Below are 72089 nucleotides of genomic sequence, written 5' to 3' on the forward strand. Positions count from 1 at the left end.
TATACCTGGAGCACAGTGAACCCTGAGGCACGCTGACAAATACGGCAATGATGCCTCTTTCCTCCCAAAGGCCCTGTAAGCCTCCTTGGTTATAGCTGTGAAGTATTTTGAGAAGCTTGAATTAAAGTGCTAGAGAAAGCACAACACACATTTATTGCTCATCTTGGAAAGACAACAGCAATGAGCTTCCAAAACTATCTTTGATTAACATAATCGGGGCGTAATGAATATGGATATTGTCAATAGTCACTTAGAAGCGTGTTTTCTTTTGTACATTTTGTTCTCTCCAGTAAATTTCCAACCAGGAAAGGAGAGGCCCCAAGCCTGTGTTTGCATCAATAAAGCAAGCACTCGGAGGAATGACATGGAGGGAAGAGAGGCAGCAAGGAACTCTCGCACCCTCAACCTTTGTTCTGGTTGATTCTCTCTGTTTTCACCATGTTTCTAATTATCTATCAAGTAGAAGCTATCATCTCCCTAATAAGCCTGGCTCATTTCTCAGTGTCCTTATGACAGTTTCTGATGAAGGGCTGAATATCCCAGAGGATATTCAGACAACACAGCATCCATGTCACACCTGCAGAAGACGGCTGCCAAGAGGCCCAATGACCTGCCCAGGAAGAGAAACAAGAAGTACCTGTCAGACTTGTGGTCCATGTGGAGAGGAGTAATGTATTAGTCAGGGTTCGCCAGAGAAACAGAACCAATAGGATAAATACAGGTCTATATAAGGGGATTTATTACAGGAACTGGCTCACATGTTATGGAGGCCGGGCGCTGCCACCATCAGCTGTCTGCAAGCTGGAGAACCAGGAAAGCAGGTGGTGTAATCCAGTCTGAGTCAGAAGGCCTGAGAATCAGGAGGGGCTGGTGGTGTAAACGCCCGTCTAAATCCGAAGGCTCAAGAACCAGGAACACTGATGTCCAAGGAGAGAAGATGGACGCCTCAGCTCAAGCAGAGTCAGTGAATTCGCCCTTCCTCTGTCTTTTTGTTCTATTCAGGCCACCAACCGATGAGGTGATGCCCCCCAGTACTGATGAGGGCTATCTTCTTTACTCAGTCTGCCAATTCAAATGCTAATCTCTTTCAGAGACACCCTCACAGACACACCCAGAAATAATATTTTACCAGCTATCTGGCGTCCCTTAGCCCAGTCAGGGTGACACAAAATTAACCATCACAGGCAATATCTGGTTTCCACCCCCAGTATTTACTCATTGCTGGTGGCAAAGATCAGTGGACCCCAACTCTGCCTTGCTAGAATCACCTGGGGATCTGTAAAGAGTCCCTATATCTCAGACTAATTAAATCAGGATTTCTGAGATGGGGGCCAGGCACCAGTGTTTCTGAAAGATCCCTGGGTAATTCCACTGTGCAGCCAGGGTGGAGAAGCACTGCCTCCCTCAGCAGCAGGTCCGCACCTCACTCGCCTTGTTACATCCATCCTGTGGCTCACTTATCATTGGGCATGATTCTTCAGTTAACTGCACGGCGGATACAACGGGCTTTTAAAAAGGAAAATCAGGGGCCGTCCCAGTGGCGCAAGCGGTTAAATGGGCGCGCTCCGCTGCAGCTGCTCGGAGTTCGCCGGTTCGGATCCCGGCACGCACCGACGCACTGCTTGGCAAGCCATGCTGTGGCAGCGTCCCATATAAAGTGGAGGAAGATGGGCATGGATGCTAGCCCACGGCCAGTCTTCCTCAGCAAAAAGAGGAGTGTTGGCAGATGTTAGCTCAGGGCTGATCTTCCTCACCAAAAAAAAAAAAAAAAAAAACGAAAATCATATCATGTTGCTCACCAGAACGAAACCCTCCAATGGCTTCTCATTGCACTTAGAGTGAACTCAAGTCCCTCTTCTTAGCTTGTGAGACCCTCAGCAGTCTGACCGTGTGCACTTCAGGCAGCAGAGCTGGGAGTAGGGACAGGAGCTCCGCAAGCAGAAGGCCCAAGGCCAAGTGCTGGCTCTGCCCTTACGGGCTCCCTGACTTTAGAGAAGTCACTGGACCTCTCCCAGCCTCCACTGCCTCGTCTGTAAAGGTAGATTTGTTTCAAGGCTTAAATTAGGTGACACACGGAAAGCTCTAACAGGACACTGGAATCCTCTTCCTTACCCTGTTCTAGTCTCACTCAATTCCAGGAACAGGCCTCCCCTCTTCTCCCCTCTAGACACGCTCTGCAGGAACGCTCTTCTCTGACACCATCTCGTCCCTCAGGAGCCAATGCCATGACAGCAGAGACCCTCTTGCCCCTTCATCACTCTGTCGGATTTCCTTTATAGCCCGTATTCATTTGCTAGGGCTGCTGTAACAGAGTACGACAAACTAGGTAGCTTAGACAACAGACATTTATTGTCTCACAGTTCTGGAGGCTGGAAGTCCTAGATCAAGGTATTGGCGTGGTTGGTTCCTCCTGAGGACTGTGAGGAAGGATCTGTTCCTGCCTCTCGCTTGGCTTCTGGTGGTTTGCTGGCAATTCTTGGTGTTCCTTGGCTTGTAGATGCAGCACCTGAGGTCTGCCTTCACCTTGACATCTTATTCTCCCTGTGTGTGTGGCTCTGTGTCCAAATTTGCTCTTTCTACAAGGATACCAGTCATATTTGATTAGTTGTCCATCCTACTCTAATATGACTGCCTCTTAACTAGTCACATCTGTAATGACTCTATTTCCAAGTAAGGTCACATTCTGGGGTACTGGGGGTTAGGACTTCAACGTACAAATTTTGGAGGGCCATTATTCAACCCATAACATAGCCCTTATACCTCTCTGAAAGGATCTGGTTTTATTTATCAATCTGTGTATTGTATCATCTTTTCTCTCCTCACTGAATGTCATTGTTATATTGTCTGATTTTTCTGCAATAGACATTCCATGACTTTGTAATAAGAAAAATAATAATAGACAAGCTTTTCAGAAAAAAAAAAAAAACCTTCTCCCTTGCATTGTGATGTTGGTGTCCATCATCTCCCATTCTAGACTGGAAGCTCCTTGAGAGCAGGGACCATGTCTTTGCAACCTCGAGGCTAACACTGTGCCTGGCACACAACAGATGCTCAATACATGCTGGCTGGGTTGAAATTAAATAGTTGTATACATCAATTTCTCCACAAGAGCTCAAAAGCTCAAGCAAAGCAGTGTTCTTACAGCCTTCCTGGTATACATGTGACACATTTTCTCACAAATCTGGAAATCTTTAAGAAAGAAAAAAGAATGCTGACACTCTAGGCTTTTAAACGACTCTGGTGTACACAGTAGTGATATTTAAGGTGTTATCAAGAATTAAAACACAGTATGAAGCAACACTGTCAAATCTAGAAAGAAATTAAACCATTAAAGGAAATTAAACCAGTAGGGCTGTCACCAACCCCTGTGAACCAAACGGCCACATTTCATCTGATTTTTCTAATTAGATAATGTTTGCAAAGGCTTTAGAAGCAGACAAATGTTACATTAAGTGCTAAGTATATTAATTAATAATACATAAACCAGCCTAGATTACGTAGGCTGGTACTTATTATAAATGTAACTGTCCTAGTCTTATCAGCACAGTATGTGGAATCAATGTTCAGATATACTTTAAACATTCTTTATAGAATTTTATAAAGCTTCTGGCTTCCAAAGAAAGTAGTTTCATAGAATCTTTGCATTTTCCAACTTGACAAAACTTTAGAAATCATCTAATACACTACTTCTCAACTCTATCAGACCCAACACGTCTTTCTTGTAATAAGTGTTTTGTCACACCCCTCTTTAATATCCTGAAGAAAATTCATGGGTAATCTAGCTATATATAACATATTGCGGTATGTAAACATTCAGGCATCTCCAAATGAAGTTGTCAGATGTTGCACTGTATGAAGAATCACTGCAAATGAGCCAGTTCCAAATGGCAGGCTGTTGCAGGTGTGCTGGTGGGAGATGCAGTACCGTGGGTGGCATTGCCATGGGGACCTTGGTTTTCTGAAATGGTGAAGAACTCCTCTTAAGTTCCAAACTAAAGAAATTACAATCTTCCTTCAATTTATTCTATAATTGCATTCCTCAAAAATTCAATGTACTTGTATATTAAAACCATCTAAAAATATCCCATGAGATCATCAGAACAGAATTTTCATCTACAAGAATGTCTAATGAGATATTTGAAAACTGAATGGCACTATGCCACACATTTAGCATCTCTGGGGCCCACCCACCAAATGCCAGGAGCACTCTTCCTTCTCCAATCTTTGACAGCAAAAAATGCTCAAAACGTTTTTCATTTCATTTGAGAAACAACCCCACGGGGTGGCACTGTCCGTCTTGAGAATCATAGGTCTAATTTTACATCCTTATGTAAAAAATGAGGATACTGTGTCCCCAAAGAATACGCCCAGGAATCACAGACCAAGCCTTGGCAGAGCCAGCTAAGAAGTACTTAGAGTTTGGATGGATGAGCATTTTCCGTGTGCCAGACATTGTCTTAAGCTCTTTTTAGACGTATACTCATTTAATCTTCACATCAACACTAGGCAGGAGGCTTTATTATCCCCATTACATGGTTGAAACTGAAGCACAGAGAAGTGAAGTAACTTACCCAAGGTTCCAGAGCAGTGTAGCAGAGCCCTGACTCAGACCATCATCTTCAGAATGACTATGCGACATTGTGCAAACTACAGACTGTCATTAGGACTAGAGGGGACACAAAGGGGGAAATGCAACCCTCCCGCATATGAGTACACAGCATAGACCAGTTCGTTGACCTCCAACCATGCCTCCAAATCATCGTTTGCTTTCCACCTGGTCTCATCTTCTCCTTGCTTGTGTTTTTCCTACAGACGTTCATGCCCAGGAGAAGGCTGCTTTGGATCCCTTTGGACCTTTCCTAAAAGGGAGAGCCCTGTTCATTAGAAGAATTCCAGGAGCATCCACTAAGGCTTCCATAGCTGTCTTCCATCAGTTGACCTTCACTGCCACCCCTATTGTTCAGGATGAGTGGCTTCCTTGCCTCCCTGGACCCCCGGCGGGTGCAGTGGGGGGCTGCCTGGTATGCCATGCACTCCAGGATCCTGCGCACCAAACCAGTGGAATCCATGCTGGAGGGAACTGGGGCCACAACACCACATGGCACCAAGCTAGCTCAGGTGCTCACCACCATGGACCTCATCTCGCTTGGCGTTGGCAGTTGCGTGGGCACTGGGATGTACGTGGTATCTGGCCTGGTGGCCAAGGAAATGGCAGGACCTGGCGTCATTGTGTCCTTCATCATTGCAGCTGTCGCGTCCATTTTATCAGGTAAGTGTCTCGGTGCATGGGAAGGCCCGTGGAAAGTGCTTGCCTGCCTGTTACCGTGCATCCCGCTCTTCTAGAGTATTTAGTGGTGAGATGTATAAGGTGGTAGAGAGGTGGTCATCATGCTCCTTTTTTGCCTTGACTGCCCGGAAGTTCAAGCCTAGGTTTTGGCTTAATTGTAGTAGCCTCCCTTTTTCTTAGGTTTTTCAATACAAATAATTATTCCGGTGCCCAGCCATCTCCCAACTTCTCACTCCCTGTCATGTCCTAATGGCTCTATTTTTATTATAACTCCCTTTTTCATTGGAGATGATAAGTCAATCCCTTTGGGAGGATGGATATAACCAGGACATAAATAATAAATAAAGGATAGGCGAAATAGCAAAACGACAAGTCAGTAAGTCTGATATGATTGGGATTTGATGAGCCTCAAACCGGCCCCCAAGCAGGAGGAATCCAAGCTAGGAAATGTAAAGCTCCTGTGAGAACCACGAAACACCATCACCACAAGCACTTCAACAGATGGATATTCTACAGAGGGACCCAACTCGTTCCTTCTCTCTGCTTGAGAAAGAACCATAAAACTAGTTTTTTTTTAATGGGGTACCAGGACTTACATGTTGAAAATTTGTGAAACAGCTATGCTATTTTCTTTTCCTCTTCCTTCCTCTTCTCTCAAGTTGTGATCCATGGTATCTTCCCAGAATGCCAGGAATAGGTCAATGGACAACTTGAAAAAGAAGGAAAAGGAAACTTCCTCCTTCTTGGTGGTTATATTGCAAAAGCACAAGGCATTGCTGGGTTTGGGGGTGACAGATCATGTGGGTCAACTCATGTACTGGCAGTGAATGCTGTGATCTCTTCAAACGTTTCAGGAGAGGTAAGAATGCTAAGCTATTGGAAGCTCTGTGATATATCAGGGTTCTGTGTACTGATGCATACCATCACAAGTTCTACATTCATATCATACATCCACACTAAATCATCCTCCTCCAGGTGGGATGCACAGACTAGGAATATGCACCCAGAAAGTGCACTGGTTTATATTTGACATCTTTTTAATTTGATGAGGAAAATATTTCCAGACTGATTTTGTTTATCTCCTGTCATGGCTTCCTTCCTATTGGTTTTACTACGATCTCCTTTTCCTGAAATCATTCTCTAATATGCATGAATATCCTAATAATTGAGGTTCCTGCAGAATAGAGGATTTTTTTCTGATAGATGAAAATTAATTATTCACATGGATGAATTCCATGGATACTTGAAGTTCTATTAACCTGATTGCAATCATTTTCAAACTTATTTGGCAAAGAAATTATTTGGGGGAAGCAGCCAGATTCTTACTCACCATAAATGTATAGATTTGAAAGTGTTTGCATATAGAATAGTATAGCCATTGGTGGGACAAAAGGCAGACATATATCCAGGGAGTCTCACAGAGGGCATAGGGCAGACGGCTAAGAGTCCTGCCTGGTTAATGCAGACTGCACAGTCTCCTTTAGGTCCCAGCCTATTATAGCCCAGTCCCCCAAACCATGATGATTCCCACAAATGAATCCCCACATCTTATCCTTCACAGTGTTTCATTACATTTAGAAACAAGAACGAGGCCCAGTCATATTCTGGGAGTCTGCCCCCTGCCACAGTGTTTATGCTGCTACATAACCTAGACTTTTCTGCCGCTCAGATAGAGGTCCTGAGATTGGCCCAGCCAGTGTGTTGCTAGAGCTTTCTCACACCAGCTGCCAAGAGCCCTGATTCTACACACCTCTTTCCAACTTTGCATTCAGTGAAGTCATGTTAACTTGAAATCGGCTACGATGGGAGTATTTACACCACAGAAATTGGCAAATGCTATGAACTGGAGTTTGTTTTCAGAGAGTTGGCCCTGGTACTGCCCAGTAACTAGTGCCTTCACACTGCACCAGACACCAAAAGAAAACCCTGCCTCTCCCCGAGTCAGGGACCCCACTTTCCCCATAGGGCTGCATCCATAACACTTCTCTACACTTTGTGACTGACTCATCTCCCCACTGAGGCCAGCTAGTGTCCTCCTAGAGCCCCCAGCCAGAGCCAGGACCAAAATATGCCAAAGTTAGCATATTTACAGCAGGTTTCTTCAACCTGGCCTCTCACTCTATGATCCTTTGTCTCTAAACTAAGGAAAGTCTCCCTCCATTGTCTTCTTTCTGCTCCCATATCATCCCCATATTGCCTCTCCCTCAACTGCTTCTCCATATCACAATAATCCAACTCCCCTCTATCCTCAGACCTTTAATACATGATCCTTTTCTCCTCCTGGCCTTAACTAAACCTAAGTCGACCCTGAGGACACCATTGCCCTGACACCTAATCTGGGGAGGCTGACATTCCCACACTCCTCGCTCACGTACAAAGTCGGGAGGATCTGCCTCCCCACTGTCCCTTCCAGATTCATGTTCTTCCACCATCACGTCAAAGCTCCACCACTGCCCAGCTGTGTGATCTCAAAATTCTCAAAGTTTTGTTTTCCTCATCTGCAAATTGGAGATAATAACAGTGCTTAACTGACGGTGTTGTTATAAAGAGTAAATGTGAAAATATATGCAAAGCTCTTGGCACAGTGCCTGTCAGTGGCAAGCATCCATTAAAATTCATCTTCCTGAGGCTCATGCCCCCTAGCCCACGAAGCTCACTTACTATGATCTCCTCATCTCTCAGTCACTCCCTCTCACAGTCTTCCTCTCTAGCCCAGCTTCTGCAATAATCCCAGGCAATTTGAATAACCAGGTGGATTAACCCATCCACCACCCTATCCCAGCCGTGACTGGACATTGTTATGCCCATGGCCCTCACCTATACCAGTGCCACAACAGCCACCATTCTCATGGCCACACTCTAGTGTTGTCATTACCTGGAACTGCTTTGCCCCAAGAACATTAAACTAAAACCTCACTTTCGGACCATAGCTCATTCCCTCACTCCCACGATACTTGCTCCTAAACCTTATCAAGATTCCCCCAACCCCCTTACTCCCTTTTGCACTTTCCAGGCTCTGAAACTACCCGGTAAAATCCATCCCAGAATCTCTTCCTTCCCAAGTCTGCACCTGAGTGAACAAGAGCTGTTGGGAAAGGTCATACAATCCCACAGAGGAACACACCACAGAGTTATGGTTTCGAGTCTTCCTCAGCTGATCCCACGAGTCTTTCACTTGCCCTTTGTCAAATCTTCTCAATGATTTTTATATACTTTCACTGCTCTCTTCAAGTCTCACTCAATTCACATCTCTTCACTTAGAGCAGAACCTTGATTCCTTGAAGATATCTGCCATGAACTCCTTAAATATTCTACCACCTAACATGTATCTCACCCTCACTCACACTTGCTTCCTTTCAGAGGGTAAAATGTCCTTACTTTCAAGCCAAAGGTATCCCTTGACCACTTAACCCCATCCCCTCTACTCTCAATGATCCTCCTCTCTAATTGTGTCTTCAGCCTCTCCTTCTCAATTGGCTTCTTCCTCTAGTCAAGTCTCTCCCATCCTAAAATATAATTCTTCCTAGGCCCACATCCTCTTCTAGCAACTTCCCATCTCTCTCTTCTCCTTCCTTTTCAAACTCTTCAAGAGTGCTCACTGATGGCTCTTAAATTCCGAGTCATTTCTCATCCCACTGCTTTCTAGCATCTGCCCTACTATGTAACGAAACTGACCTTAATGAGGTCACCAATGGCATCCTCTTTGCCAAGTCTTACAGATATTTTTCAGCACTGATCACACTAGAACTCTCTGCTGTATTTGACAAAGTAAGTCATGCTATCCCTCCTGAGACATTCTATATTCTCTTGACTGCTGTGTGACAACATTGTCCTTGTTCTCTTAATACCTCTCTGGTCATTGCCTCTCTGGCTTCTTCATGGCTTCCCTTTCTCCACTTGGTCCACAAATGTTGGTGTTTCCCACTCTACACTTTCTCCAAGCTGATTATGTCCTCTCGTGGCTTCAATTGCCGTCAATATCCCCACGCTTATATTAATATCCATATTCATGTCTCAGCCATGTACATCTCCTCCAAGCTTCACATTGCCTACCAAACATCTCCATCTGTTCCAGACACACCTCCAGTCAACATACTCCAAATTAATCATCTTCCTCCAAACCCGATTCCTCTTTCTATATTCTCGCTCTCTCTTTCACCCATTCCAGGCAGAAACCTGGCGTTATTTTTTCTGCCTCGCCTCTCACATTCAATTACAAGTCCCATCAGTTTTGCCTCCTAAATAGTTCTCAAATTAATCCCCGTCTCTGTCTTCACTGCTCCTGCCCTGAAGTCTCTATTAGTCAGGAATCTTTCTATTAAAGCCACAATAACCCAACCCCACCAATCAGGAATGTATTGGCCCAATGGCTGGATCCAGGGCTCGATGTTACTGGTGCGTCGTCTCTCCAACTCTTTGTCCTCCTTCCCTCGTATATTGGCTTCATCTTCAGGAAAGCTATTTCTTCATCTTTACAGCAAGAAACCCTCACCCAGTAATCATATATAAAATATCATGGAAAACTCTGATTGGCTTTTCTTAGGTCATGTGTCCACCTTCACATTTCTAGAATAGGATAAACACAGTTAACACCTTTGCTGACAGATGCCATGCAAAACTGGGCAAAACTGACTGCTTATTTAAGATTTGTGGTCATAAATTTGAAGGTAAATCCAGTCTCCACAGTCTGCATTTATCTCCAGCAATAATCACTGCTTGGTTGCAAGAGTGGTGTAAAGGAAAAGTTGGGATTCACTAGGTTTAGCTTTTTCCAAGCAGAGAGAGAAAAAAGCAATGAGGTTAGGGATGTTTTCCAAGGAAGAGGAAATAGTGCTGGACCACATGATCTAGGTTGGATCAGGAGAGAAGTGAGAAATGAAGGTAGTGATGCTTCAGGAGAAGTGGCAGGACAGATGGAGATTGATGATCTCAATGAGTTCAGGGAATCATTGAAATGAAAATATTAAGAAAGTGAGCTAGGAGGATAGAAGTGAAGTCAAAGAGTGGGATATTTGACTCTAAGATTTCAGAAGTGGTACAGTAATCAGTAATGCTGAGTTTATTCTTGTAACCTGGCTCCCCCACTGACTGGCTGTGAGACCTTGAGCAAATTCCACTATGTCTCTGAGCCTCAGTTTCTCCACTTTGAAAATGGTCATAATAATATCTACTTCATAGAGTTGTGAAAATTGCATGAGATACCTATAAAGTGCCTGGTACAATGCCTGGCACATAGCACTAAATAAGCCATTACTATTATTTTGTGTCAAATCGTATATTAGGTGCTTGCCATATATTATCAAATGTAAAACTCAGTATCTCTTCAGGGTAGGTGTTATTATCTCCAATTTTACATATGCGGAAACTGAAGTTTAAATAACAGAACCTAGATTCAAATTTGTTATGCCAACAATATCTTCCAATCTTGACTATGAATTTAAATAATTTGGGGAACTTCTTTTTTCTGAATAATGGATTGTGAGGGATCAGCTTTATTAAGTCATAATTACATATGGTAAAATTTACCCTTTTAAATATACAATTCTATGAGTTTTGACCAACACACACAATTGTGTAGCCTCCACCACAATCAAGATACAGGAGGGTTCCATCACCCCTTGTAATTCTAAAAGGTTGCCTTTTTGTAGATTTTCTCTCCTGCCAGCCCCAACTCCCGGCATCCACTGACCTGTTTTTTCCATCCCTATACTTTTGCCTTTTCCAGAATGTCGTATAAATGGAATCATTCAGTATGTAACATTTTGAGCTTGGTTTCCTTCACTTACTATGATGCATTTAAGATTCGTTCATGTCATGTGTGTCAGTAGGTCGCTCCGCTTTATTGCTGAGTAGTGTCCCATTGTATGGGACATGAATGAGGTATGAATATACCACTGGGCTTATCCATTTACTAGTTGAAGGACAATTGAGTTGTTTCCAGTATGGGCCATTATGAATAAAGCCATTGTAAATATTTGTGTACAGTTTTTGTGTAAACACAAGTTGTCATTTCTCTTGAGTAAATACCTGAGTGGAATTGCTGGTTTGTATGGTAAGTGTGTGTTTAATTTTATAATAAACTGCCAAAGATTTTTCAAAGCGGCTGTATTATTTTTCACTCTCACCAGCTACACATGAATGTTCCACTTGCTCTGTTCCTTGCCAGCACTCAGAATTATCAGGTGTTGTTTTTTGTGGTTGTAATTTTTTTGTTTGTTTGTCATTTTAAAAGGTGTATAGTGATATTTCAATGGGGTTTTAATTTGCATTTCCCAAATTACTTATATTTTGAGCATCTTTTTAAGTGTTTATTTGCCATCCATACATCTTCTTACATGAAAGGTCTGTTCAAATCTTTTGCCCATTTTTTAACTGGATTCTTCATTTTCTTATTATTAACTTTTAAGAATTCTTTGTGTATTCTGGATACAATTCCTTTATTAGATATGTGTTTTTGCAAATATTTCTCTCAGTTTGTGGTTCATCTTTTAACTTCTGTTTATTTCTTTTTCAAAATACTGATGCCCAGGCTCTGCTACCAGAGATTCTAATTCAATTGGACCAAGGCAGAGCCCGGGGACTGGCGTTTTTTTAAAGTTCTCCAGGGGATTCGAACGCGCAGCCAGGGCGAAGAACTACTCTGTTATAGGACCAGAACCCACCTTTTGTTGCAGCCATAACTTACAGGAAGAGGAAACCTAGGTTAAGATAGAAATTTTTGGCCAGCAGATTCTTAAGAGATTTTCTTGGCCTTGTGGCGTCATCCCCCATGCCATGCAAATCAGCTTATAACATGAAACAAATCTACCTCAGAGAGAGAGCCACTTTCTCCACAATTTAACAAGACCCAAAGTTACATCAACTTCCCTCCCTACTTCCTCTACCAGTCCTGCCCCAACACCGTAACTGCCCACAGCACTCTCACAGCTGGAGGGAAACTTATCAGAGGAAGCAGCTTGTGTGTAACCTTTACCTTTCATCCAAAAGGTCTTATCTACTCTTTAATAGCTCAGCAGGCCACAACCAGACCCCACGCCGGGGGCCAAACCCAAAAAACCCTTTTGTATACACCAGATTAAATAAACCATCTGGGGGAAATTGATTCTTTTCCTAGTTCCCACCTACAGCCTTGTTGAGAGACTGAGGGATGGAGACAGGATGGTGTACAGAGGTTCTCTCATTAAGCTGGCTTGGGATGAAACACAAATCAAAGCCACCAGGCCAGTGACATCTGGTCATTCAAAGCCCCAAGAGCCTCCTACAAACTTGAGTGGAGAAAGGATGACCAATTTGACTTTTTTTCCTAAGTTTATTTCCAATTCTCTTTTAATATTATGAAGATTGAACCTCAAACAGAATATAGATCTGAATAACTCCCAAGCTCATGCACTTTCTACAGTAACTCTTCAAGCCCATGTCTCAAATGGTTTTGGTAGGGATTAAACAGTATGCATACACAGCATCAATCTCCCTTCTGGTGCACAGTATCAGTAATTTTTATCATCTACTCATAAGAAATAATCGGCAAAAATCTAATAAGATATGGTTCAGTAAAGATGTATTGGGTATCCACCATATATCAGTCCTGGCACAGTGCCAAAAACAAATAAATTGTCTCTACCCTAAAGGACCTATCGCTTATTGATGGAGATGAACACCAAACCTGATAAGTAACTGTGGCAATAATATTAGTAACGATAGTAATAGTAGCAGTAGCAGCAGCAGCAGCTACCATTTATTGAGCATTTACTGTGTACCAAAAGAGTTCTGAGTGCTTAGCACATCATTTTACTTCATCCTCACAACAATCCTATGTGATAAGTGGTTTATTATCCTCATGTTACAGATGAGAAAACAGAGGCTTCCAAAAAGTTTGGTAACTTGCTTAAGGCTCCTGCGTAAGAGGTGACAGTGCAAGGAACAGAGTGAAAGCAGTCTGACTCCAGAGCCCATCTCTTAATCACTTTACTGTTCTACTAGTGTATTAGCATATTAGCTTTGGTTCAATTGATACAAGAGAAAACTAAAAATGAGAGATAATTTCACTCCTCTCTTGTGTAAAAGAAATCTGGGGGAAGGCTGCTACTGTGGCTCTGCAGACCCCATGGGGGACTGAGTCCCCATGATCTTTCTGCTCTACCATTCGGATGCTTGGCTTCCATCCTCAAGGTAACTTCAAGATCCAGGACGGCTGCGGGACTTCCAGTCAGTACGTCTGAGTTCCAGAAGGCAGGGAAAACAAAAGGGTGAGGCAGATCATTTCCCACATTTGTGTCCCCTTCTTAAGAAGCTTTTTCGTAAGTCCTTCCTGTAACTTCCACTTACGTTGGCTAAAACCTAGACACTTAGCCACAGCATGTGAGGCTTCTGTGGGTATATTGCCAACCACAGCATTGCAGAGGTTCTGTTGATGGGAAAGAAAAGAAAAACTGGTTGTCACTGCCACCTCTATAATGGATGCATAACCCCTAAGCCCTCCCGTTGGCTAAGGTCAAGTTGTTCTGAAATATTTAAGAAAAATTGGACCTGATTCCCATTAATGTCCAATTGGAAAATCTAGCATCCCCCTCAATAAACCTAGAGAGTTGTCAGGCTTACCTTTCTCCTAGTTCTGGATCTCTGCTTCCATGAAGTCTCTATCTCTACTCTGAGTTTCACTTCCTGCTGCCCCTTTTCTTTACCTCATCATCCAGCTAGAGGCCACCCCAATCTCTCCTCTCCCCCAAGTATCAACAAGGAAAGGTCGTATGTGCAGTGGACTTTGTGGAAAGTTTGGGCCAGAGGTGGGACATATAATGCAGTCCATCCCAACAGACAGCAAGCTTGCAGTTGAACATAGGACACTCCAATTCTCCCTGCCTTTAGAGAATGTCCACCAACGCTCTCTTCTTCTTGGCTTCAGCCTCCAACCCCATTGATGGGTAGTCTTTCTCCTTCAATCTCACCATCTACTCCCTAGCCTGCTCACTATCAAGCTGTAAAACTCTTGTCCATATCTTATCCAGAGCACTCTACTTATCTCTCTGTCTCCCTACAAGTTCATCCTGGCCATTCTGCAAAGACTATCATTCCCCCAACCAAAATGGTCCATCAGGATAATTCACTAAACAAAGTGGGTTCTTAGAGGAGGGATTTTGGGGCCAAGCCAGAAAGGTTAGATATCATTCTGTAGGCATGGAGAAGTTCAGGAACACAACTAGATCTGTATTTTAGTAACAGAGTGGGGAGAGGACAGAGGTGGATAAACTGGTTATGCACATATTGTAAAGAACAGGCAAGAGATTATGAGGCCCTAGGCTCTGACAGTGGAGGTTGGAAGGAAGCTTAGGATGGAGAGGATTTGGGCATGGGTGGATGAGGAAAGACAAGAAGGATAAATGCTCATGCTAGCTGAGAAAAGACACACAATAAATGAATATGTTTTTAAAACAATGTCATTAGAATAATGGATTTACAACACAGTTCTGGTGACAGAAAGTGAAAGTAGAAACAGAAAACTCAAGCAAAGAGGCCTCCCCACAGAACACCATGAGGAATAGTCAACTAATCTTTGTGCGCAGAACACTGCATACGGTGCCTTCCTGTAGCACCTCCTTTCCATCCTCACCAACCCAATGGAGGGAGGCGTGATTTTAGTTCTGTCCTCAGATGAGGAGCAAGAGGGTCAGAGGTTAAAGTAACTTCCTGAGAGGCAGGCGGATATTTAGTGACAGAGCCAGAACCCAAATCTAAGGCTGTAGGACTCCAAAACTCATGATCTTCCATTTCAGCAAGCTGCCTCTGGGATCTTTGAAGCCAAACAATCTGTCTCATTAGATGTGGATTCATAAGTTGCAATCAATGAGAGGGTCTGAAAAGCAATATAGAGCCATCACACCGAGTAGCACTTTTCTTGGCACTTAGTTTATGGTTCAGCACTAGGGTTTATCATCTGTATTTCCTGCCATTCTCATTTGCTCTTTAGCATCTTCTGATCCATCATCAGGCGAGCGCATGGTAACCGAATCCCTGGGGAGGTGGTAAGGGAAGCAGGGCTCCCACAGGAGAGGCTCCCAACCTCCTCCCTGGGCTGGTTCTGCAGACCTTCACATAGCTCAGTCTTCCCATTCCAGTATTCATCCCAGGTTGGATTTTCAACACTGAGGAAGATTTCTAAAGATTCAGAGTCTGTTTAAATAGTCTGGTGAGTGCCCTTGTTTTGTTTTTCAAACAAACCATTTTCCTCTCCTCAAATTGAAGCCAGACTTGAGAGGTGAACACCAGGAGGTTGGGTCCTTATGCATCACCGATCATTCTCAATGATCTGGGATCACTCCCTCATTCCATAAACTTGCATTTTTCTGTTCCCCTAAACTTATCTGAGAACTGCTCTTCATCACACCGGGGGTGGGAGAGGCAGAAACATTGAAAACGTGGGGAGGGAATGCAAAAATGAACAAATGCAGGCCAGTCTTCAAGTTTCTGGAAGACCAGCTCTCCAAAATATTGTCAAAATGCACAGCTATATGTCAAAATCCTAATAATGATAGCAGCTACCCCCAATGTTTGTAAAGTCTCTAAGACATAACTTAGCAAGCACTCCATAAATGTTAGCCATTATTATTATTACTATTGTTTTTATTATTATTAGGCAAATACTGTGCCCCAGGCATTGTGCATACATTAACCCATTTCATCTTCTCAACCTCCCTGCCGTATTAGTGTTCCCAATTTGTGGCTAATCATGATAGCTAAAGCACTGAGGACTTACTATGTGCCTGGCACTGGCTGAACGCCATTTGCATAATCTTCACAACAAATCCTACAAAATAAGTGCCATCATTATAATCATTTTGCAGATGACAAAACTGAGGTTCAGAGAGGTTAGGTGACTTGTCCAGGGCCATAAGGCAGTCAGTGACAAAGGCCCAGTCTAAATTCGATTCTACTTGGTTTCAGAGACTGTTACCCCCAATCTGCTTTATGCAGATACATCCCCCAAAATTTAAAAGCTCAACAAAGAGAATCAAATGGGTCAAGGAAACCCTCACTCTTATTGAGGTTTCAAAAGAGACTGGAGCGCACTCTATTCTATTGATTAAGAGAGGACTTTTTGAGATCAAAACTTCTGTAACCCAGGCCATGTAGATGACTTCTAAGCTCAGCGCCTTTTTGTCACCTGTCAGCAGTGACAAGGGTGTCGCGAGTGCACGCAGCTCTCCTATATAGGGCTGATTGACAGCCCTGTAGGAAGGATGTCAGTTACCAGTTCAGAGAAGGTGAGCACACTTTAAGAGAAATTTGCAAGTTCCTCAAATTGCCGATCGTGAAAATGAATTTCCTCCAGCAAATCCAGGAGAACCTGGCCTTCTTTTACACCTTCTACAGCACCTGGTAGAGTGGACAGTGCAGACCAAGAGCGTGGCTGTGGAAGGGACTGGCCCCCTGCTCTGGGCTCAGCATGGCAGAGGTGGGGCAGAACACAGGAAAGAACTCTAAGACAAAGGGCTTGACATCAATGCAAAGACACAGGACGGGCACACGGGAAATGATCATGAGCCTGGCACAAGACAAGAGGGCCTAGGTCGGAAGTGGGGACACCTGAAACTAGGTCCAGCTCTGTCCCTCAGCAGCTCAGGACCCTTAGGCAAGTCAGTCACATATCTCGACCTCAGTTTCCTCCTCTGCAAAATAAAGAGCTTGGGTTAGATTGCCCATATGAGTTAGGATAAAAAAGAACCCAGGGAAGCGCAAGATTTTAAAGAGACGTCCAGTGTCTCAACTCCCCACACTCACATCCCAACCCCATGTAGCATCTGGGCCCAGATGCAATTAATCCCTGGAGCTGATATACCTCACTTCAAGCCCTGTCCTGTCATTTACCACTGTGACTTGGGAAATGTACTTAACCTAGGGCTTCCCAAACAGACTGCCAAAAATTACGGGTATGCCAAGGTATTGACCCCTCCATGCTCAGGGCAGCGGGGAGGTGGCAGAGCTAGTCACCTCTACTGTGAGCAGCCTCGCCCCTTTACACATGACCTCCTTCTCATACCCATACAAAGAGTATCATTTTCCAGGTGTGTTCTGTCAAGTGGAAAATATTGGGAAGTCCTGATAACCTGTCTAGATCTTAGACTCATCATCTATAAATGGAAATAATAATAGTCACTGCATCATAACCATCTTGTGAAGACTAAGATCGTGTATGTAAAGTGCTCGCTACAGCTGATGCACAGAGGAAATGCTCAGTAAGGTTTGCTGCTATTATTATCACCACTACCAATACTATTGGCAGGGGCTCCAATCCAACAAGGCGAGGTTCATTCTCAATGCAAAAGAGCAGTCCATGTTTCAGATTCTGAAGCCCCTCAGAGCATACCTAGCAAAAGACCCAGCAGATCTGCCTCTTACTCACCCTTTCTCCAGGTGAACCTTGTGCAGAGCATACTTTTGGATCTGAATGTATTTGCCCAAGATGAATTCTTGTCTCTACCGGGACAGCCCCCTTCAAAAACATTGTGCTTCAAAACATATAAATAGGGTGTGCCTTAGAAAACAAGTAAATAAATACATATAGTAATTACAAATTGTGATAAGTGCTATAAGGAAACTAAACCGGGTACCATGACAAAGTCCTCTCTCTGAACAAGTGATATTTAAGCAGCCCCAATTCTGTGCCCTGAGATGGGTGCCAGAGATGAGTGAGGCACGATGGCCATGGGACAACTACCTGAGACAAGAGTGCTGATGGACACTCGTGAAGAGCACCAGCCCTCACCCTTGGAGGCCTGGTACAAGGCAGACTCTGTGCATAGAGTCTAACTGGTTCACCACAGCAGCCCAGGAGATTTGCCTGTGCTCAGCCGCCTGCTCTGAACACTTGGTGCCTCTCCTCGCATTGCTAGGTCACAGAGGCTGGTGCTAGGGGCCATGGCCATCTGAGGGAATCAGAGAGTCCCTGGTGAACTCTACTTGCCCTGCGAGGGTGTAAGATCACCAAAGCTAAGGGTGTAAGGAGAGAAAAGAGTTAAGAGCAACACTTTGTTAAATGACAACAAACAGATGGAAATGGAGAAATAAGAAGCAACAATGGAGAAAGAAAAAAGTGAGCAGAGGAGGAATAAAACTGAAGGAAGTACGGACTCTTACCCAAGAACACAAAGGTGTAAGCACTGATGTCACAAGCTGCAGAGATAAAAGACCATTCCAGCTGACAGGCTACGGACTGGAGATGGCAATTTCTGGGGTATGGTGTAGGCAAACATCACAATACAGAGGGTAGAGTTGACATGGAGAAGAGGGACAGCAAGGAATAGAATGGATCTTTGATTCAACAACCTAAGGAGTGCATTGCATTCATCCCAGACATAGTCTGTGCTGTGCCTTATGGAATGCCCGTGGATGGCTGTATGTGTGTGAAAAGCAATGATTTGCCAGCAAACATTATGAACATTTCATACTATACATCACCACGGGCCATTTTCATGAATCTGGCCCCAGAAAGTCCCTTGCAAAGTAGTTGAAAACATATATACATATATATGTACATTTACCTGTATATCTATGTATACATACACATGCATAAATGTATCCTTATATCCTATCAACTCTTCAAGAATTTTCTATTTTGGAATAAATTCAATAATAGCCCTTGGCTATATTTATTTATCTTGAGATTTTATTTATAAATACTCCAGCTTATAATTTCTTAGGCATTTTAAAGAAAATAACCAATATAATGAATTTCTCTTATATGTGAAACATAAATACAAATGCCTGCTCCTTTGCGAATATTTCTAAAATATTTTAATTATGAGAGCAGTTGATACTATGTCCAAGAGCATTCCATGTTTTCCTTGGTGGGAATGCCTCTTTCAAGAAGCCACCAACATATCCAAGGGATTCCTTGTTCCATTCACAGGAGTTGTCTTGTAGAAAATCAGCTAAAATCCCATCATTGCTGTTGCAGTCAGTAGGGGCTGCCCCATTGAAAACAATCCATCAGGACCATCTAGGTGAGAATCTTAGGAATAATAGTAACCCCCAGATCCTTGTCAGCTGTGCACAGAAGGTACTGTGCACAGTACCATTTACCAAGCACACACCACCCTTCCATCCTCATAGACAAGTAGGTGGCAACACTCACTCCTTAAAATACAAATTTCATACTTACGCCCTATAGAAGGCCAAATTCTTCTAGAATTTGAAGGCCAGGGGGTAGAAAGGGGGAAGGAGAAGAAGAGAGGTGAAAGTGGTAGGTGTTTATATCACAGAAGGAAGGAGAACTAGAAGTAGGCGCTGTAACCAAATCCCCATGCCCAAAAGATTCCCTATAATGGTCTCCTAAATCCTGAGTCTCTGGCCCTGCTCTGCCCTCCCTGCATGTTGGCCCAGTTTGGAAAAAAGTCAAGATGGCATCCTTTTTATGAGAGGTTTCTCATGTCTCTGGGAAGGTCCTTCACAGAGAGCTGATCCAGACCCATGAAAGATTCACTGTGTCTCACCTTCCTGGGCATCTGTTGAGAATGCAGCCAATCCCCATGGAACCTAGTCCCACCTGCTCATCAAATGAGCTGAGGAGACCAGGCAAGGGCCCAAGTGTGTTCTCTTAGCACTCATCTTTAACTCTGTCCACTACATTCTCAGGGCAAGGGGGTGGTGGCCTGGTCCTCTCACAGAAGCTTCTAGGTCTGTCATCTCGGTGCCACTTTCATCTGCTTTGGAAATGGGGGCACTGCCTCCTCCTGGAGAGTGATGAGTGGCAAAATATTTGGGTGACAGAGAACTACTGGTTGTCATTTCAACTCCTGCTCTCCTTTTCCTACCGCACAAAGCCTTTTCAGCCCAGTTATCAGAGCCATCTGGACGAGGCCTCATGAAGAAAGGTTGAGCAAGAAAATGGGAAATTTCTCTTCACCTCACAATTTCTAACTGGACTTGTAGACTGGAATAGATGTTTCTAGATTACATATTAAAAACCTAAGAAGAAACTTTTCTAGGTTCTGTTTTAGAAGTGAGTTGAGCACCCATAGGGCTTGTTTAGACTCTACATGATTTCTGATAGCCCTGGCAATGCTGAATCTCTAAAACCATCAGCAAACACACTTGCTTCCAATCTCTTTTATTTCATCTCTAAGGCAAAAGCTCCTGTATAAACACTCTGGAGGCTACTGCTAAGGAAAGTTCTCTGAGATTCCTTTCCCTCATCTGTAACAATAGCCATAGCTCTCACTGGAGGAGCGCCGACTATGTACCAGGAACCGTACATGTATTCCTTTGAAGATCCATAATAACCTGCACAGCATGTATCACCATCACCATTTTTCCAAATGGGGAATGTAAGCCTCAGTGAATTGGATGACCTGCTTGAGGTCACAGTTAGTAACAATTTTAGTTGCCATTTATTAAGCACTTACTGTGTGCCAGGCACTGGGCAACGTGATCTGTGTGCATTAACTCATTTAATTGTCCTAACCACTGTCTGGGTCTCTCTCCAGAGGCTGTGTGGCCCCTATGATGCCTCATTATGACATCCCCTCGCATTTTACCTGAGCATCAGATGAGGAACCATGCACAATGGGCCTAGCATAGGTAGACAACAAAAAACATGCCTCTGCCTTCACCTTTTGTCTCTCCACCCCCCGCCAAGGCTGCCTTTGATGTTAACCTGAGGTCACCTACATAAAAGCCTTAAAGCAGAGAAAAGGGCAGTTCCAGCCTACCTGCTACCTCAGCAATGAAGAAGGACCAATCTGGACCAGAAGATGGACTCAGGGAACAGCTAATTCTGTGGATTCTTTGGTTGGAAGCAACCACATGAGCATTACTATTATTATTACCATTGTCATCATCATTTGATAAAGCAATCAAGTAAAATAATGTACACTAGTGATGATAATTAACAATAGAATGACCAGACAATATTATACTTGAATTCATCATATTATGGAAACTTATGGAAACAGACATCGGGCCTCCAATAACCTCTAAAATGTTTTCATAGAGGGACATCTAGAGAAGAGAGTAAACAGATAGTCTGGTCACATTTAATCAGCAAATTATTAAACTTCCTTGACCTGTTTTGGGGGTCACTTCTCTGACTATGATGACAACTTCTTTCCTTCCTGTATATATGTGGATATATGGTTGCTGCGGTTTGGGGAACTTTCGAGTTCTCTGTTCCCTACCCAACTTTAATTGGAGCCCTGTCAGGTTCAGTAACTAATGGTGTCACACACCCCTGATTGAAGATGTTGTCCATCCCCTAAACACAGCCTCTTCCTGTCCACCTGGGGCCTGCTTTGACAGAAAAATTATAAGTCTTTTCCTAGATGCAAAGAAACATAGGCGTTCCCAGACAAGTTGCTTTTCTTCCAGACGCATTTATAAAAATTGCCTGGGCTTCACTGACGGGTGATGGAGTGACCAAGGTTGCTCAGGTAGAAGAGACAGTAGCAGTGAGGTGAGAGGGAGAGAGAGCCTGATGGATTACTCCCTGAAAAAGGAAGCCACAGCTCTCTTGGCTAATCAAGAGTATCGAGAAGAGGACATTGGTGCAGGATCACAGGGTCCTACCGCACATGACAGGGGGCTGAATAGATGTTTCTCAGCACCCAGCAACCTGCTTCTCAAGGGGACAGCAGTGATGGGGATACTTCATTACCCACCATCTGGAATTCAGTGTCACAGAAAACAAATGTTTCCAAGAGAATTCACACTCTATTTCTCTCTGAGGTCTTATGATCTCTCCTTATACCCCACTCTCAATCTACATGTAAGCAGTACTGGCAACTATTGCAATATATACAACGTGTCTTAGCCTTGCTGTGAACTAATAAATGGAACAAACATGTTTTAAGAAAATGGGAAAGAAACGGGTAACAACCATCGCAACAAAATGCTATATTTGGTGAGGACTTTCTTAAAGATATGTTTGGGCCTAAGTGGTGAGTTGCACTGGTGTAGTCCAGCAGATTCCATCTGTGTCTGGGAGATGGCAGATAATTGGCACTGGGAGGAACTGACTTCATGGATAAGGAATGGATGACCTCATCCATTTGCCAGATCAGGCCACCCCAACCTTCCTACCTCCCCCATGAAGTATTACAGATAGTATATGTTCAAAATAACTAATCAGACTTGATGTCGGCAAATTGTGGCCCATCACCCAAGCAAGACCCTCTGAGAGTGACCCCCTGAGCAGCACTCAAGATGTTACTGATCCAAGAGGCCTGGATGAAACTGCAGAGTTGGCAAATTATTTTCTTGGACACTTCTCTCCACTCCTCATATCTCCTCTTTCCCTATGGACAGTCCCTCTGGCTGTCCAAAGACTTTATATCAGACCTCAATTTTGCAGTTCTTTAAAGCAGCTCATGCCTTTTCCCCCACCTTCTGTGACTAATTTTAACTTGTTTTATTATAATTGTTGGTTTTCTGGTCTGTCTTCTCCACTAGATTATAAGACCCACAAAAGAGGAATTGTATTCTTCCTATTTACCTTTAGATCCATAAAACTTAACAGAGATGCATAGAGATGGTACCTTATAAATGTTTTGGATGAATGAATGAATGAATCAGAAACCTCCTAGAACTGGATGTCTGTCATTAATTGAATACGCAACTTCAGGTCTGGGGCTCAGTTGCATCATCTATCAAGTAGGAGAACAACCCCAATGAGCAGTTGACACCTGTCCCCACGCCATGCTCAGTACAGCCCTGTGGGTCCACAGAGGAGGCTCAGGGGCCTTGGGGAGGTGTGGGATAAAGGAGATCTTGGGCAGACCATCCTCAGCTTTCCCATGCCTGACTCAAACAGAGCCACTCTGCTTTTACTTATTTACGTGTTAGACTCTCAGATAAGACTTTGTGTGCAAAAAGGGTTTTACAACCAAGACAAAGCTTTAAAACTATAGAAGTAGGTGAACTGTACAGTCCCTTTCAGCTAGATTCCCCAAACCCACTTGATCTCAGTTCACCTCTGCAGACTCTTCATCCTCAATCCCCAAGGTAGCCCCAGTGTGTCATTCCAGTTCTGCCCTTACATCTGCCTGAGACCATCCTTTCCTATTTTTGTTCTGCCTGGCAAAACCCGGTTCACCCTTCAAGATGCAGTACAAACGCCTCCCCCTTCATCCCCACTTACCCAGAAACCAAAGAATCATGCTCCCTAAGAACCACACTCATCCCAATGGGCTCCCAGAGCACCTCATAAATACTCTATAGTATTAACTACTGGCCTTGTGGCGTCATCGGTTTATTAAATTCTTTCTTGATTGGAATATGGATGCTTCAAGGTTAGGAGATCTGTCTTATTACCATTTATGCCTCTGGGATTGACTCCAGTGCCTGATTTAGTAGGCACTTAACAATGTGTGTCACATAAAGGAAAGAAATTAGGAAGTCAGAAGCTATTTAGGAAATTGGTAAGTTAGTTGATAAGTAGGTTAGGGAATTAGTCAATAAGTTAAACTACATGTTAACAGGAAAATCCTCTCTTTATCTGAGTAGAGTAATTGACATTCAAGGGTGAGTAACCAGTAGATTTATTATTTCCAAGTGAAAGCACACTTTTAAAAAGTACTTACTGGGGCTGGCCCTGTGGCATAGTGGTTAAGTTCGGCACGTTCTGCTTAGTTGGCCCAGGTTCAGTTCCCAGGTACGGATCTACACTGCTCATCAGCCATGCTATGGTGGCGACCCACATATAAAGTAGAAGAAGATTGGCACAAATGTTAGCTCAGGGCTAGTCTTCCTCAGCAAGAAAAAAGTATTTATTTATCTAATGGCTTTCTTTGGTGGAATATGGAGGGAAATATATTTCTTGAGTGGAGAAACCCTTCTCCACCTTTTGCCTACTCCCAGCTGGGTGCTTCTCCTTTACACTCTCTTAGGATGGAGAATGTTTGCCTCCCGGTTCTAAGAGGGTAATAGAGAGCAGGGCATGCTGTGAGTGATGGGATGAAATTAGAGGAGGAGGACAATGTAGTGATTATCTTTACTGTTGGGCAGTGCTATCTTAGGCACAGTTTGGAAAGTTCAATGGCGTATGTAGGCTCTCTGGGACTATTTAACCTAAGGCTGGCCTATTATGCCTATATATATAGGCATATATACATATATATATATATGCCTTTATATTATGCCTATAGAACCACAGACCCTCTGAGTTGAAAAGAAACTCACATGGAAAGAGACCAAATTTTTACAAACCCCAAATCATACATCATTTGGGGACCAGAGGGGATTCATAGAGAATGTTTCAAATATGGAATCTCCTGGTATCTTGTCCCAACCCACTTTTCAAAGCATAAGTCCTAAATCTGACTGCTTTTTAGGCTGGCAGCTTGTCAATTTAACCAAAAGTAGTTCTGGGTATAGAAATAAAACAAAACATGAGGGATGACTAAATGAAAACAGGGGTATGTTACAATGTGCTTAAAGGATGGATCATTGAAAAGGATATCAGAGTTGCAGACTATGAGAAATCAGTCCTATTCCCTCTAATCCTGCTGAAATAACTCTTCTGTATTTCTCAAGGACCTAGACTTGCCATCTCTGAACAACTCTAATGGGAACACTTCCATCCTGTGGTTTGCAGCATGCAGTCACCCACTGATGGCCATCTGGACCTCAACATTGTACTCTATATTGATTTTCTCCAGCTACACGGTTATACTTTTGGAATCAATATGTCTCTCCATCTCCCATCACTTGATGGGTAGCCAAGGAATGCAAAATCACTTTTATAATAACATAAGGCAAATAGATTAGAAACATAACTTTGGGGCAAGAATTTTTTTAATGCATTACTAAATTGAATAAAGATTATCTGTAAATTTATCTCTCATTTAGAATAGTGATTCTCCACTCTAGTACACCAAATCAAGTTTAGGTAATGAATACTTTGTAATTCTTCCTTTACTATTTTGAAATGCAAACTAGAGATAATGTTACCTTCCTTCACACATGATTTTTTAAAAAATCAGTGTGCCCTGAGTATGAAAGACAAATGAAAGAAAAGTAATTTCTAATAAAAACAATCTTGGTTTCAGTGTGTGAATGCTGGGGCATAAGTACATTAGGCGACGTAATGAAGTCATCAGATATTTGCTGTCATTTGTAGAACCACCGTGAACACAACTGCTACAAATGCACGCTCTTATGGGCATGCTGTTTGGTGCTCAAAGACCATGAGATATGTCGCTGTTGATGATGTGGTTTTCCAAAACGATGACTCACTCTTCGTAAATTCCAAACAAAGCGAATTACAATTGTCCCTCAATTTACCCAATTGTTGCAGTCCTGGAAAATTCAATGTATATAAAGCCGTGCAAAAAAATGCTTTGTGTTAATATGTAAAAAGGAGATAGATTCAGCCTCTGAAATTATAAACAGGTTTTTATTTACATGAATGTCCATTGGGACTTTCAGAAGTCATGTAAGACACAGGATGATGCCTCTTTCTGTGGGATGGCCCTACACATTCCAGAATGTCTAACAGCCCAGGCCCCTGCCCATTTAATGCCATAAGTGCCCACAATCATCATGAGAACCATAGACACCCCCATTCACAGATTTGCAGAACTTCCCCCGGAAGGTAGTGCCACCTTTGCTGAGAACCACTGATTTGCAGTATTTTCTACAGGGCTACTCCCATTGACTCAGATGATTAAGAGTTGACTCTAGATGTGAAACTAAAGAATGATAGCACTAGAAGGAATTCTAAAGCTTATCTGATTGGCCCCCTCATTTTACTCATGTGATGTAAGTAACTTGCCCTTGGCTCTCAGTTAGTACATAATCTGGAATAAAAACCAAGATTTCCCTTCCCATGGTTTTTATTTCTTACTGAAATTAGAAAGATATCCTTAAATTTTTCTTTCTTACACACCAGATACTTGAAAATAGTTGAAAGATTCACAACATTTTCCAGTTTTTTCCAGGATATCTGGGGTTGAAATCACTCACTCATTCTCACCACTGAGTTTCAGTGGCAGGCTGGATATTCTCTAGCGCTCCCTGAAAGCCTGGACTCCTGCATACAAATAAATCAGAAGGATTCAAAATATTATAAAATCTCTTACAGTGTGTTCAAAATGAGAATGTATCCAAAAGAATGATTTCTGAGAGCAGACATCGCCTTACATAGTTAGTGGTAATTGATTTTCCCACTGTTCTCCCCAAACTCCAGTCATCAGGATCCAAGCAGGACCTTGGGAAATGAATGACTGAGCTTCCATATGCCCCTGTACAGTGCACAGCACAGGGCCTCTTCTTCTGACTCAGGACAGCAGGGTACCAGTCCCTTCACAGGGCCTAAGGAAGACTTGGCTATTTGCTAATTACCCTTGGCAAGCGGCTTATGATGGTGTATTGGGTATTTTTAAATTTAATTTGGCAGATCAAATATTAAGGCGAGAACGCTTGATTGTACAAACTCTGCAATACTGGCTCTCTAAATTAAATTTGCAAATTGCTGCCTGATCCAAAGCATCGCTTGGAAAAATTCTATTTACAAGACTTGTGCATTGTCAGGGCTAGAGAAGGGTGGAGAGAAGCAGCTCATAGGATATAAGAATTATTGGACAAAGCTGGGGATCCTACACCAAGGAGGAGAAGTTAGTTGCTCCTAGTCCCTTCCTCACACTGCACTAAAAGAGCAACCTACCCTGTACACGCGAACTCAGCTCTCTTAGGAGAGAACACAGAAGTTCTCCAAGCATCTAAGAAAATATTATCAGGTCCTCATACTCAGTGTTTATACACTCTATACTTTCCTCACGGAAGTGTTCTTCAGGCCTCCCTTCAGAGACCACTTCCTCTTAATTTTAGACTCACTCTAACAATTTAAACCTCAGGTGTTGGAAGCAGCAATTTAGAGAAGGAGGTGGTCTGACTGCTCAAGGTAAGCCCTGTGACAGCAACAAGAGGAAACAACAGACACTCTGACCTCCAGGAAGGGGATGGAAAACTATTTCACAAAGTGCAGGGAGCAGGGCTGACACAGGAACTCAAAATAAATAGCAGCCTAAGCCATTCACTGTTGAGACAAATGGCTGTGCTGCCCCTGAGAGTGTCTCCATAATATAGAAAAATACAGTGACTGATATAAAAGAATTAAAGTAAATTATGCTTGGTATGTTTTGCAGCAAAATTCAATATACGGTAGTCCCTCCTTAGCTGTGGTTTCGCTTTCCGAGGTTTCAGTTACTGTGGTCAAACTTGGTCCAAAAATATTATATGGAAAATTCCAGAAATAAGCAATTCATAAGTTTTAAATTGCATGCTGTTCTGAGTAGGATGATGAAATCTCATGCCATCCTGCTCCGTCCCATCCAGGACGTGAATCATGCTTTTGTCTAATGTAATCACACTGTATATACTCCCGCCCATAAGGCCGTTAGGAAAAAGCATAGTATATATAGAGTTCAGTACCACCCACGGTTTCAGGCATCCTCTGGGGGTCTTGGGACATAGCTAAGAGAAGACTACTGTAACAATAGAATCCTAGAGTGTTAGAGTAGGAAGACCCTTAAAAGAGCATCCAGTCTAATTCCTTTCTTTTACAAAGAAGGAAACTGAATATAAGAGGCAGCAGGCTCACTGTGGAGTTAAGAGCACAGCCCAGCTGGTCCAGTGCTCCCTCCATGTGGATGCCCTGGCAGCTAATGCCACTGAGCGGAAGGAAAAGAGATTTTGCCTCACATTTATTCATTCATTGTGTCATTGCTTTTGACATCTCTGTTCTTGCTTCCTTGCATTGATTTCACCCCTTCAAAAGGAGAAGAAACCTACTCTCTTTAGTCACAAAAGAGTGAACTATTGTTCCCTGATTTGTGATGAGAGAACCTCAGGGCTGGCCCTTAACAAAACTGGAACTGAAGATAGAGTTCACTTTCAGTTCCCTTCTACACTTCTTTCCTGGTGTGTTTCCTCCAAGCTGTCATATGTCTGTCCTCCAACGTGGTACCCACAGGCCCTGTACCCAGAGTTCCTAGCAAAATGTAGGAAACCCTCCCAACTCCCAGAGGTTTGGTATTTTTGATCTCTTTCTAGCTTGATCTATAGAGGCAATATACCAATGTTTTTCAAATATAAGAGGGAAACTTGTTAAAATGCAGATTCCTGGTCCCCATCTCCTAAAATTATGGTTCAATAGATGATTCTAGTGAAAATGGACCCTTTATGGAAAACACAGGGCTTCTGCTTGCCTCTCCAGTTTCGTCTTCTCCCAGTCCCCTCAAGCACACTTTCCTCCACGTAAATACTTCATACTGTCTCTCTCTGCCTTGTCTTTGACTCACCTTCCAGCTTCTTTGTCCATTTAACTCTCCATAGACCTCCACACCAGCTGAAGCACATGTCTCCTCTCTGCCCTCTTTGTTCCTGTACATCTCTACATTATCAAGCTTACACAGCCTACGACGTGCACTGATTTTCTGGTATATCTCCCTTGAGGGCAGGGCCATGTCTACTCGCTGTTTTTTATTCCCAGCACTTTTAGCACCCTGTCAAGCACTAGTAGGCACTCTGAAAGTGTTCATTACATTATCTTTTGAATGTGCTAAATTTCCTTGTTAACTAGGCATTTATCTATATTTGCATTTTTTTATCAACGCCCCTGCTAGACATAGTACAGGATTTTCACAGATTGCTCAAAGAATCACTCTCAAATGAGGAGCACCTTCCGTGATATGTAAAAATGAAAGAGAAGAATGTTACACATAATATAACCCTGGTGCCATCAAGTGTAGGGGTCATAATGAATTAAGCCCAAGTTCACGCAGCATACCTGACACCTAAGGAACAGTGACAGAGACACATACAACAAATGGGAATTTTTCTAAATAAAGAAGATCGATTTCCAATAGTTCATTACAATTGGCTTTAAACTTATTCACATACATAAAACTTTGTGCATTTGTTCTAAGATCTCAGAGAGTCCCCATATTTCTACCCAAGACAGTTAACCATAAAGAGGTCAGCTCACCTCCTGGAGTCCACCATCCATGTGTTTGTCCCATGCAGGCGTCTGCTATGCAGAGTTTGGAGTCCGTGTCCCCAAGACCACGGGGTCAGCCTACACCTACAGCTACGTCACTGTCGGGGAATTTGTGGCGTTTTTCATCGGCTGGAACCTGATCCTGGAGTACCTGATTGGCACTGCGGCCGGCGCCAGTGCTTTGAGCAGCATGTTTGACTCACTGGCTAATCACACCATCAGCCGCTGGATGACGGACAGCGTGGGAACCCTCAACGGCCTGGGTGAGTCTGCCACATCCACTCACCCCAACATGCAAACTTACCAATCCACATAAATGAATTCCTCTTTCAGGACACAGTTTAGCAAAATATAGCAAAAGCCTTAAATATGTCTTTTTTTTTTGTAAAGTAATTCTTCCCCTGTGAAGCTATCCTAAGGAAATCATTCTTATTTCCATAAGAGCTTTATACAAAAAGATGTTCATCACAGCCTTATTTATAACAGCAAAAAATTAGAAACAGCCTAAATATTCTACAATGGAGCAAATGATTAAGTAAATTGTGGAAGCATACTATGTAGCTAGCAATGAAAAGGATGATTAGGAAGACTGTTGTAATAACATGGAATATGTTTTTGATGTAATGTCATGTGACAAAGGATACAAATTATACATGCATTGTGTTAATAACTATATAAAAATAAAACGAATGCAAGAAAAAGAACCGTAAGGAACTTCTCCAGTGGTTTCATCAGATTTTTAAAATCTTCTTAAATAAGTATGTGTTAATTTTTAAATGAGAAAATATATTTTTAAAAGGAACAAAATGGATTCCAGTTTAGCGGAGGTCAAGGAGGAGTAATGTAACTAAGTGAATCCTAGACAATCAGAAGCTCAGACAACAAATACCGTGAGTCTTCAGGCTCCATCCATCACTTGCCACCCACTTTTCATCCTGATGTCTGATTTTATCCTTTCACATTCATAGGAAGCTAACCAATAGTTGAGGAAGCTTTAGGGTCTTGCCCCAGAACGTCCAAGGACTGATTCTGCGGCTGTATGCAAGTCATTTGACTTCAGTGTCCCTATCTCAGAAGAACTGGCAAAAATGTTGAGCACTTAGATACCATGCGAAGATAAAAAGTAGGAAGACCACATCTCCTCAGTATACCAATGTCACAGAATTTTAGGTCTGAAAGGACCCTCCAAAATCAGGTAGTCCAACCCTTTCACTTTCAGATGAGGTCCAGGGAATGAGGCACTGGCCCAAGGCCACACAGCTGGTAATGGGCAAAAATCAGGGCCCTGACTGCTGAGGCAGTGCCCTTTCCACTCTGTAGAGGGCAGGAGTCCACTGGTCAACGGACTAGACCAAACAGGCGGGGCATGTTCACTGATCTTTTTCTCTGCAACCACATACACATAAACAGAAAGAACACCCTCTTCCAATAGTTTTCAAAGACACACATTTAAAATTTGCTAATAATGAAAAGATTGCTGGAATGAAATGGAAAATTTATGGATTATCAAGTGAACAACCGTGAAGATAAAATAGTTTTCAGAAAACATATTAGACCCATATAGTCATCCCAAATGTCCCCTGACTTCAAATGTTCTGTGCCATGGCCAGAGCCACTCAATTACAACAGAGCCACTGTTGTAATTGTCATATCATGTACCCTAATTTCTGGTCCAGAATATCAGGCCATTTCACCTATATACTAAAACCTTCCCATTTGCAAATAGACACACATGGACCACATTGTAGGCACACGCGCACATACACGAACACAGTTTCTTCTCCTCCCTCCATGACAAACCGGCCACCCTTCTTAGAGCAGATGCCCTGGGGTGGGGCTGGGAGTTTGCATGGCCCTTTTTTCCCTCTGGACAATATTAAGTCATGTCTTTCCCCTCTAGGGAAAGGTGAAGAATCATACCCTGACCTTCTGGCTCTGGTGATTGCCATCATCGTCACCATCATCGTTGCGCTGGGGGTGAAGAATTCCGTGGGCTTCAACAACGTCCTCAACGTGCTGAACCTGGCAGTGTGGGTGTTCATCATGATTGCAGGCCTCGTCTTCATCAATGGGAAATACTGGGCTGAGGGCCAGTTCTTGCCCCACGGCTGGTCAGGGGTGAGTTCATTCCTAAAGCTTGGTAAAGCTGTTGCACGTTCTACCTTCCACCCTGTGACAAGTCTGAGACATATTTTCAAGAAAATGCTGCTCTGTCCCATAATCTTCATGGCACCCTCTTCAACACCTTTTATCTGAATTTAACTGGAATGTTCTGAAGAAGTGGTTTTCATATAATTTTTTTATTTATTTGTTTCACAAACATTTATTGAGATCCTAGTTTATACAAGTAACACTAATACATTCAATATTTTGGCCACTTACAAATGCCTAATACTATGATAAGTGCTTTGTGTGTGATATCTCATTTAATCTTCCTGATAATCTCACAAAGAAGATATTTACATTCTGGTCTTACAGATGAAAAAACTCACACTCAGGGGCCAACCCTGGTGGCCTAGTGGTTAGGTTCAGCACGCTCCACTTCGGCGGCCCAGGTTCAGTTCCTGGGTGCAGACCTACACCACTTGTCAGTGGCAACCCACGCACAAAATAGAGGAAGACTGGCTTCAGATGTTGGCTCAGAGCAAATTTGCCTCAAGCAGAAAGAGAAGGATGGGCACAGATGTTAGCTCAGGGTGAATCTTCCTCAGGAAAAAAAAAAAAACCTCACACTCAAAGAGGTCAAATGACTTGCTTTTAAGCGCACTGTGTAAGCGGCAAAGTCAGGACCCACAGCTAAAAAGTCCACCTGGTGCGATCTGGGTGCTGGCAAGAGAGTGGGCAGGACCTAAAGGACACCTTCAGATCTCATCACTGTGATCTGGGTGGCGTGGTTTATGCTAAAGAAAAATGGGAAGGTCAGAGTGGCAAATTCTTTACACTGCCAAGTAGTTCTAAGTCGTACCTGGATTCTTTCTCTAATATGACTAAAAATACTTACTTTGTGGATTTATTGGTAAAAATTCAGCAGCCCATTTTTTTTAAATAGTAGAATATAAATCAGAGAATTTTCAGCTGGAAGGGATCTTAGAGGTCTCCTGGTCCTATCCCCTTCTTTAACAGGTGAAGAAACTGAGGCTAAGAGAGGCATGTCTGCCTAGGACTGGTAGCAGAGAGCAAGTCCAGGATTCCACAAGTTATGCTTTTGTAGATTTTGTTTAGACTGGTTTTCCTCCAAGATGTCCAGGGACTAGAAACCTCTCTTGGAGAACACTCAAAATAATTTCTGTTTATTCTGAACCATGCCACACTGTTCAATGCGGAGAAATAAGCAAGGAAGAAATTTAAGCCAAGATTTCTAGTCTTCTGCTTATCTTTCCACAGAAATGCCACAGAACCACAAAATTCATCCCTCCTCCTTGAAATGAATAAATCCTGAAACTGGTTAAAACCAGAAGAACAGACAAAGAAACACTGTTGACCTCATTCTGGATCCCCAAATCTATCTTTGCTCACAATACAAATCATCCCTTTCCTATCAAATAAGAGAAACAACAAATTATAAGAGTGACAAAGAAAGAATGTTTTTCCGGAACTCAATTGCATTTTCATCATAACTCACAAAAATGTTGTCACCATTTTCTTAACAATATAAGAAATTATTGAGTCATCAACTTACTGTAAGACTTTGGCCAACATCTAACTTTTGTGCTTTCAGATTTTCTCATCCATCAAGTGGGAAAAGTAGTTGCACCAAATGCTTGCAAAGAAGAATAAAATCTTGGAGGTTTCAGCTGCACATTGTGTGGTTAGCAGTAGTGATAATTACAGGAGGAAGGAGCTAGAATTTATTGACTACCTATTAGGTGCCGGCCTTGCGCTCTATGAATATCATCTCTCTCTTATAACAAAACTTTAAAGCAGGTGCTGCTATCCCCAATTTACAGATGCAGAATCCAAGGCCCAGAGAGGTTGGTTAACTTACCTGAAGTCGACTTAACTACCTGAAGTCAACTTAGCTAGTCAGTGCCAGGAATGAAATTCCTGCCCAGGTCTGTGTGACTCCAAAGCCCTCTCCATCGTGTCAAGTACTTTATGCACGATGACCCCTCCTTTCTGAGCCTTCTTTAAAAAAAAAGACATGTTAAGGTAATTAATCTGACATGTTACATTTAATTTCCTTTAAGCTTTCATAAAATCATAGAGTCTTGGAGCTGGGAGGAGCACTAAGAGATGGTCTAGTCTATTTTCTTATCTTCAGGTGGGAGTTTAGTTCAACCAGCCCAGGCCAAATGTGAATTGTTTACCAAGACATCATGTCAAAACAATTTGCAAACTTCTTAATTACTGGGTTCATATTTAATTTTCAAAATCCTCCTAATAGTTCACCTCAACGGCACACACTGTAGTCTAGGCCCCATGTAAAGGCTGGAAAGAGTTAATACGCTCTGTGTAAATACCCTTTGCCCATGCTGAAGATGATCAATGAGTCTTTCAGCCTTTCCCCTTGTGCTTTGTTCTGGGTCTTTATTCTCTTTGGGGACCTCCTCTTCCCTTCTCAGGAGTTCCACATCCTTCCTCAGTCAGGAGCCTCCCTCATCAAGGAAGAGGCTAATCGAGCCAGCCTTGGGGGTTGCATCCCTAAGGCTGCAAAATGCCATTTATGCATTCCAGGTTCTCATTAGCTTTTGTAGCAAGAAAAGAAGATCAGAAATCAGGAATAAAAAAGAAAGGAAGGATGTTATTCTTAAACACTTACCATTTTCTTTATGACACACTCTTTCATATACACTTTCCACTTAATCTTCACAGTAGCCCCGCAAAATAAGTGCAATAATCTCTACTTTTACATCAAAACAACTGAAGTTTAGAAAAGTTAAGATGACAGATCTAGATTGTAGTAGGGTTGAAATTCAATCCCAGTCCTGGATGAGCCAAAGCCCGTATTTACTCCACAATCCACCAGGTTTGGATGCATGGGACCAATTGTGTTTTTTTGCACCTTTGAGCTCACTGACCTCACTCCAACACAAACCTACTATCTTGAGTAGGTTTGTCACTGGCCACCAAAAAGGCATGGCTGGGATTTTGGATTTTTCACTGCAAATACATTATCCCTGCAGGAAATTCAAATGTGTGCCCTGCTGGCTGTGACTAAAAGCATCATCTGAGCACAAAGGACAGCCTAGTGTGAGGATGCTGCTGACTCATCCTCTTTGCTATCTGCCTGGTCTTGGATTTCTGCAGAGTATGTTTCCTCTCCAGCAAACTGGCCTGGACTTGTTCTTTCTCAACTTTTGTTTCAGATCACTTTTCCAGTCCAGCAAGGCTACTTTGAATATAGATCCCATTTTTTAATGTCTGACACCCTCTCATGAGCATGTCATCCAACCAAGTTAATAAACACACTCCCCACTCTGTTATCTAACAATCATCAGCAAAAGTGAGTTGCCTACTTAGGAGCTGCATGAACTTCTTCACTCCTTAGGGAAAACCAGACCCCTAACCTTGACAAGAGGACTAGTTTGGAGTTCCAATCCACCCCATTCCTCAGTCACTTTAGGTAGGATGGGATGGACAAAACCATTATGTAGCGGATGGTTTATAAGAATACCATTACATGACTTGAAACACAGTTCTCAAGTACTTTGAAAGGGTTAATGAACAATCTGTCCTGTGGCCACGGACCCCTCATAAGCCTACTCTTTCCCCTGATGCAACCAATTCCTTCCAAAGAAAATAGCTAAAGGAATGGTTTACTCACTTACAGGTTCTGGGTCAAATGCTTCTTTGGTCTTGAAGAGCTTAAGAACAACAAACATTTTTCCCTATATCAAGTAACTGCTGGCCCTCAGCTGAACCCCTGCTTCCTTCATCTGCAATTTCTCAGCCCCTGAACATTGCTGGATGTGTATTCTCTGTATGTTATTTGTTCTTGATGCTATCTTACTGTTTTTCTTTAGCCAAATAAGACATGCTACCAGCACAAATAGCTCCCAGGAAAACCATCCATAGCAAGTATTTGTGGGTAATGCTGACAGTCTCCAAACAAAGGAAAAGTTGTTTTTCATATTCTCCACACTTGAGTCCATTGGTTGGAGCCTATTAGCACATTCCACTGTCACTGCGGACAGGCTGCTAATAGATCTGGAGCATGAGGGTGATAGAAAATGCTATTAAAGTTGGAGTTTTGCCTTGTTACCTTGGGAGTCAATTATATAAAGATGTCTAATTATCTCCTAGGCATCTGGCAGACTGGCCAAGGCAGAATATGAAGAGCTGCCTCATCTTAATGACTCTCAAATATCAGCAAGGCATGGGGGGGCCAGCTTTTAGGAACCCCACACACTGAGTAGCAGACCACTAATGACACTGCTTTTGACAACTCATTAAGCAGCAGCACTCCAGCAACTGAAGCGCGTGCCGCTTCCCCACAAAGCCCTATAGAGGGCCAGACCTATCTGGATCGCCTGGCTGAGCAGTTACACAGGTTTACTTTGGAAAACAATTTCCGCTTATGTCATCAAGTTAAAAAGTCAATACTATTTTTTACTCATGTAAAACATTAAAGGAAAGTTAGGATAAAGTGCCAATGAATACAGAAACACACAAACATACACACACACTTCACCTACTCATTTTATTCACAGATGCTCACGCCTAGGTTCCGTACACATTCTTTCAGAGATGAAAGGGTATCCTAATCCTAAATACCAGTGGCCGGATCTGAGATCTGGACAGAGTGAAGTGGAAAGTAGTTTTAGTGGTTATTTGGGTAGAGACACACCCATACACAGTTTCATTTCATGGCTCTTTTGTATTTACCAGTCAGGGATCATTTGCTTGCAGGGAAGAAAAACTCATTTAAACTGACTCAAGTAAAAAGGTGACCTTATTTGCTAATTTAATTATCTTCTCTTTGATAATCTGTTTATTTAATCTACATCTTGTTAGGGCAGGGTCTGTTTGATCTTGGCAGGTGTGCTGGTTTCTCTCCATTTGCCTGCACTCCCCAGATCCATTCTCCACCCTTCATGTTCCATTCTATGCTCTAGAAGACTCCTTGCTGGTGGCTTCCTGTTGGGTTTAGCCAATGGGAGATATTATCAGGAGATCAGAAGGCAAAAAGAGAGCAAGGCCAGGTGATTTCTTCCTCACTCCTTCCCAACCTTGGATCCTATGGTCCCTTCACTGAAATCATTTCATTTGAACCATCTGAGTTCAATTCTGTTTCCTACCTAACACAGTAGAAACTCCGGATGTCCTCCCTTTGATCTGCTCAGTCTTTGACCATAATTCCTTCTAGTTCTACCTATGCAAATTCAGGCTAACAGACATTCTCTTTGCAAACTCATTCTCTCTTCCCAACTGGATCATAGTTAATTTTCTGGTATCTAATCGTTATCAGTAATTGCGATCTATTCTTTCATTTATTTAGAAAATAGTAGCATTTGTGTTTTGCAAATAATATAGATATATCTTAATTTTGTTCAGTTTATTACCACAGTCAAGGCTGCATTTTGGGTCTTGCAGTATCCTCTTGACTCCAAGCTCCAGGTCCAAGCTCGGAGTACATTTTGCTCATGACTGCATCCACATCAGCAAGCGCAGTGCCTGGCACAGGGGAGCAGTTCATAAAATATGTGTCTGTTCTAAAAGAAGAACAAGGAGGAGGAACTTGTTTGTGCCCTTGAGGTTTCATCTATTCTAGAAAAACTTACAATGGTAATAAAAGTACTGCTGGTAAGAGCTCATATTTATTGAGCACCTACCGTATTGTATGACAGTTATTTACTATATTATCTTATTTAATTCTTGTTACAACCCTATGAGCTAAATACTATTTGTTTTTTTTTTTTTTTTGCTGAGGAAGATTTGCCCTGAACTAACATCTGCTGCCACTCCTCGTTTTTTTGTTTTGTTTTTTTTTTTGCTTGAGGAAGATTAGCCCTGAGCTAACATCTGTCCCAGTCTTCCTCTATCTTGTGTGTGGGTCGCCTGCTACAGCATGGCCGATGAGTGGTGAAGGTCCCTGCCCAGGAACCAAACCCACAAACCCGGGCCACCAAAGGCAAGCATGCAGAACTTCAACCACTAGGCCATGGAGCCAGCCCCACTAAATACTATTTTTATCTCCATTTAGGAGATAAAGAAAATGAGTATCCAAGAGGTTAGGAATTTGTTCACGGTCACCAAGCTAGTACGTGGCAGAACCAACCTAGGTCTGACAGTCTACAAAGTCTGCCCTCCTAACCAAATCTGATCCCATGCATGTATATAGCTCGGGGATTCCCTCTGGAGCCTACAGTGTACCTCTCTTCCAACTGCTACATGGTCCGTGCTTCAAAATTGGAGGGTGTCCTCCATGTCTTCCACTGAGTCTTCTTTTCTTTGAGTTAGACATCCCTAGGTCCTCAGTTATTCCTCACATGGCATGGTTTACAGACCTCTCATTTTTTTCTAGGGTAGACTTACCCCTGGAGTTCTTATTTAGGACCCTCCTATTGTCCTTTCCTCAGCAGTGAGCTCTTCTAGTATCTATGGCCTTTCCATCCAGAACTGACCACACCAAATAGGCATGGCACTGTAGCCCTGGGACATCCTAATTGGGAGTGATGCATCTTCAGACTGATTGTCATAATAGGTCACTGGATGGTTTACAGGAGAGGTGTGTGTGTGTGTGTGTGTGTGTGCATGCGTGTGTGTGTGTGTGTAAGGGAAGAAAGCAGAACTTGTTTCCTGGAAGCTGTCTTAAAGCAACGTTTTCCTTGATGGACACAGCTTAGCGAGCCTGCAATCTCAGCATCTGTTCATTCTTGAAGACCAGAAACATTTTCTAGACAAATGAAAACAAGCACATTTCCAAACCGGTGAACTTCCATGTACGATGAGGTGAGATCTGTTTTCTCTCCTTGTCTGGAGGCCAAAATCACTTTCATGACCTGAAATGAAGGACTTCACTGGAGTGAAATTGGGAGCTATCTCCTCTCCTAGAAAGTAGTCCCCTGGTGACAATTACTCGTTTGAGAAGTTCTTTCTACCTGAGTTATTAGAATAGACCAGGAGGTCTTAGATTTTTTGTGTCTGCCATGGACTCCTTGGCAGTCTGGTGAAGGCTATGGACACTTTCTGAGAATTGCATTTATAAATGAATAACCTAATTACATAGGGTTCAAAAGAAATCAATTATATTGAAATATAGTTATAAAAATATTTTTAATTGTGATATAATAACAATGTGCTTCATTAGTGCTTTAAATATTAATATCTATGTCTAATAACTGTCATAATTTGGAAGTAGCAATGAGCACCAGCAATACTTCAAGATCTCTGTAACAACTCTGATATGATGGGAAAATACCTGATTGCTACTGGTGACAAAGTCACAGGAACTGTTAGTTTGTCACCTACATTCATAATTAAAAGAAATGCTAATGTCCAGTCAGAGGTTAGTGAAAAGAAAGATTCAATTTTTCTCTCGGCAAAATTCACAGATCCCCCGAATTGCATGGATCCCAGGATAGGAACTCCTAGTTACGGAATTGAAACAGAATCCTAATGAGAGAGACTGTAGAAGAGACCGATTCATTTTACAGATGAGCAAAGGTTGTTTTTGAGGGTTTCAGAAGACCTTCAGTTTTGTGATGTACCTTATAGGTTCTAGTACTTAGTACTTTGTCTTTCACTTATTGAGAAGTTGGTGGGAAAGGTAAGAGCAAAAGTTTAGGGACAGGTATCTGTTTGGCACATGTTGAATTTCATCATTTATAAACTGAATGTGGAGAAAAGGAACAAAGTGTCCTCTCTACAGTGAGCCTCACTCCTGGATCCTTGGCTAGAGCTCACATGTTGCTAAGACCCCCCCACCCCATACACACAAGTCCAGAAAACCCTCTCTCATCTTCCCCTTAAAGGACATCCCCAAGCATTCAAAGAGGCATATTTTTTACTTTCAGCTGATAATGAGAATTCTAAGGTGGGGAAACTTCATTTAAATTTCAATAGAGTCTTTGGAAGACGGTAACACATTCCTCAAGGGAAGATTTTCATTGACATCTTGACTTATCAAGTCCCAACCACCCTCAGAGCCACATAGGCTCCTGTCAGACAGCCATCCAGCAGGTGTCACTGGATACCACCTACCCAGCTTCCCCCACCTCACACCTCATGTCTTCTCCTGCCTTATAGCCCAACAAGGTCACTCAAGCCCCCCAAAGGGAGCAGAAAAATCAAACTGTCTCTACCTGTCTTCCTATGAAAGACAATAGAATATCCGAAGATCTGAAAATCCTTGATATCATTTCAGATCTGGAAGTTACCATAGAGATTATTAATCAAGGGCACTAATGATAATTTTGGTAGAATTCTTTGTGCAGAAACATCTGAGCCCACTACAATAAATGCCAGAAGCACCCACCTCATGTATCTGTGACAGTCACAATACCTCCCCACATTTCTTTTTTTTTTTTTTTTTTTAAAAACCGGTTTCCCCCCCGCCCCCAAAGCCCCAGTAGATAGTTGTATGTCATAGTTGCACAGCCTTCTAGTTGCTGTATGTGGGACGCGGCCTCATCATGGCAGGAGAAGCGGTGCGTCGGTGCCCGCCCGCATCCAAACCCAGGGCCGCCAGCAGCGGAACGTGCGCACTTAACCGCTAAGCCACGGGGCCAGCCCTCCCCACATTTCTAAATGTCCCCTAGGGGTGGTCAGACAGCCCCTGGTTGTGGTGAAGAACCACTGAATGAAAACAAAGCACAGAGAGGTTAGTGAGTTCCCCTAAGACATAGGGTTAACCAACTTACTGATTTATTTATAACCCCACATAGTGCCAAAAATGACTTGAATGTGTTGAATGACCTAGTTTTTATTTGGGCATAATTCTTCTTATTTCCATTTTACACGTGAGAGAATTGCCCAGGGTCACACAGCTAGAAAGTAGAGGAGATCAGAACTCAGTGCTTAACACAAGCTCCACCATGTTACCCCCTCTGCCACTCAATAATGTCTGCCAGGCATTAGGCAATTGTGGGGACCACATGTAAGGCCCTGGCACTGCCTTGTCACTGAGTCTAACAAACGCCATTGTCCATACAGGTGCTGCAAGGTGCAGCCACGTGTTTCTATGCTTTCATTGGCTTTGACATCATCGCCACCACCGGAGAGGAAGCCAAGAATCCCAACACGTCCATCCCTTATGCTATCACCGCGTCCCTGGTCATCTGCCTGACAGCATATGTATCAGTAAGTACCAAATGCTGGTGGGACCCTCCTCATGGCCTTTTCATATTTGACCTTCAAATGTGGCTCTGGGACTGAGGTCCCTTCTGTCAAGAAGTAGTCCTCTCCTTGTGCCTTCTTGGTGTTTGTATGCATGTGCCTCGTGCTCCCTAGATCCCCACCCACCGATGACAAGAAGAAAATCAGGACTCCCCACTGGAGAGGAAAGGCCCCAGACCCTCCCTTCAGCCATGGCCTCTGAGTTTCTGTCCCTGCCCCACCCTACACACAGGCTCTTGGTGTCCACTGCAGCCCAGGGGATAGTGTGCAGGGAGTGGGCCGCCAGCCAAGGAGCTCAGATCATAGGCTGGCAGTAACGGGTGGGTGTGCGAGCAGAGGCATTGTGGCCTCTGTGCACCCTCCTCAATGCTCTTCTGTCTTCTGGGAGCTTCCCGGCAGCAAAGAGGCGAGGCTCCCGCAGAGTTGGGAGAGAGAATACATTATTCTCTAGAGGTGCACTTCCCCTTGAATCTCCCAGGGGAAATGCAATTTCTTTCTGCTGTTGCTCCCTCTTTTTACACCAGCTCAAGCTCGCCGCTTCGGGTTTCCCTGCCAAGGGGAGTCCTCAGAATGAAGCCTTCAGGCTTGTCTCCCGAGATCACACTCCTGAGGTACTCTTCACACTTTTGATGTGTCATCTCTCAGCTGGGGGTCCCATCCCAGAATTTCTATCACAGAAATAGTTTAGCCACATCCAACATCCCCCTCAGGTCCCGGCAATGGAGAGAACCAGCTGACAAGCCAATAGGTTTGTGGTTACACAAATACTCCCAGGCCTTGTGGGTCCCACTCACTTCAGTCACCACAGTTAGGAAAAAGCCAGCATCTGGGTGCGCCCTATCAGCCCCGCTATTCCTGCTGCCACAACGTGTGAAAGGCACCTCCTTCCCACCCCCTCAAAAAAGAAAAACAAAAACCACATTTAGCAACTACCTAAAGAAGCCAGGCTAATTGATCATCAAGGCAAGCTGCAAAACATGATTGTTCTGGAAGACAAGGAAAACATAAGAGCAACCTTGGATGTGGTTTATAGAAATTCAGCTGCCTACCTAAACAATTATGGATAAGTCGACTAGTACCTCCCCCTATGCACATGCACGCAGGTGGCTTCACTTTATCCATACTCTGATTATCCCTGCAGACAGAGCATTCAGGGACAGCTGGTGGTGTGGGGGGAGCAGCAAAGACACACTGCTCTGCATCTACCCTCCTGTTCCTCCCTCATACCTTCCCCTCCTCCGGGGTCTACTCTTGCAGCACACAAAATAAAGTTAATAATCACAGTTCCTTCCTTAGAATAACACTTTATAGACTACAGAGTACTTCTGTGCATCTACCAACTTCTGTGCATCCTGATCTAACATGGGCAGGAGACAATGAAAATTGCTGTAAAAATCAATCCCACTCTCCTCCAGCACATCCCACCCCGCCCCCAGAGGAGATGTTGCAAGTGGTAACGTTGCTGGGAAACATTCTCTGTTTGAATGCATGGGCCTTAACCATGCCTCAGGGGCTGTTTTGTCTTGTGCTGATCAGCAGGCTGCCATTCCACCACCAGGAGAAGAGTCAAATTGCTGGGCTGTGGTGGTCTATGGTGCTGTCCTCCCTAGCGGCCCATGACTTCACTGGAGGATCTTGGCTCCTGAGGCATAGGCAAAGAAGTGGTCTAGAAATGCACCACCCTCTCCCTTTCAGGCTCTGAACTCCCTTCTTGATGTCAAGATTGGCCTTCACAGGCCAGGGTGGGAGCCTGGCCATAAGAAGGGAGGGATGCTGTGGCAGACCTGTGACTCATGAAGGGAAATAGGTCCTGGGAGTCCCAAGTGATTCCTGGTTAAGCCACGGTGGTCTTACAGCCCCAGAGCAGTACTGGATTCCATCTTGTTGCCATAATTTGTTTGTTGGCCTGCCTGGCTCCTGGAACAAGCTACAGAGAGGATATGGAAAGATGAGTCCTCATCTGGGTCTCATTAGTTAATTGACTGTGGATCTCCTATGCACTTATCTTTGGAGTTTTGATCTCTGGTCTTCAGGGTGAGAGGGAGTACAGATAAGACCCTGTAGGACCCTGAATGTATAAAAGAAATAAGGGTCTTGTCCACGCAGGCAGTGTGCTCATGGCCACTGCCAGGCCCTGACTCCAGTGCCTTTGGCTACAGCTCCTTCCACCTGGTAATATCTGCCCTTCGTTGAACAGTTAGTGTAGCTCTGCTTTCATGGGGCTGAAATACCCTCAAACTTGCTCCTCGGATATGAAAGGGCCACAGAGAGATATTAGAGATATCTGGCCCAGTCCTCTAAATTCACATGTGGAGAGAAAATACTGAGACCAAGAGCTCCAGAGGCCAGATGACTGGTCTAAAGTGAAGGCACATGCCAGGAAGTGGCAGGTCCAAACCGCAGGCAGGCCTCTCCCTCCAACTCCAGTCCTCTTTCCTCTCCTATGGGACATCCATCCGTGCTTCAGGCCCTTCTACCTCCACCACGTTTCTCTCATGTTTCATTTTCTCTTGTTAGGTGAGTGTGATCCTAACTCTGATGGTGCCGTATTACGCCATTGACACGGAATCCCCGCTCATGGAGATGTTTGTGGTTCATGGGTTCTATGCTGCAAAATTCATAGTGGCCATTGGGTCGGTTGCAGGACTGACAGTCAGCTTGCTGGGCTCCCTCTTCCCGATGCCAAGGGTCATTTATGCCATGGCTGGTGATGGGCTCCTTTTCAGGTAAGCGCTATGCTCCATGGAATTTTTGCTGTGCTGCCACACCTGTCCAGGGAGAATGTCACCCACCGTCAGCCTGACAGTAATTTTGATGTGAGTGCCTCTCACATAGACTGTGGAACTTGTCGTATATCTGGCAAAGAGCTTGAGTGAAAAGAGCTTAGGCTCTGAAACAGCCCCTCATTTGACTCTGGTCCCTCAATGGAGCACAAACTGATACGTTCCCCTAACTGCCCCCTCCTCTCCTGTTTGACATTATGTGTTCCTTTGTGAACGTGGTAGGTGCCAAATTGCTGAACTGGGTGGCCTTCAGAAGGAAGAATCCATCCTAGGGACATCTTAGGCTTGTTCTCACACTGAGACCTGGTGACTGCCCCTCTCCCCACAACCCCTCTGAAGTTGGAAAAGTTCAAAGCTACAATCAAAGAGAGGAGAAGACCCTCTGAATGGAACCCAACAATAGTAGCAACAATAGCTACCATTTATTGAACATTTGTGTATCCCAGGTACCCCATACAGTATCCTATTTGGTCATCACAATAACTCTCTTTTGCAGATGGCTACCCTAGGTGAGTATACTCAGAGAAGTGAAAAATCTTGCCCCAAATCCCCCAGCTGCTGAATGGGGGGCCAGGATTTGAACTCATGACTGTATGGCTCTGAAGACCAGACTTTTAACCACACCAATATATTGGCAGTTCCAGCCTCCTATATTGGCCACAAAGTGGCCTATCTGTCCATGGTTCAAGGGGATGTGGCCCCATCTCTTGGTTCCCAGTGCCCACCACGTGAGGGGCTTGCAGGGAAGGCATGCGTCAAGTGCACCAAGCAAGGAGTAAACCATGGAGGACAATGAGCTCTCAGGGATGCTCAGTTCAGGGACTTTGTCTCTGCCATCAGCTGTCATCTTCTGCTCCATTTCCTCCGCATACCCCCTGAAGTCATCACCAGATCAGAGTCACTGTGTTTGGGGAGCCGTACAGATCAAGAAGAAGCTGACCATGGTGGAGATGCGACAACTTCATGCATCCAAAAGGTTTTTCTGCTGCCAAAGAAAACTAACAGGAAAGATGCTGGGGCCCCAAGCACGGTTTATAGTCTTGTGTGAATCAGGAAAACCAAGGAGGGATGAAGAGTGCGGAGGAGGGAGGATCAGGAGGAGAGAGAGGAGGAGAGCAGGAACCTACCTAAGGCAACGGGAATCGTCCTCCACTTGGTAACTGGCTGGATTTAGCCTGCATCTATGAGCACATGTTCTTAATTACTGTGCTATTTTGCCAACTAAACCCCCCTACTTTTACTGTAGAGCAGTGCTTCTCGAGCTTTGGCATAAATCAGAATCCTCTGGAGGTTTTTTAAAGCATAATTTGCTGGGCCTCACCCCCAGAGATTCTGATTACAGTAGGTCTCAGGTGGAACCTGTAAAGGTGTATTTCTAATAAGCTCCAAGTTGATGTTGGTGCTGCTGATCCGTGGACCACACTTTGGGTAACACAGGTCTAGAGGACCTCCAAGCAGGTGTGTGACTTCTCCAACTGTCACTTCTTCAGAGCAAAGCCTGTGCTTCGATTTAGGCTCTCTGACGTACCTCCGAGATTCAATCAACCCTTCATACCACACAATGAAGTAAGAACTTCAATAAAGAAGTTTGCCTCAAAACCAGGGAATTATAGTAAATTTTTTTAAATTATATTCCAGGAACCAAATTCCGAGGTAGGAATAGCAGGTGTATTTAAAGCAGTGAATCTGGAAGTAAATTGGAAGAGCAGGACCCAGAGGCATTAAGCCGTATTAGAGACAGTCACCATCTGCAGCCTTCTGTTAACCCTCTGCTTGCCCTTCCCTCCAGGTTCCTGGCTCACGTGAGCTCCTACACAGAGACGCCAGTGGTGGCCTGCATCGTGTCGGGGTTCCTGGCAGCTCTCCTCTCACTGTTAGTCAGCCTGAGAGACCTCATAGAGATGATGTCCATTGGCACACTCCTTGCCTACACCTTGGTCTCTGTCTGCGTCTTGCTTCTTCGATACCAACCGGAGAGTGACATTGATGGTTTTGTCAAGTTCTTGTCTGAGGAGCACACAAAGAAGAAGGAGGGCATTCTGGCCGACTGTGAGAAGGAAGTTTGTTCTCCTGTGAGTGAAGGGGAAGAGTTTTCGGGCCCAGCCACTAACACATGCGGGGCCAAGAACTTACCATCCTTGGGAGACAACGAGATGCTCATAGGCAAGTCAGACAAGTCAACCTACAACGTCAACCACCCCAACTATGGCACTGTGGACGTGACCACAGGCATAGAAGCTGACGAATCTGAAAACATTTATCTCATCAAGTTGAAGAAGCTGATCGGGCCCCGTTACTATACCATGAGGATCCGCCTAGGCCTTCCAGGCAAAATGGACCGGCCCACAGCAGCCACAGGGCACACGGTGACCATCTGCGTGCTCCTACTCTTCATCCTCATGTTCATCTTCTGCTCCTTCATCATCTTTGGTTCTGACTACATCTCAGAGCAGAGCTGGTGGGCCATCCTTCTGGTTGTTCTGATGGTGCTGCTGATCAGCGCCCTGGTGTTTGTGATCCTGCAGCAGCCAGAGAACCCCAAGAAGCTGCCCTACATGGCCCCCTGCCTCCCCTTTGTGCCTGCCTTTGCCATGCTGGTGAACATCTATCTCATGCTAAAGCTCTCTACCATCACATGGATCCGGTTTGCAGTCTGGTGCTTTGTAGGTAAGCAACTTCCTTTGGAGCCTTGAGAGTTCCCTTTTAAGGCCTTGAATAGCCTTATTCCAAAATTACCTCCCAGCTGGGCTAGGCATCTCCATTCCAAGAGAAATCTGGCTGGTTCTATGGACCCTCGCTTTCTGCAGTAGAGTCAATAAAGCAAGTTGTCTCCTTTCTGCCTGTTACAGTCTTGGTCGATGGTTCTGAAAAATGATGCTGATCAATCCATCACTTCACTGAAGACAATTACTGGAAGTTTTTCTTATGGATAATTAGTACCAGAAAAAGTTCATGTAAAATGAATCCAAGTAACAAAAGGGCTAAAAACAACATAGTAAAAGGGAGGGGGGGGAAAGGTTGATTAAAATTCTATCTTAGAAACTAAAAATTATGAAAAAAATTATTCATCTTACAATTGACAAAATTAAATTAAAGTAGCAATCATGCCCTAATTTTTTAAATGGCAAAGTATGAATTAAGTATGGATTTTTGGCATAATTTTTCTGACAAAATTGCCTCATGGCGCCATTTAACATCCCTCACTTCAAATTGACTTTTGTAAAATATTCCAGAGTTTTTCATTTTTTCCCAAGGTCCCTTTTTCACCCTTTGATATTCCAATCATTCTCTTGGGAAGTACCTGTCACTCCATCATGCTTGTTGATTGTTTCTTCTGTGAATAACTGATATGACTCTCTCAGGTCCTCAATTGTCCATAGATTTGGGTGTGAATTACAGTTTTTCTCTAAATTCATTTTCATTGCCTTCAAGAAGTTCTGTCCTTTTCCAAGATTTCTAATTTTACTTTGTGATCAACTCATATTGCATTCACATACATGCCGATCATATCTGACAAGCACTGATGTTTATGAGGTGGCTGGGGATTGGTGCTTGTGATAACTTGAGAGGGTTAAGCGAAGGCTAATTTAAAAGTTTCTGAGTCACAATTCTTATGTTCCCTATGCTATTTGGTAACCCTGGGGTCTCTGATTAAAAATACTGAGCTAAGGCAGGCTTCCTTCGGTGCTTTAAGGAATAGGAAAGTAATGGAATCAGTAACCCCTGGCTTAAGGGAGGCAAGACGCACACACACACGAATCAACCAGCCTGGGCCGGGCAGTTGCGAGACTCTCACTGATCAGTAGCCCATCCACTCCTTGAGGTCAGGGACGGGGGTGTTCAGCAATGTGTCCTCTGTGCCTGGAACATAGTACATGCTTCAGAAAAACTTCTCAACGATTATAAAGCACTCTTCAGATGAGAAAAAAGAAACTTCCAGTCAGAATAGCCGGAAAGAACTTTGAGGAGGTAGAATTTGAACGGGGCTTATAAGATTTAGGTGGAGGGAAGTGGAGCAAAACAAGTTCCCAAGCGAAAGGGTGTGTGTCTTCCGCCAGATCCCTCACCTCCAAAGGCCAGCCTGTGCCCTCCTGGAAGCATTTGTCTTGAGTTTTCGCTACTCTAAGCCTCATCCCTTACTAGAGTTTAGGGAGGTTTCTTGACAGGTCCTCACTGACTCATCAAGGTTTTAACCATCTGTATGATTTATTCACAATCTCTCTTCTCTATTTAAACATTTTTCCACTGGAACACGTAGCTAACTAATGCAATGATCCTACTATGGGTAGAAGTGAGTGAAGGGGGTAGAAATACTTTGGTCGTGTATTTGTCAAATGAATGAAGGTATAGACACAAAGACACATGGATTTATTCATTCTTTCCTACATTATTAAAGACAGAAGGGGTCTTCAATATCTAGCACAATGCTACCCTCAGTGTGGTGACCATTCTGATGTAATATTTGGCCTTGAGTATATGAATGTATGTGTATGAGTATGTGGGTATACGAATGAACTTTTTAAAATATTATATAATTATTATACATTTTCACATATACTACAAAAAATGAACATACGTGAATCTGGTGATTATTTTTAAATGTAAAAAGTGAGTCACATTAGAGAAAAAACATTAGGACTAGTAGAGGTGCTATATGATTCATAGTAATAATTAACACTTATATAGCATTTATCACATATCAGCCATTGTTCCAAGGGCTTTACTTATATTAATTTATTTAATGCTCACAACAATCTCCATTTTACAGATGAGGAAACTGAGGCCCTTGACTGACGTCACATAGCTAGAATACAGCAGAGACAAAATCAGAATTCAGGTAGCATGGGTCCAGAGTCCATGATCCTAGCCACTATATTAAAATGTAGCATATAGGGGCCAGCCCAGTGGCATAGTGGTTAAGTTCACGTGCTCTGCTTCAGCGGCCGAGGGTTCACAGGTTCGGATCCCGGTGGGGGACCTATGCACCGTTTATCAAGCCATGCTGTGGCAGGCATCCCACACATAGAATAGAGGGGGATGGGCACACCATGTTAGCCCAGGGCCTCATGCAATCTTCCTCAGCAAAAAAAGGAGGATTGGCAACGGATGTTAGCTCAGGGCTAATCTTCCCCTCAAAAAAAAAAATTAAAATTAACATTAAAAAAATAAAATGTGGCATATAAAGAACTGAAGTTTGAGAAACACTGACATAGTCCACCACCTCTCCATTTCTCCCTCTCTCAATTTTACAGACGAGTAAAGTGGACCTCCAAGAGGCTAAATAACATGCTCAAGGTCAATAAGAATAATAGGAAGTTATTCACAGAGCTATTACTACAATCCAGTATCTCCATGCTCAGATCTGGGGCTCCCACCTCCCCAGCAGGGGGCCTCTGAGCACACCTACTTATTTGATCAGAATGTTTGACACGTAGTTTGCGCGATTCCCGTATAACATCAGGACAGGCTTCACAGGCATTTGACCTGTGCAGTCACACAGGGCCCTGCACTTGGTTTAATGCTCTGCTGCTGCCTTCTCGAATTCTTAATTTTTTAACAACAGCCTCCATGGTTTCATTTTGCACTGGGGCCCAAAAATGACATAGCCGGTCCTGCATAGTATCTATGGTTTCTGAAGCACCAAAGGCATTTTGCAAAAGTGGTGAGGCTGCAGGGGCCTTGCCTTTGGAACCAAACAGCCCCAGATTCAAATCACAACTCTGCCACCTCCTTGTCTTGTGACCTTGGGAAGTTCACTAACTCCTTTGGGCCTCAGTTTACTCATCTGTAAAAATGCAGATAATTCTACTAACCTTGGTCTGGTTCTGTTTGGGGCTTAAATAAGAAAATACTGGGGAAAACAATAAGAACTACTTCTTTTCTGCCTTTCTTTTAAAAATATAAAATGATTCATTGTCCCCCAGACTAGCTATCACATGCCAGAGTACAACGTGAACCTGTTCTGACTCAGGCTGCCCTCCCAGTTATCAGGCAGAAGAAAACTCCCAGAGAGGCTTCTGTAACCTTGCTGATAGCACAAACTCCCTCCAGAAACTGCTTCTCCCTGACACGGGGGGATGCTGCCCTGCGGCCTGGGGCTGGCCAGACAGAGGGCACAGGAGCCTGCAGTTCAACAAGCAACCAGCTGCTGGCTGCTGTTTTGATATCATGATCTTTGAAGGCTGGAACATGAGTAAGTGTCACCTAGAACAAAGATTCTCAGCCCTGACTACAGATCAGAATCACCTGAGTTGTTTCTGAAACATTCTATGCCCAGGATCCCCCTGCAGAGATTTTCTGATTCAATTGGTCTGGTGTGGTCAAGCATGGGATATTTTCCAAAACTTCCCCAAGTAATTTCATTTATTTTTTTATTGAGGTAACATTGGTTTACAATATTATATAAATTTTAGGTGTACATCCTTATATTTCAATTTCTGTGAAGACCACATCATGTTCACCACCCAAAGTCTAATTGCCATCCATCACCACACACATGTGCCCCTTTACCCCTTTCACCTTCCTCTCTCCCTTCTTACCCTCTGGTAACCACCGATCTATTCTCTGTGTCTATATGTTTGTTGTTGTTTTATATTCCACATGCAAGTGAAATCGGTATTTGGCTTTCTCTGTCTGACTTATTTTGCTTAGCATAATGCCCTCAAGGTCCATCCATGTTGTCTCAAAAGGCGAGATTTCATCTTTATTATGGCTGAGCAGTGTTCCATTTTATATATATACCACATTGTCTTTATCCATTTATCCATTGATAAGCACTGAGGTTGTTTCCAACTCTTGGCTATTGTCGATAATGCTGCAATGAACATAGGGGTGCAAATAACTTTTCAAATTAGTGTTTTCATGTTCTTTGGATAAATACCTAGAAGTGGAATAGCTGGATTGTATGGTAGTTCTACTATTAATTTTTTGAGGAATCTCCGCACTGTTTTCCATAGTGGCTGCACCAGTTTACAGTCCTACCAGCAGTGTATGAGGGTTCCCTTTTCTCACATCCTCTCCAACACTTGTTACTTCTTGTTTTTTTAACAATAGCCATTCCGACGGGTGTGAGGTGATATCTCATTGTAGTTTTGATTTGCATTTCCCTGATAGTTAATGACGTTGAACATCTTTTCATGTGCCTGTTGGTCATCTGTATATCTTCTTTGGAAAAAATGTCTGTTCAGATCCTCTAATCTCCCAGGTAATTTTAATGTGCAGCCAAGTTTACAAAGACCTAGAACAGTGGTTCTCAAAGTGTTGTCCCAGGCTATCATACGGTAACTAGTTAGAAATGAGATTTGAGACCTCACCCCAGACCTACTGAATCAGAATCTTCAAGGGTAGTTTAGGTTTTAACAATCCCTCCACATGATTCTGATGCACACTCAAGTTTGAGAGCTACTGATCTAGACAGAAGAGTAAGAAGGTATTAGCAAGTAGGGCAGATAATTTAATTACAATAACTCCTTATTTTTCAAAAACAAATTTTGGCATATATAAAATATATCCATCCCACAACCCCAAATTTGCTTATAAAATCTTTAATGATCTTATAGGATAAATATCCCACCTCTAAACTTCTGAGCCTCCAAAATGTCAGATTTTTCTTCTTAATCTCTCTATTCATAGTATAATTTTCCTGGGGAGAACAGTAGAGATATTTTTAAACGGAGCTTCTTATGAAACATTAGCTACTTTTTAAAAAGATTTACGTGGTTAGGCTGAGTCATAACTTGATAATCTTCTTAGACACATTTTTTTACCCAACCTTCTCTAGATCAATCTTAATTACAGCATTTTTGTATCAATGTTTTGCTAAGCTTTTGACCTTCAGAAGACACGACTCACAGAGTGAAATGAAGCACAAGTCCCAACAAGATTGCCCAGCACTGGTTTCTTTTCTTTCAGACAAGATAAATAACACAATTAGCAAATGTTTAATAATGTCAACAAAATGAGCAGAAAGCAGGCTGCATTTTCTTTTTCTCTTAGCTGGTGCGGTTTTGTAACAGATCACCTCGAGGGGCTGGGCAGAGTCTCAGGGAATATGAAGCTAGCAGAGACCAGTGAGAACACTGTGTGATATTTTCCAGGGCATCTTTCAGGTCTACTATTCCCTGTGGGCCTTTATTATACATTAAGCGTCTGTTAGATCAGCTTGTGGGACCCCTTACCCTAGAAGCTGCCAAGTTTTCATTTAGAGTTTTTTCAGTCCCTCTGAGAAAACAAATTCTTGTGTATGGATTTAGAGAACAGACAGTGATTTGGGCCATGGACCTCATAAAACCTGTACTAAGTAAACATAAATATTCCAAAGAGAAGACACACCTTACCGCCTTTGCCAGAGATATCATCTGAAATTCTGCTGGAATCCCGGGTGCGCACCGACACACTGCTTCTCTGGCCATGCTGAGGCCGCGTCCCACATACAGCAACTAGAAGGTTGTGCAACTATGACATACAACTATCTACTGGGGCATTGGGGGGAAAAATAAATTAAAAAAAAAAAATGAAATTCTGCTGGAAATTGATCCAAAGCAGCCACCATGATGAAGGGAAGAGGACGGAAAGGAGGGGGCCGTGAATTGGGGCCTGAGAGGGCACCAAGATAAAAAAATGCCTGCTGACACGTCCCATAAATAAGTTTGAAATCCTCCTTGTAGGCCAAGGAGAAAACAATAGGCACCTTCAAGAGCAAAATCATGCTCAAAAGAGCAAAAAAAACCATGAAGGCCAGAATGAGGATGGTAACAGGGCCAGTGCGATTCCAAGGAGGAGGGAGCATGGAGGTGAATCCTGCGACAGTCGAGGCTTCCTGCTGGCAGAGGCGCTGTGCTGGACAGGGGGATGCACGGGGAGGAAGGGGCAGGGTGATCTGCACCCAGTGGCAGCTGAAATGTTGGCTTTCCTTTGAGACAAAAGAGTTGAAGGGAGAGAGAACCATCGCAGAGGTGGAAGGCCCTGGAGCAGGTCTGTGCAGTGCACCTGGGACAGACTGAGAGCCATAAAGAGTGGGCGTTGGGCTTCTTTCCCTCAACATGACATTTGTGAAACTCATCCACATTGTTGCTTATAGTTTTAGTTTGTTCACACTCCTTGCTGTCTATCCTTCCACTGTTGTAATATACTGCAATGTACTTATCCAGTCTAGTGTCCATGGACACTTAGCTTGTTTCCCTTTTGGGGTCATTACACATAGAGCTGCTGAGAACATTCTTGTACATTCTTGTGGGTGGACACATGAACACATTTCCCTTGGGTTTCTGGTGAGCTAGAAGTGAAATTGCCGGCTTGGATTACTAGATTGTTTAATATTCTCTGACGAGATTATTATTAATAACAATATTACCAAGATATTATACCCCTCAGATAAAATAAGGGTCCTCAGCTCCATTTTGCAGATGGGAAACTGAGGCATAGAGTAATGCAACTTTATGTTAGATCAGTTGCAGGGACAGGGAGAGAATCTCCCTGCCATTCCATCCTAAGCCTGCTCTTCCTGGCCACACCATATTAAACAAACCTTATTGTTATTACAATCAACAAGGCTTGTGGTGGTATTTAAAAAAATAATCAGCAAGAGTGGGAGTTGGTAGGGACTGCGGTGGGTGGGGAGAACACCTTCTCATTACCATCCAGTCTTCATTTCTGCATTGGCAAATGTCTGTTTTGGAAAGTTGATCACAGAGTAGTGAAAATCAAAAAGGCTCTGGACATAACAAAGTGCCTCAGTTATCTGCACCGGGCAGGGCTTCCTGCTGGAAAGTGCACCCCAGGAAGAGGTAGCTCCACCCAGCCTGAGGTCAGGTGGCCCACCTCCCCTGGCCTTGAGCGTGGAGCTGCCTGCGGAGGACCGGAAGCTCTGGGGACTCTAGAGATCAGGGACCTGCTCCTCAACTCTAGGTTGTGCCCACGGGGCTGGAAATCTGCTGTTATCGTCTATCCACAGGTTGGCCAGTCTCTTTTCAGTGTTGAGTTCTTGTTCTAGGTTTTCTCCCACATGATCCACAGACCCCACGCCCCCATACCCCATTCATTTGTAGGTTTAGGGTCATTTGCTTAATTTGCACGGGATAGATCAACACAAGTAGAGTGAGTAGGCATTTCGCCAGCTGATGCCGTGGTCTCCCAGCACCTGAAGGCAGGCTTGGCATTTCTAAACCTTCCCTGGAGGCACCTGGGAGGGATGGGAACAGCCACTGGTTTAGACTCAACAGATATGAGTTCCAGTGCCATTTCAATCCCTGATTTATTGCACAGTTCTTAACTTCCCTGGGATGATGGACGAGAAAGCGCTTTTTATAAAGGTCTTTACGATCACAAAGTGTTCTATTACATAAAGAAAGCCCATTCAACTGCTGATGGCATGATTCTTCATCTTGTCTAGCCCAAACCTCTCATAGGCACATTCTCCATCAGGGAACTTCTGTCTGGAAAAGAAGCCAAAGCTTCCCTTTGAATATTTCCCTTTGCTACAAACAGCCTATCATAGGACTAATTGCCATGACCCCTGACCAGGGCTGGCATTCAGCCTGTGTACCCCGGTATAGCCATGTCTGTTGTTAAAATGTTGAAACACTTCTGTGCCTGCTGCTAACTAGTCACTGCCCTGAGTGCCCCCTCCCACCACGATTCATCAGCTAAAAAATAACTCCAGCCCAGCAGGAGTGCCGATGGACCCTGATGCAGCACAAAAGATGATTCCCTTCTGATTTTTAACATCATACCTGCCTTTCATTTATTACAGATATAAGATGGGTAACTACAAAGCAATGGATCAAAGTTTTTTAAGGAACAGAAAAATTAAGTATGCATATAGAATAAATAATACTATTGGGCCAGTCCTGGTGGCCTAGTGGTTAAGTTCAGCACGCTCTGCTTTGGCGGCCCAGGTTTGGTTCCCAGGCACGGACCTACACCACTCATCAGTGGCCATGCTGCGATGGTGGCTCACATACAAAATACAGGAAGATTGGCACGGATGTTAGCTCAGGGCAAATCTTCCTCAGCAAAAGAAAAAAAATTATTTATCCATTAGCCATCTTATTCCTGAGGCTCAGTTCCAAATGACTTCTGTTTTATACCAAAAGCAAATCCACTCTCAAAAGATAAAACTTTGCCATCTGTAAGGATCTACAAAAGGATATGATGCCAGTCCCATCTTAAATGACAGTGCCCAAAAACTATTTCAAGCAATGATAGCATCATTGGAATAAGTGTATAGCCTCATAGGGCGAAGAGTATAATAATTCAGGAAAATTTTAATACTGCTGGATATCAGATGATATTAAGGAATTATTTTTAGTTTTTAAATGTGATAATGTTTTAAACTAAAAAGGTAAGTTTTTTAAAGGAGTCTATTTTAGAGATGCATACTAAAATACTTACAGATGAAACAGGATGGAAGGGATTTCTTTCAAAATAATCTAAAGAGAAGAGGGCAGGGGACTGGGTGTTGGAGGGAGCTAGTGATGAGTGTGTGGGGTTCTTTATAGTATTCTCTCCATTTTGGGGAATGTTTGAAATTCTTCAAAATAAAAGGCTAAGCAGGATTGTTCTCAATCAGTTTATCCCTCGTAACTACCCCTGGTAGGTGGGAGAAACGACAGCCAGAAGCACCCTGAATGAGGACACAGAGAGACCCGAAAGGATTCACGGTCCAACCACGCACTGTGTTGCTGTGGACAATCCTTCCCTTTTGTCCTGTGTCCCAGTTTCCTGTCTGTGAAATGCACGAAATCATAACCTCCACACTCATTTCCAAACAGGCCAGGAGGAGTCTGAACAAGACAACATCAGTATAAGATTTTGAGCTCCTCGACAGAAAGGTGCAGCCTGAATGGTGCGTCATTACAGGACCTCAGGACCCAGAGGTGTTGTGTGAAGTTCAGTGTAGATGATGCAGGATTCCCAGAATCCCCACAGATTTTTCAGAAACTACCTCATGTTCCATTCTCTAAGCCCACTGAAAAAGGGAGCAGAAACAAAACACCCCGCTTCTCCACAGCCGGCTTTTAGCAGCTCTGTTTACTCCGCCGACACAAAGCCCTTGTTTATGTGGGACAGATGGTGGTACATGTTTCTCTCCTCTCTCTCTCCCTTCCTCCCTCCCTCGCTTCATTTGTTCCCCTCTGTGCCTTTGTCTCCCTCCGTTTTTTCTTTTCTCCAATCCTTCTCTGCCTCACACCACTTTTTCTGAATTGACTCCAGGCCCAGCAAGAAGGATAAAGGCAGACAGAACGCCAAGAACGCCTTTGCCCAAGCCGACTGTTTATTCCATTTATTCCGTCAGGCTGCATGCACACAGTCGCTTCGTGGTTCACAGCACTCATATTTGAAATGTATTTTTGAAGACAGAGTGACACACCTTTGAAACTGTAGGGGGCTCAGAGCAAACATTAAAAGGCCCATAAATATTTATGTGGCAGGTTTCCATGGATTACTTTCCCAAAGTAATCATAGTCGACACATTTACCCACAGACGCACACATGCACGCACACACACACTCGCGCACACACACACGTGTTCCTTCTGGGTCCAGCCACTCCCAAAGAACACATGTAGACCTAACCTCTTTGCGACTATTTACTGCAATAAGTATAGTCTACAAAGTAGCCAGGGGGAAGGGGAGGTGTGAAGGATTGGATACTCAAGAGCCTTTTCTAGATCTACATGGAATACCGGCTCTGCCCCTCTCGGACCTAGGAAAGTGACTTAGTCTTTCCCTGCCTCTTTCTTCTTTTGTAAACTAAAGGTATTCAAATACATGGATGATCTATAGACCTTTCTCCAGCTCTAAATATCTATGATTCTACGAGCCATCACACGAAGGCTCTTAGAGAATTTCCATAAGTATCAATCTGCCTGACACTCCGATGCCTGGTCGGGGCAGGGGAAGTTCTGTCAGAATAGATGTCAAACCAGGGCTTGAACAATGATCTGTGTAGTGGCAGAGGAGAAAAGGTAGGGGCAAGAGTAAAGGAAAAACACAGCATTAAGTTCATTAGGGAAATAACTCACTTATAAATAGGATCTGAGAAGGGGATCAGAAAGGAAAGAACTGATATAATAGATACCAAGCAGGAGAAGAAGGCAAGATTTGGCACCTGCCTGTATGTCTAGGAGAAAAGATAGCACAAAAGCAAAAGTGGACAAAAGGAGGTTGTGCCTATGAATCCCACTTAGCTTCTTGAAATTTATTCCCTGGTCTCAAATGTGCTTTAAACACAGGCATTCTCCAAGGAACAACATCCTAGCCCTTTTAGAAGAGGCCCTAATTGAATGCCTTGTTCCACACAAGGATAATAACCATCCCCCATGGCCACCCCCCCGCCCCCCAGACAAGAAAGAGTAAAGATCCATGCTCAAAAAAATGAAGTCGCTATTTGAGAAGTAATAGCTACATCTGCAAATGATTAACTCTAGGATTTATTACCTATTAAAGACTATAAATCTCTGCTTACTTTGGCTCCTGGAAAGTTGATTTCACTGGGGATGGGGTGAGGGGCAGAGGAGAAAGTCATTTGAGACAAGGAGAGAGAAATCCAAGCTTAAAAAGACACATTTCAACTTCAAAAGGGAGCAGGATTTCTCAAGCCCCGGAGTGGAAAGCAGGCTTGACCTTGCGGTTCTAAGCAAACAGCTCAGCAGATGCCCACCTGGTTAGCAAAGCCAAAGGGACTAGTGCCCCTCAGAAGAGGGTGTCGGGGGGGCTGGATAGAGGTGGCATAAGTGAGTGGCCCCCAGTGGCCATGCCATAGCATGGCCAGAGTTGGCGGTGGAGTATGTGAATCGGGCTCTTTACGTTCCTGATCTCAGGGGTTCTCAGCCTTGGCTGACCATTGGAATCACTTGTGAAGTTTTTAAAAAATGCCTATGCCTAGGTCACACCGCAGACCAATTAAATCAGAATCTGCGCAAATAGGGCTTGGGTATTGGGGCGGGTCAAACACTCCCCGGGTGACCCTCAGGTGCAGCCAGGGTTGAGAACCACTGCTTATCTCATTTCATCCTCCCAGCACCCTATGTTATAGGTGTAATAACTCTCACAGCTTTATAGACTGGTCCAGAGTTACACAGCTAACAGTGATGGAGGCAGATTTGAACCCAGAGCTCACTCCTTAATCATCATGCCATGGTTCTCAGCTTTCCAGGCCCTGAGCCTTCATGGGCTCTGCAAAGTAGAAAACGGGCTCTCAAACTATTTTTATATATTATTTCAAAAATATTCTAATAGAAATGAAACATTAGCCCATATTAATGCTACATATTAACTAGGGAAGAAAAGTTTCTTTCCTTTGCTTGCAATGACATCAAAACAAGGACAAAACATGGACGTTTCGTGCTCATCAGGGGTTCTCATTCATTCATTCAACCAACTGTTAAGTGCCAGTTTTCTGCAGAGTCTGTAAAACAGAACCACCCTGTGCAGATAATCACACAACGGGTGTTCCGAGGGCCATAGCAGTGGCGTGCACTAGACACTCTGGGAGCCCACAGAAGAAAGTGGACAGCTCTGAGTGGCAGTGACATGTTGCTTTTGACGAGTGAAAATTGGCACTGTAAATCATAGGGTACTATGTGCATGTTGCTAAGTGGCAAAAGAAAAGATGAAGTCTCTAAGTGGAGGCATAGAATAACAAAATGTTATGAGAAGGTTGGGAATACGGTGTTGCTGATCCATAAATATTTAACCCAAGGTAGAAAATGCAAATTCCTGGCTGGCACCTACATGAGCGTAGTGAGCTGGATGTCAACAGGGGCGGTCTAAAGAGGCAACAAGTTCTCACCTCCAGCCCAAAGTTACCATATAGGAATGTGGGGGCAGGGTTGTCAGACCTTCTGACTTTTTTAGGGGAAGCTGTACACGTGGGTTGCTCAACGCAAGATCTCCCAATTTTTAAATGGCATCTAGTAGACCAAAGAAAACACATCCACAGCCAGCTCTGCTTCCACTGTTGAGAGTGATCTCCCCGCTAGCCCCGTGGGTCCCAAAGCAACTGCTTATTCCCTGTGCCTTTCCCCCCTGCAGGTATGCTCATTTATTTCGGGTACGGCATCTGGAACAGCACCCTGGAAATCAGCGCCCGAGAGGAGGCTCTGCACCAAAGCACGTACCAGCGCTATGACGTGGACGACCCCTTCTCGGTGGAGGAGGGTTTCTCCTATGCCACAGAGGGCGAGAGCCAGGAGAACTGGGGTGGGCCGGGCGAGGACAAAGGCTTCTATTACCAACAGATGTCAGATGGGAAGGCAAACACCCGGACAAGTAGCAAAGCGAAGAGCAAAAGCAAACACAAACAGAACTCCGAGGCCCTGATCGCAAACGATGAGTTAGAGTACTCTCCAGAGTAGAAGTGAGCACACCAGAAATGAATAGAATGGTGGGGATTTATTTTCAGTAACCTGTGGGCTAGAAGGTGAAAACCTCTTTGGCTCTCATTTCAAAAATCCAGCCTTCCCCAAAGTCAGTCCCCAGTCACACCTGTCATTTGTTACTTTTGCTCCTCAGGATAGGTCTGTCGAAGGGTTTAAACTGGGCCCCCTAACTGGTCCCCTTGTAAAAAAGTTAAACAAGAGGCTATGAGAAATTCTATCTTAGGTGCAACCGTCAGAGCTGATGGCAACAAATGTTTCCTAGGCCTTTGCTTTGCTGGTTGAATCATTTTGCTTCTTACTGAGACCCAAGAAGCAAGGAGCAAATTTCTTGGGGCACACTGAGGCTGCAGCTCCTCCTAGAGATGTGCCAAAGCAGATGGGTGTGGGCACAAGGCAGCGTTTCAGCCACCTGAGACCACAAGGGCAGAGCTCTGTTCTCAGCACGTGGGGCTGAGAGCTGCTCCCGGAGGCCAGGGTGGGCAGCTGAGCATTGGCACCTCCTTAGCAAGCAACATCTTGCCCTGAAATTTCACAGAAACAAATTCACTGAGAAGGTCCATGCTTCTTTTTATTCGCCAAGGTTCTTAGAGTCTCCAAACTATAACTTTAGGATCCAGTGAAGGTCAGGTATGCTGAGACAATGTCCCTAAAGGTTTCAGATTCACGATAAAGCAGTCATGCAGACCCAGCCATAAGGTTAGAAGCACCATCAATGCTCTACTTAAACGCCCAGAAAAAAATAAATAACCATCTCTTACGGTGAAGGTCAGAAGGGCATTGGCAGAAGTGAAGTCTCTGTCGTGCCTTCTCTTACACCAGACTCTAAGCTCCTGCTGATACGATGAAAGAGCTCAAAGCTGGAGCATGATTTCATGGCACTAATATGCCTCGAAGAAGTAGGCTGTTTGTTTTGTGATCAGATAAAAATCTTTACAAGGAGAAGTGACCCAGCCACTGAGATCACATTGCAAATTCTATTTCAGATTTCTAAAATTATGAATTCTGTAGTTTTTTGAGATATGCGACCACCTGATTGGTGGGTGCTGCTCTGAAGACAAAAAAGGCCTAGCACAGCGACTTAGGTAATTGCATTCCATGAGATCACGTTTCACTTCTGAACCTTATTCCTCTGGAGCAGCTCACTTGTAGACACGCACTTTTCCAGTTATGTCCCAGAGCAGTTTCACTGCAGCCCAGAGAAATATCTACCTGGTAACGTCTGAATCTGGGCCTTAAGAGGGACTCTTAAAGGAATTTTCTCAGAAACAAGCTAAATAAGAGAATTTGCAACAGGAAAAAACACATGGTCTGTAGATTCTACTCTTGAGATACGGGATTCCCATGGCTGCACTAAGATTGTATATGCATGTATGTGCAGGCAAAATTTGGATCAAGCTAAAATCTTGGTGAGAATTTCCTGAAAGGGGGACAAAATAGCAAATTCTTTGCTCTGTCTCTTCTGGATCTAGCTTTATGCCAAAAGTTTTCCAGAATACATTGACTAATGTTTAAGTTTATTCTATCTTAAAGGTTGAGGCTTGTGCCATCTTGGCAGGCTTTAGGATTCTGGAACGAGGGCAAAAGTCCATTTTTTTTTGCTCAACTAACACTGATGGAGAATGTACCAGGCACTAAGTGATGGGAATGAAAAGAAGTGTAGCATCTGCCCTTGGGGGAACAAGCAGCACGGGAGCCTGAAAAATGTAGATAAACAACTGACCGCAACAGGTCCTCATGGTTGATGCACTGGGCTCTAACATAGTATAACAAAAAGGTCAATTGAAACTAGTTTTTTTAAAAAATATGCTTTCAAATAAATTGCATCTCATACCCATAGCCAATGTATGCTGTTAAATTCAAATAACTGCTATTTTCTAGATCTTCTTTTTCATTCCTCTGTATTAATCATTTAGAACTCTGGTTTCCTGAGGTCATTTTGTCATTTTAATGTAATGCTTGGCAATGCCGTGTTTTCTCTCCCCTAAACTTAACCGTAAAGATACAGAGCCTGGTCTGTGAAATACATCCTCGGGGATTAAGTGCAAACTAATTATCAGTAATTTTTGTGAACACAAAGTTTTGACTGGTCTTAGGACTCAACAAATCTGCCTAATTTAAACATAATCTGTTAGGCTTGAGATACATCCAGATAGATGGGGCGGAGCTGTACTCATTAAAAATGTTCAAAGAGAAATATGAAAGCAAAATAACAAAACCTTAACATGGGTGAAAGAGCTTCCTTTCATCAGAGAGGTTTGGGTATGAAAGTAACAGCAGTCTGGCGGCAGATGTGCAGTTTCTGCAGCAGGAGAAGAGCGAACACACACTTTGGTAAACGCCGTTGGTACTGATTTCACAAAGGTCCTATGAACCACTCTCATTTCAGGAGCCATTTCTCCCAAACAGTATCTATATTTTTTTAAGCTTTGCTCTCTTTATTTCTCTAAAGTTAATTAGTCATCTCCCCAGCGACTTTGGTTTAAAAAAAAAATTAATCAATATAATGAAACAGTTTTTTTAAGGTAAATAGACATATTTTTCCTCATGTTTCTCAGCCTCTGTGAAACAGTCGCAGATTTCACAATGCAGTTTGCAAATACCATCAATTACTAGAATGATTATATTAACGTTTCCTAGCAAGTTTCTTAAGACTACATTTGTAGGACCACATCAAAAGTAAGATCGCCTTATAAATAATTACTGTAGAAACTTAGCGCCCTTGAAAGTTTCCCAGAAAGATCTACATTTTATTGACTTCTTCTCTATAGCAAGAGCTCTTCCAGTGAGGTTTCATCATGTAGGTTTGTGGTTTGGAGCCAATTACATGATTTTTTTAAATTGTATTCTATTTATTGGCACTCTGCTTCATTTCAAAAGGATTTGAGGTGGCTATTAAAATACACATAATACCAAAAACAATTAAATGAGGAGCTTGGGGCAAATAAAAATAGAAGTAGAAAGGATAAGACAAAGCCTGAAGTGTGTTTAGTACTCAAATGCAGAATCTTGACATGCATTGCTAAATTTGCCAATTGGATGAATGGATGGGTGGATGAGAGGAAAATGAAATATCATTTATTCAACAATTTTTTGTGAAGTGCCTATTATGTGCTATGGTATAAGAAATAGGGGAAATAGAATACATACGCTATATAAGGAAAGAACAATAGTGAAGGTGACAGGTGAGATGAGGGTGTTATAATGTGCAGTGGGGGTTCAAATACGGAAAAATCCTCCTTCCACTGAAAGATGATAAAGAATGTAGCCCTTGTGTTGAGTCTTGTGGAAGGGGCAGAATTCTGCCAGGTAGAAATCAGGGAAAGGCCTGCCAAGTGAAAGATCAGCATGAGTAAGGTATAGGCTGTGGCTGATGGCCTTCTCCTGACTAATAATTTGGGCCTCCTTTAAGGGAAAGCAAGAAGCTAGTTTGACAGGAGCTTATGATTTATATATGGAACAGTAAGAAAGAATGCTGAGAAGGCAGGTTAGGGCTCACTCACAGACAGACTTGAATGTCGAGCTGAGCTGGCTGGCTCTCCTTGGGTGGGGGGACATTGGGGAAATGATGAAAGTGTGAATCACGGAAGGGTGGACTTTAGGAAGCTGGGGCAGTGGCTTCATCCTCCTATGCAAGGAGCTAACAAATCACATTCACACTCCAAGTTGATTTAGCATATTAAATGGAATAAACATCCGTACTTAGAGCAACGTATGACACTTTCTTGGAGTCCTATGTCTGATTTCATCATTAACCTGGGAGAACTATAGTCATTCAACACGTGGACAGACAACACAAAGCTATTTGCAGTGACTTTAAAATTTTCAACAATACATTTAAACAACCAAATCTAATAACTTTTTGTGTGTGTGTGTGAGGAAGATGATCCCTGTGCTAATATCGGCCAATCCTCCTCTTTTTTTTTGCTAAGGAAGACTGGCCCTGGGCTAACATCCGTGCCCATCTTCCTCCACTTTACATGGGACGCCACCACAGCATGGGTTTCCAAGCGGTGCGTCGGTGCGTGCCCGGGATCCAAACCAGCGAACCCCGGGCCGCCGCAGCAGAGCGCACGCACTTAACTGCTTGCGCCACGGGGCTGGCCCCTCTAATAACTTTTTATATCTACCTAATCTAAACAATAAAACCTCAGCTCCAAATTATACTCAACTTGAGCAAAAGGCCAGTTTGAACTAGTAAAATGAATTAAATGATAGAATTAGGTTAAGAATCTAGTTCTACTCCTTAGTAACAAACTAATAGCTAATCAAATACCTACATGACAGTCATGATGAGCCTGTTTAAATAAACAGGAAAAAAAGTTGCTGAAACTAATGATCCATTTTTCTCTAGAAACTGTGGGTCCATCAGGATATAAACCTAGCAAGTATTGGGGCAAAAAACAGAAACTCCTTTAAGAAATATCTTTCCCTTATTCTCCTGAAAAGGATTGATGAACTTGATCTCCCTTATGTCACACTTGTTGGAAGTCTACCCTACGAGGGGCCACCTCTTCTCTGTGTTGTAAATAGAAGCTACAGGAGTTTGAGAATGGGCCTAAAAGACTAGAGGAAATTGCTGTCCCCTCTCCTGCCAGATTTTACCACTGGCCCAAAACATCAGTGGAAGTCCATTGAGGGTCAGCCACAGGTTTACCTAATTTTGTATCTCAGATTAGAACGTCGTGTTGGGTGGAGAAGTCAGAAATCAGGAAATGTGTCTGAAGCTAGAGCTGGGGCCCAGCTCACCGAGTCCAGGCAGCAGTTAACAGTCCACTCTGGATTTAAGCCTTCAGGTTAGCGAGCGGTCCAGAGATGGCCTTCATTTCTGACCCTGGTGGGAAAGTGGGAAGCAAAGGAAACACACACTCTCAAGTGAGCCACTAGGGCTGCGTGACAACACCTCATTTTCATGCTGTTTGGAACAAGACTAGTCGAGGAGGATGTTTCTATCCAAATTTTCACGGAGCCTTGGTTTCTCCTGTGTGCATGTACCTTTCTGACACTGAGGACCCATTTGTCTACAGGGGCCCTTTGGCATCCCTAAGAGAGGGAGGTGCCAGCAGGTAACCAGTGGTGGCCTGGTCATAAAAGAGCCAATATTGGTAAATAACGCACAAGAGCAGAAAAGGCATCCCAAACCGCAAGCCCCTCCACGAGCAGGAATAAGGATGACGTTTCACCAAGGAGTTTACATTGCATTTCTTAATTGGAATGGTGATGGGCAGCAAAAAGTCCCTTTCGTGTACAGAAGTGTTAGTCCTGGGTCTACTTTCACTTTCTCTAGAACTTTAGAGGACAGCTGTTGTAATTGATCCCTCCCTCAGGAGCAACTTTCTTTCTAAAATGCCTTCCTCTTCTTGCTCGGCTGGAGTAACACGTGTTTCGTTCTGAAGTACCTAAGCAGTTGCCTTTTGCCAAAATTGCTTCTCTAAGAAAATGTTCCTTGTGTTTTTAGTACTTAAAGCCCAAAAGAGATTAGTGGAAGTTCCGAAGCCCGTATCAACTGCAGTATCAACTAAAATAGTGTTAGGACCCATTAAACAGTGTTCTACATGCACGGAATTACAAAATTCATACAGGACTTTCACAAAAACGGCTTTGGGCTTGGAGTCTTCTGAAAGCAGGTAGCACTAATTTCTTGTTCTATGAGAACATTTAGTGCATTTTGGTACAATAAGGAAAGAAAATGGTCTTCTGAAAGCAGGTAGCTCTAATTTCTTGCTCTATAAGAACATTTAGTGCATTTCAGCACAATAAGGAAAGAAAATGGCTTTGTATTAGAACCAGGAAACAGGGGCAGCCTGGATTTTTTCATTAGGAACTCCCTCTGCGGGTTTTTTTTTTTTTTTTTTTTTTTTTGTATTACACTTTCTTGCATAGACATTGGTGGCATTGGCTAAAGGGAATTGTGGGTCATGTGAATTTCCCGGGAAGTGCAGACTTGGAAGGACGGTGTTCATTCCGATATTGGGATGAGGAGACTGTTCCTTGTACGTCTCCTGCCGATTGGTCTTGGCAGTTGCCAATACACTTGTCTCACTCACTTGCACTCCCAAAGGTGAGAATCTACCCTGGAAATCATAAACCCTCACTTTCCAAAGCAAAGACACTGTTAACACTATGACGGCGCATAAATACCTCAACTGTCTGGGCTGATAGAAGGGGCTGCAGGTTTTTAAGAGAGCAGCTGTTGTCCTCATCCCATGTAGTTACACCATCTAAAGACAGGACTCAACATTCTAGCTTTTCTCACTGTGGAGAAGAAATGCTACTGTTTAATTCATATCCACAGTTATAAATACAGCTTGCAAATTTTACCAACTTGTTTTGTTTTTGTTTGGTCCTTGAGAAGTACAACTTGCTTTGGCAGACGGTAATTTCTGGTGTCGTTCTCTGCTTTTTTTTTTTTTTTTGGTATGAAATTGCTGTATTTGTTAAAGTTTGTTCGTTTTGTGGTTTTTAATTCCCATTGGTGCACTGTACAATGGGATGTTGTAGTATATCATGAAGAAGAAATAATGTGCAGATATGTTATGGAGTGTGTTTTATTTTAAAATGACTGTGGTGTTGAAGATATATTGATTTATCAAGATACTAAGGGAAAATTCTAAATTTACCAAAATGTGTATATTTTAATAAATGTATAAAGGTTTATTGTGTGCCTTTAAATTTAAAAATGGGTTTATAAAAAAGTCAGAAACAAAAGTGTCTTATTATAGGGGCCGGCCCGGTGGCGCAAGCGGTTAAGGGCACGTGATCCGCTGCAGTGGCCCGGGGTTCGCCGGTTCGGATCCTGGGCACGCACGGACGCACCACTTGGCAAGCCATGCTGTGGTGGCGTCCCATATAAAGTGGAGGAAGATGAGCACGGATGTTAGCCTAGGTCCAGTATTCCTCAGCAAAAAAAAAAAAAAAAAGGAGGATTGGCATATGTTAGCACAGGGCTGATCTTCCTCACAAAAAAAAAAAAAGTGTCTTACTATAAAATATCCACAGTAAGGGAAAGCTTTTACACAGGAGACTATGAAAAGAAAAAAAGAAAAGAAAAAGGAGCTTTCCCGTATTTTGTTAAACTTAACCACAACCCGAAGTCTCGTACTTTCTTTCCATTCTAAAATGGAGATGAATAAGTGAATCTTGCCTTAAATGTTTCGATTGTCCTTTGTAGAAAAGCCAGATAAATGAGCTCATTATTTTGAAACTAACTGCATTATTGTGGAAAATTTGTTTTCAGAATAAAAATATTTTAAAAATTGCAGCTAACCGACTATTAAAATTTAAATTTGAAGTCAGTGCCATCTACCTTTTAAAATTTACTTTACTTCCATGAAGAGAACTAAAAGTTCCACTTTAGTGGACTCTTGGGAGAATGTGAAATGATTCAATCTCCCTCTCACCATTTTCTTCTAACAAGGTACAGGGCTCTGTCTGGGACCCTGCTCACTATGCTGCCTCCTTAACTACCCCATTCCCAGTACCAATTCCTAGTCACATCCACATCCCCCTCCACCAGCAGCACCGAGCATTCGACTCATTGCCCTCGTTCATTTTAAGGACAAATTGGAGGACCATTACCTGCCTATAATTCCAAACCCAATTACAGTAGCATTAGTGGTGGTTTAATTTATTTGACTTTTCAATGGTACAGGAAGTGACACCTGGAGAAAAGGTAGAGTGGTGTAGCAGGGTCATATATTTTCCACACCACATGAGAAGCAAAGAGACTGCCATGTCTTTATTTCCTACAACTCATTGACCTCCCTGGCACAGGTCCACCTGCCTGGGTAGCAGGGAGAGAAAAACAAACTTTAAATGTATTAATTTACAGAATCATAGTTGTCTTCCAGTTTAGCCTCTTTTGAGATGATTGAGTCTCTTTGGGATAAATGCTCAAATTGTTGAATTTCCTCCCCTCTCCCTTATTTCTTTCCAAAATGGCCTCTGGGAAAAGAGTCTATATGATCTCATAAGGAGCGGGGAGGTTGGGATGCAGATGAGAACTAGAGTGCTCTGGACCCTCAGTGGATGCTGCTGCAGAGTGGCTCCCTGGACTGCTCCCTGGACAGGTGACCACTCAGGAAGGACTGGCCCATCTAGCCGTATGGGCTTCCTTATGACATTCACCTCCCGAATCCACAGGTTTGGCATTTAACTCCAGTTGTAAAGTTCCTGCACATTGACACCTCTTCGTGTGGACTCCAGACCCTTGCTGGTCCACTGAGCCCTCAGCACTTCCACATTAGAACCCACTGCATCCCTCCCCCTGAGACCTGGGGAACCAGGAACACCACCCCAGGCTCAAGCATCCAGCCACTTCCTTCACTAACGATACACTATCATTTCTGGTCTCTGCTCATTGAGGTGTATGGTCAGTGGTGTGCTACAGCCTGCTCAATTATTAACTTTCCATGACCTTTGTGGGTCAGTTGCTAAACACAATCATTATTAAAACCTAACTTCTATAACCTTACGTCTAATTATATTGAAAACAAAGGTAAAACACTTGAAACTATTATTTTACTATTTTTAACTATTATCTATGCCCTTGAGGTTATTTGCAGCTATTATGTCTGTATGAGGGAAATACCATATAATGATGTGCTATTGCACATCTCTTCCCAACTCCAAGTTCAGTGGGTTCACATTGGTAGCTTGCAATCAGCCTTGGTGGGAGTATTACACCATGCAAATTGGCAAAAGATACAAAATCAGGGTTGTTTGTTTTTTTTCAGACAGCTGTCTGTTAAACATTTATCAGCACACCACTGCTTATGTCCTTCCCAGCTAAGTATGCCACTATCCCATCCACTGTTTCAGGCTTTCTCACTCCCATCACATCCCCCCCTCCTTAGAGGGGGAAAAGCCTAGACAAGTATTTTTTCCCTCTCTGTCCTACTTCTATTTCTCTTCCTCTCCCCACCATCCAACAGGACAAGCAGGGGCTGGCTTTCCGCTCTTCTTTCAGTCTGACAGGGATCCCCCCACATATTATCCTCCTTCCTGGGGACAATCAGCCTCAACACTCAGTCTCACTGATGGAAGGATTACCCATTTGCCTGTTTACAAATAGTATCCAGGAAGAGTCCCAGAACAACTTGGAACTAGGGATTACCAGGATCATGAATAATTGGGTTAATATTCCAAAATACAACCTCATTACATGGGTCTTAAAATTCAAAGGTTATTTAACAAGAAGTGTTGACAAGGACGCAGAGAAATTGGAACACTTGTGCACTGTTAGTGGTCATGTAAAATGGTGCAGCCACTGTGGAAAACAGTATGGCAACTCCCCAAAAAATTGAAAATAGAATTACCATATTACCAACAATTCCACTTCTGGGTGTATATCCAAAAGAATTGAAAGCAGGGTCTTGAAGATACTCGTTCAGTTCATGGCAGCATTATCCACAATGGCTAAAACAGGGAAGCAACCCAAGCGTCCATCAATGGATGAATGGATAAAGAAAATGTGGTATATACATACAATGGAATATTATTCAGCCTTAAAAAGGAAGGAAATTCTAATACATGCTACAACATGAATGAATTTTGAGGACATTATGCTAAGTGAAATAAGCCAATTAAAAAAGATAAATACTGTTTGACTTCACTTATATGAGGTACCTAGAGTAGTCAAAATCATAGAGATAGTGAGAAGAATGGTGGTTGCCAGAGGCTGGGGAAAGGGATAATGGGAGTTATTGTTTAATGGGTATAGAGTTTCAGTTTTGCAAGATGACAAAGTTCAGGAGAGGGTGGTGGCAATGGTTGCACAACAATATTGATATACTTAATGCTACTAAACTGTACACTTAAAAATGGTTAAGATGGTAAATTTTATGTTGTGTATCTTTTATCACAACTTTAAAAATTGAAAAAAATTTTTTTAATTATGGGGCCAGCCCGGTGGTGTAGTGGTTAAGTTTGCGCACTCCACTTCGGGGGCCCGGGGTTCGCCAGTTCAGATCCTGGGTCTGGACCTGGGCACTGCTCATCAAGCCATACTATGGTAGCATCCCACATACGAGGTGGAGGAAGATGGGCACAGATGTTAGCTCAGGGACAATCTTCCTCAAGCAAAAAGAGGAAGACTGGGGAGCCGGCCCAGTGGTGTAGCAGTTAAGTGCGCGCACTCCTCTGTGGCGGCCCGGGGTTCGGATCCTGGGCACACACTGATGCACCGCTTATCAAGCCATGCTGTGGTGGTGTCCCATATAAAGTGGAGGAAGATGCACACGGATGTTAGCTCAGTGCCAGTCTTCCTCAGCAAAAAAGAGGAGGCTTGGCGACAGATGTTTGCTCAGGGCTAATCTTCCTTACCGAAAAATAAAAAAAGAGGAAAGTTGGCAACAGATGTTTTAGTTCAGGGCCAATCTTCCTCACCAAAAAAAAAAAATTATTCAGAATATCAAAGCTGCTTTAGAGGCATCTTCCCCTTAGGCCGTAACTCAAAACCATTTTAAAAATTAAATACCCTATTAGAAATTTAAGGGATCCCCATATTCTAAACACTAAATTGACAGCTCTTTGGCCAGCCTGGTGGCGTAGTGGTTAAGTTTGTGTACTCTGCTTTGGTGGCCCAGGGTTTGCAGGTTCGGATCCCAGACACTAACCTAAGCACTGCTTGTCAAGCCATGCTATGGTGGTGTCCCATATAAAGTAGAGGAAGATGGGCACGGATGTTAGCTCAGGGCCAATCTTCCTCAGCAAAAAAGAGAAGGCAACAGATTAGCTCAGGGCTAATTTTCCTCAAAAAAAAAAAATTTGACAGCTCTTCCACATTTTCTTTCCAGCTATCTGCAGCTCACCAACTGACAATGAGAGTCCTTCCTGTGTCAAGCTCCCGTTCCTCTCCTTCGCCCACACGAACCTCTTCTTCCCCTACCTGAGGATGGGTTCCTTCCAATCTCACGCTGGCCTCAGTTAATTCAAAACAGCTCTAAACTGTGAGGCTCAGAGAGAAAACCACACACCCCCATTTCTATGACATAGAAATTTGAATTCTCCAAGCTTTCATTACACGTATGTGTAAGCCTGATGCTCACCCATCAGAGCCATTTAGAGTGTTTTCAGGAAGGGACGAGCCCTCTGTAAGGCAATTAACTGGATAAAATAAGTACTGTGGCCGGCTTTCCTTCGGAGACGGGAAATACAAATGATCTGTGACTCTAATTGACTTCAAATGCAGCAACAGGAATACAATTTGGAACAGAATCCAAAGAGGAAATAGTCCATCCAAATTCAATTCTGGTGGCTGGAAGACTATGATTGAATTTCCTTCCTAGTGGAGACACTCCTCACAGAGTGAGGTGGGGAGGAGGACAAGGGTTTCCTAGCAATGGGGTTTCCCTGTTCTATGAAGCTCTATGTCCAAAGCAACCCCTTTAATGGACTGGAAATCAGTTCAAGGTGTGGATACGATGTCCTCAACTTCCTCCTCAGCCTTGTCGATCTTGTACGAGAAGGTGGAGATTGGGTTGACCAACCACGGCTGGTAGGACATGGGAAGATGTGCTGGGAGCCTTGAGGACCAGTGGAGGAAGGGCACCTCTGCCTTATCTGCTCCCTGATGCCCAAAATGCCTCCACTGGAAACAAAGTCTGGCATTCACAATAAGAAAGAGATCTTTAAACGCCTTCACAGTTAACTCCTCCTGGAAGAAGGAACATATTGTTTTAACTCTTCCACATGGAGATATGAATGACTGATATCAGTTCTTTCTCAGAAAGCAGGTTTTTACAAGTCATGAGAAAAGATTAGGAGGTCCCTGAGTGCCCAAGAGGGGGTTGGGGAACTCCAGCAGGGGAAAGGGGCACAGAAGGGAGAGGCCAGGGTCCCAAAGACACACTTGGCCCCATCCACTTCACAACCTCGCCAAGAGGTAGAGCTAAATACAAGGAGGGCAGAGGACACCATAAACCTGCCCTGAAGTGATGCCTCCGAGGGGGGAGATGGCTGGTGGGCTGCAGAGGCTTGGACTGTGAGGGAGAAACCCATATTCCAGCCTTGGCTCACCAGAACTGGCCTTGCAAATGTGGGCAAGCCACTTCCTCTGTTCTCTCATTTGTAAACAAGAAGTAGACCCACGACTTCTAACTTTCCAGACCACTGCCATGGGAGCAGCGAATACATCTCTCTTGCTCCCAGCTGTACCTCAGTGCCTAGTGCACAGCCTGGGATGCTGGAGGCAGTCAATGAATATTTGGTGAATGAATGAATGAATAGAAGTTAAGTTTTCCTCATCATTCAGAGGCCCTCCCCATGCTTTTGCCAAAGTGGAGAATAATTTCAATCACTCTATGTAAATATTCAACGGTTCACCTCTCTGACAGATTTCAGATCCTTTGAATCACTTTTATAAATTGATCCTTGGAAAATAAATAATCAGAGATATGGTCAAATGTTTATGCCAAAGGATATATCTATAATTTCAGGAAAAAAATAGCAGAAAAATTGAAATTGATCTAATGTCCCAAACTGGAGGTTATTTAAATAAGTTATAGTGTAACTATAGTACTCAATACTATACAGCCATCTAAAAGTATGTTTTCAAAGAATGTTTCACAACATGGGAATCTTCATTAATTATATTAAATTGTAAAAGTAAGATTCAAAGATTATTTATAGTATGTCTTTAGTTTTGAAAATATATGTATTTTATATATGCATAGAAAAAGATTTAGAAGGAGATTATATAAAGTGTTAACCATCTTTACCTCTGGAAAGTCTGATTTGGGGTGGTTTTGCATCTTCTTTTTATACTTTTCTTTTTTTTCCACATGTGCTTCAAAATATGTTTTACTTCTATAACCAGAAATAAAATGTCATTAATTTTTATTTCCTATGACGTAAGATCTTTTTCAAATATTTGCCATGTCCTAAATGGCAAACCAAATCCTGACACCTCTCCCCAAGTAAGGATACAAGCAATAGAAGCTATCTTCTCAAAGCCACACCATAGACAGATCTCTCTCTACACGGGCACAGATAAGTTTAGGATCCTTATATTCCCTCGGCAGAAGGAATCCACTCTCAACTAGAGTTCATTATCTTGGAGACTTGGCTCACATATGTATTGTTAAGTATTACATACTAGTGTTAATTCACTCTGAACGTAAAGCGTATCAAAAAGACATGACAATTTTAAAGGATAAATGCAGATATTTGTTTACTTAGTTGTAAATATTCAGCTTAATCCCTCCACCAAGCAAAATATGTGCCAAAATACCTTTGTGCTGCCTTGCGGATATTGCCTGTCACACAGAATGTGGTCAATAATTATCTGTTAAATTCGATTGAACAGAATTTCATCCACATCTGCCAAGAACATAATTATTTTCAAAATGTACATGTTTTTCATGATTTATAAATGAA

The 72089-nt window shown here is 43.2% G+C and overlaps 1 protein-coding gene across 1 annotated transcript; it reads left to right on the forward strand.

The window, feature by feature from the left end:
* Positions 1-4965: 4965 nt before the first annotated feature.
* SLC7A14 (solute carrier family 7 member 14) lies at positions 4966-58691 on the forward strand. The gene is made up of 7 exons (XM_058555587.1): positions 4966-5269; positions 29300-29536; positions 31174-31391; positions 40368-40514; positions 43068-43276; positions 45123-46000; positions 58369-58691. Exons 1-7 carry the CDS (start codon positions 4966-4968, stop codon positions 58689-58691), a joined length of 2316 nt encoding a protein of 771 aa, XP_058411570.1.
* Positions 58692-72089: the final 13398 nt, after the last annotated feature.

The sequence above is a fragment of the Diceros bicornis genome, chromosome 15, assembly GCF_020826845.1.
Source record: "Diceros bicornis minor isolate mBicDic1 chromosome 15, mDicBic1.mat.cur, whole genome shotgun sequence".
Taxonomy (NCBI): Eukaryota; Metazoa; Chordata; class Mammalia; order Perissodactyla; family Rhinocerotidae; genus Diceros; species Diceros bicornis.

Coding starts and splice junctions, on each gene's coding strand:
- SLC7A14 (XM_058555587.1), top strand. CDS start 4,966: ATGAGTGGCTTCCTTGCCTCCCTGGACCCCCGGCGGGTGCAGTGGGGG. Junction 31,392..40,367: donor TGCCCCACGGCTGGTCAGGG/GTGAGTTCATTC, acceptor TTGTCCATACAG/GTGCTGCAAGGTGCAGCCAC. Junction 46,001..58,368: donor TGCAGTCTGGTGCTTTGTAG/GTAAGCAACTTC, acceptor TCCCCCCTGCAG/GTATGCTCATTTATTTCGGG.